The following is a 72,089-nucleotide window of genomic DNA, read 5'->3' on the forward strand; positions in this document are numbered from 1 at the left end:
CCTCTTGAGGATATTATCAAACTGGACTCACCCAGCACACGATTCATTGCAATAACAATACTAGCACCTCTAGACATGGATCACCACTACCCAAAATATCTGGATTCTTGGATTGCGAAAAATCCGCACCATTTGATAAATCAAAGAAGTGCATAATCAATATCGTATGCTCAATGTTATGTCAACAATGATTAAGAAATAACAATCACCGAGACCTCGTCTTTCAGTAAATAGCAAGAAAGACTTATCTCAACTGTTAGATCCTTCAATGCTATACCACACCAGTGTCGTTTATTTCCAAAGGTAAGGAAACATGCGTACTGACACTGCAACCTTTCACGATAGGTAGCCAAAGCCTATCTAGGTTGTGAAATTCTATTTCTCTTCTACAAAGGACCGACTGCGTCTGAACGTCGTTCACGACCAGTCTACTATGTTGAAGAATTAGACTTGTTTGCTTCTTATACATTTAAATGTTTAAGAAACATCTTATAAATGCATAAGCAAACACCAATGCGATAAAATTACTTCTTCTCGCCTTGGGTTAAAAGTGAATTGTAGAGTTTATTGTATACAAGCAATTCTATCCGTGCAACATGCTCGAAATATGCTTTTCAGTATACCAATCCCAACATATTCCTCCGACAGAAGAAATACATTCTTGATCTTCTAGCAGAAACTGGGCTATTGGAGTGTAAACCTTCAGATGTTCCTATGATGGTGAACCACGGACTACAGTTCGAGGAAAACGCTAAGCTGGCTGACCGAGGGGAATATCAGCGTCTTGTTGGTAAACTGATCTACCTTGCACACACAAGACCTGATATTGCATATGCAGGTGGGGTTATAAGCCAGTTTATGCACCGACTTCAAGAAAATCATATGGATGTTGCGCTTAAGATAGTTCGCTACCAGTAAGGAACGACAGGCCATGGAGTGTTGCTAAGGAAAAGTGATGATCTGGGAATAAATGGATACACTGATCCAGACTGGGCTAGTAATCCTATAGATCGAAAGTCCACTAGAGGCTATTTCACCTTTGTAGGGGGTAACTTGATCACTTGGAAGAGCAAGAAGCAAAAGGTAGTATCCTTGTCAAGTGCAGAAGCTAGTTTAGAGGAATCAAGAGTGGATTGACAGAGATATTGTGGTTACGTCGACTGTTCACAGAGATAGGATTCCCACCTACTCAGAAGAGTCAGTTGTTCTGTGACAACAAAGCGGCCATTAGCATCTCGGAAAATCCAGTCCAGCATGACAGAACTAAACATGTGGAAGTGGATCGCCATTTCATCAAGGAGAAGATTGAAAGTGGCATCATAGAGCTGCCATTCGTCCGATCAGATGGACGACATACTTACAAAGGCTGTAAATCCAAAGGTGTTCAAAGAAGTCTTGAGCAAGTTGAGTATCAGAGATGTCGTTGCTCCACTTGAGGGGGGGTGTCAAACATACCATAAACAGAAGTTACCAAATGGACAAGAGAAAATTCAGGAAAAATATATGTAATTGATATGTAATTATAATGTCTAAGAATAGGTGATTCACTGCCTAAATTACATTGTACAAAGCCCTATATTAAGAGGGAGGAATGACAGAAATAATAGATCAGTGAGCAATATTATCTCATTACTATCGTTTTCAATACTATGTGTTTCATCTGTGTTTGCATAAACTTATCTATTAAACTTGTATCCTGTCGCGCTTTATTCAACGCAAAATTATATCCGCAAGTTTAGACCGCTAAGATAGTTATGGGCAAGTAAGAGTAACGTATCCATATGGACTATGTAAAGATCTAATTGCCAAAAACCAATCTCAATTACTATTTAAGCAATCATTAAAGGTTTGGTTTATATTTACACTACCAAACTCAACATTAGACAGAGATTAATTAACAGACTAAAAATCACTTGCAGAGAAGATAGAGTTCTATGGTCTGATAACAATGAATATATATCAATCGACCGATGTAATTTACTACCTCCGTCCCATAATAAGTGTCCATTTTTACCATTTTAGTCCGTCCCACAATAAGAGTCCACTTTCACTTTTAATATAAATGGTAAGTAGATTTCACATTCCACTAACTCATTCCACACACATTTTATTATAAAAGTAATATATAAAGTGGGACCCCTTACTCCACTAACTTTTTCAATCCACTTTCCTTTACATTTCTTAAAATTCGTGCCGAGTCAAATGTGGACTCTTAATGTGGGACGGAGGTAGTATATGTCTTCACGTGTCTCAAGAGTTATTAAGCGAATCACTATTGTAGGTTGTGTCTCCTCTTTGATGGTGTTGGGTTTGCAAAATTGTATCCTGAGATTAAATATGTAGTGTGTTTGGTTCATGATATTAAATACCACAACTCAATCCTAGATGGATAATCATGACATAATTAGTCATAGCTAACCTCCTATAACTAAAATAATCTTACAACCTAATCTTATATTATACCTTGATACTATTTTATCTAGGAAGCCCAGCACCACGTTTAAGTACACAATTCGTGGATTACACACTAATCACCAAAGTCAGTGATTAACATCTAAATCCTGATAGTTTGTAGGATTCAATTCTTCACACAAAACCTCAAATTTCTCAATTATTATCAATCACGGTGTTGATTCTTCGCAATTCACCCAATTAAATCTATCTCACGAATCTTATAAGAATGCAATAATTCATATGGTCAATCAAATAGCTGTGAAAGCACAAGAAGAACCAAAACAACATCAAGATCTAGGCATAAAATCACAAATTGAATAATACAAAAATCATTGTATCTTCTCTGTACGTAGAAATGTATATTGGGATTAGTTCGTGTTTATTATGATAAACAAGCTGTTCAATAACGAAAACATAAAGGAAGTCTAAACAAGATACTTCCAAATATATGGAATTTGGAGCAGTAATCGCCATTTTCAGTTTTGGAATAAATTCAAGCTTCCTTCCTCGTTCTTCTTCTCCAAAATTGATTCAAACTCTAAGAATGGGGTGGTATACACAATCGAAATTGAAATTCTATGCAACCGAATTGAAATGACTCAATTCCAAATTCTTTTTTTGGTAAAATGAAGTAGTATTTGATATTATTTGAATTTGAGAAAGATTATGCACACATAATACTCACTGAATACACACTGCGCGGAACACACACACAATACACATTACACGCACTACACCACACACAATTAACACACTACATGCGCAAATGTATGTATATATATGTGTATTGTAACGAATTGAATCGGAGATGTGTTTGATTGAGAACGATGACAAAGTGTATGGAAAAATTCTCGAAGCTTGTATTCAAAACTTGGAAGATTTTTCAGATTGAATTTTGGGAAAGAACGCTCAAAACTCAAGTTTCCCTCTCATTCCCTTTTAAACTTGCGCCTAACAACATTTTAACTAACTCAACAAATCCTATGGCTAGGATTAAAAGATCTAAAAGTCGCACATCCGACGGCTCCTGAGACTCCTCAGCGATGGAGCTCGTTTCATGGTTTCAACCTGCATCAGTGATTGCAGCTAAGCAATTACCATCCACAAATCTCCACCTTCATTGCTTAGGTGAATCATCCGACTGTTGCTGCTCACACAAACCCACCAACCTCAAACAAAGTTCAAACTTTTCCTTAGGCAACGGCTTGGTTAACATGTCTGCCGGATTCACTACTGTATCCACTTTGAACAGCCTTACCTTCCCATTCTCTACTTCCTCTCTTACAAAATGTAGCCGCACATCGATGTGCTTGCTACGTTCATGGAAGACCTGGTGCTTAGCCAGACTTAGTGCACCATTATTATCACATCCTATGGAAACAACCTGTTGCTGCACTCCAAAGTCATTTGCTATTCCCCTTAGCCAAGAGCTCTCTTTAACTGCTGATGTCAATGATATATACTCAGTCTCAGTGGTAGAAAGAGCCACAACGTTTTGCAAACCTGACTTCCAGCTAACCGCCGCCCCATACATAGTGAAGATATATCCAGATTGGGACTTTCTGGTATCTATACTACCAGCAAAGTCACTGTCACAATATCCAATCAGAGCATCCTCCATCCCATAATCATTGCTCTTGAATAAAATTCCCATGTTTCCAGCTCCCCTTAGGTACCTGAGAATCCATTTTAGTGCTTGCAAATGCTCTCTACCATGATTACTCATATATCTGCTGGTACAACTAATTGCTTGTGCCACATCCGGCCTAGTTCCAATCATGGCATACATCACACTCCCAACCACACTTGCATAAGGGATGTCTTGCATCTCAAGCCTTTCTTCATCAGACTTAGGTGATTGCTCAACAGTCAACCTGAAATGTTGTGCTATAGGTGTTGCTGTCACTTTAGAGTTATCCATTCTGAATCTTTTTAATACCCTTGATATATAATCACTTTGATTCAGCCATATTTCCTTCCTTCCCCTATTCCTGACAATATTCATGCCCAAGATCCTTCTTGCTCCACCCAAATCCTTCATGTCAAAAGCCAAACTCAGATCATGCTTGACCTTCTCCACCTCAGTTCTTGATGCACCTGCTACAAGCATGTCATCAACGTATAAGAGCAAGTAAGCCACAGCAATTCCACCTTTCTTCTTGATGTAAACACACTCATCATAACTTGATCTTTCAAAACCATTACTTAGCACAAAATCATCAAATTTTTTGTGCCATTGCCTACTGGCCTGTTTAAGGCCATAAAGGCTCTTCTTCAGTAGACACACTTTACTTTCCATCCCATGCTTGACAAAGCCCTCTGGCTGGCACATATAAATCGTCTCCTCCAAATCCCCATGAAGAAATGTTGTTTTTACATCCAATTGCTCCAATTCCCAGTTAAGCTTTGCCACTACATCAAGTAGGATCCTAATTGAAGTGTGTTTTACCACAGGTGAGAACACCTCGTTGTAGTCAATCCCTTGCTCTTGAGTAAAACCTCGAGCCACTAACCTGGCCTTGAATCTGATATTTTCATTGTTCGCAGACTCAATCTTCTTCTTGAACAACCATTTACAAGTGATTAATTTTCTACCCTCCACCTTGTCCACCAAGACCCAGGTTCCATTCTTCATTAGAGAATCAATCTCATCAATCATTGTTCTTAACCACTGATCTCTATCTTTACAGTTCATTGCTTCCTTGTATGAGCCTGGTTCAGAGAACTCTACCTCTTCAGCCACACATAAGGCAAAGTATAGCATATCAAAATCAGCATATATGGGTGGAGGCCTCACATTCCTTCTTCTAGCTCTGTCTCTAGCTAGCTGATATCCATCCAACTCTGGCTAAATTTCACCTCCCTCAGATTCTTCAACATCTTCTTGCTGATCCGTGCTTTTATCATTAGTATCCACATCTTCCTCCACCTCAATCTGGATATCAGGTTGAGGCTTCTGCACAATCTCTTCCTTGTGCTTGAATGGCATTTCAGCTTCTACAAAAGTCACATCTCTACTTATCAAAACCTTGTGATTACCCGGCTCTATACACCAGAGCCTATAACCCTTTACCCCAGCCTCATATCCCAGCATGATGCACCTTAAAGCCCTTGCATCTAGCTTTGATTGCTTCAAGTATGCAAATGCCTTGCAACCGAATGTCTTGAGGTGAGAGTAATCTCCATAGCTTCCATACCATCTCAGATCTGGTGTATCTCCATTAATGGCTGAAGAGGGGCACTTATTGATTAATTTCACTGCAGTGGCCACAGCCTCTGCCCAAAACTTCTTCTCCAATCCAGAAGACAGCAACATGCATCTAACTCTCTCCATAATCGTTCTATTTGCCCTCTCTGCCACACCATTCTGTTGTGGATTCAATGGAACAGTACGATGCCTCCTTATACCTTTAGATTTACAGAACTCCCCGAACTCCCTCGACACAAATTCTAAACCATTGTCAGTCCTAAGGCATTTCACCACACACCCCTTTTCTTTTTCAACAGCAACACACCACTCTTTGAATTTTGAAAGAGCCTCAAATTTTTCTTTAAGAATATACACCCAAAATTTCTTAGAATAGTCATCAACTACTGTCATATAATACTTCCCTCCACCTATAGACAACACAGGGGAAGGCCCCCACAGATCACTATGAACATAATCTAGTGGAAGCTTGGATGTGTGTTTACCTTTCTGATATGGTAATTTCTTGGCTTTTCCCATAAGGCATTCCTCACAATGCCCATCAGGCTTTTCATCAATACTTGATATCACTTCCCTCTGTATCAGTTCCTTGATGCTGCCCATGGCTGGGTGCCCCAATCTTTTATGCCAAGCATCATAAGTTTCTGTTCTGACAGCATTAACTTGATCGCTCACAACAATTGCTGATCCACAAAGATAATAGAGGCTGCCGTTCCTTCTTCCCTTCATCACTACAATCCCTTTTCTTCTCACCTCCATAACTCCATCTGATAAATGAAATGAGCACCCTTTTCTCTCCAACATTCCCAGAGAGATCAGGTTTCTTTTCACCTCTGGTATGTATCTTACCTCACTTAAAATGGCAGATGAATTATCATCAAGTCTAAAACGAATCTTACCAACCCCTTCAATAGTGCAGACTTGATTATTCCCCAGGACTACAGAACCATGCGCCTCTGAAATCTCCTCAAATAATTCAAGAGTTGGACACATGTGCAGGCTACATCCCGAGTCTAGAATCCATGGCTCTCCACATCCTTTTTCCATAACATTCAAGGCATATGGAACCTCCATCTCCTGCACACAATCAGAGCTCGATTTGGAGGAGCCAATTTCTTGCGCTTGCTTCCTCTTCCATGCGAAGCAATCTTTCTTTAGATGGCCCGGCTTCTTGCACCAGTGGCAAGAACGCGTTTCCCTTTCCCTCTGATCAACGACATTGGTTCTGGAGCCATCCCTCTCCTTCTTGAATGGCTTCTTGCCCTTGAATTTCTTTACATTAAGACTCTCTGGGGCCGGCTCACTTCCCTTCTCTCCATATCGCTGGATTTCTTTAGATCTGATCGCCGATTGAACCTGCACCAAAGACACAGTCCCGTCTCTTCCAAACAATATGGCATCTCTCATCTGGTCATAGGACTTAGGCAAAGCATTCAACAGGAGTATAGCTTTATCTTCTTCTCCGAGCTTCACATCGATATTTTCAAGATCGTCAATGGCTTTGTTGAAGTTCTCCAACTGCTCCAAGATGTCTCTCTCTTCTGTGAATCGATACGAGTAGAGTCTTTGTTTCATGAAAAGCCGATTCGCCAACGATTTCGTCATGTACAGCTCTTCACACTTCGCGAGAATTCCGATTGCCGTGGTTTCTTTAGCCACCTCACGCAACACCTTGTCGCCCAAGCTCAAGACCACCACGCTATGCGCTTTTGCGAGTACTTCCGCCCGCTTAATCTTGGCCTTTTCATCGAGCACCGCATCTGGATCATCTTTGTTCAGCGCGTCCGCCAAACCCTGCTGTATCAGCAACGCTCGAATCTTCATTCTCCAAAGACCGAAATCGTTCTTCCCCGTGAACTTCTCCGCTTCAAACCTTGAAGCCATTGAAATCGATCCAGAGCTTCAAAACAGATATCAAGCAACAACAGCACCTCCGCCGTTCCCACAGACGGCGCCACTTGTAACGAATTGAATCGGAGATGTGTTTGATTGAGAACGATGACAAAGTGTATGGAAAAATTCTCGAAGCTTGTATTCAAAACTTGGAAGATTTTTCAGATTGAATTTTGGGAAAGAACACTCAAAACTCAAGTTTCCCTCTCATCCCCTTTTAAACTTGCGCCTAACAACATTTTAACTAACTCAACAAATCCTACGGCTAGGATTAAAAGATCTAAAAGTCGCACATCCGACGGCTCCTGAGACTCCTCAGCGATGGAGCTCGTTTCATGGTTTCAACCTGCATCAGTGATTGCAGCTAAGCAATTACCATCCACATGTATGTGAGCAATGTACATATTTTTGTGTCATTGTTCATTGTGTGCAATGGAACCCACGAAGCAAGTGGACCTCATACTTAACTAATTCAACTATATAAAAATAGGAATCACATTCCACTAGTCTTTTCATCAATTTTCTTTATAAGGTCGAGCAATTTCTTAAAATTCGTGTCAAATCAAAAGATGACCTTTAATCAAGAATAGAGGGAGTAATTAAATAGTACTATCACGTTATTTGTTGAACCAAATAATATCATTCGAAGTCTTTCCTATCCTACGTAAACATGCCCACCGGTTCCGGTTCCGAACCGGAACCGTGGACTTTTTCCCGAACCGAAACCGTCGGAATTCGGGTTGCGGTCCGGTTCCGGTTCAAGATATTTCAAACCGGAACCGTGACCGAACCGGCGGTTCCGGACGGTTCGGAACCGGCGGTTAACCGGCCGAACCGCCGGTTCGGGCGCTAATTTCGAGGCATTTTGATGGGGGAACCGGCGGCAGCTTTTCAGCTGAAAAACTGGCCGGTTCCAGCGGTTAACCGGTCGTTAACCGGCGGTTAACCGTGAAAACCGGCGGTTAACCGCCGGTTCAGGGCTTCCGGATGCGGTGCGAGAAACGAGGCGACATGACGCAGCTTTTGCAGACGGTTTCGTTGACTGAACCGGCGGTTCCGGCCCGGGAACCGGCGGTTTTGGCCGGAAAACCGGCGGTTCCGGCGGTTTTGGCCGGAAAACCGGCGGTTCCGGCGGTTTTCCGCCAAAAACCGCCGGTTTTTGCGAAAATTGAATTTTTTTTTTTTTCAAATTTCAAATTCGAAATTCTTCCATTTTCCCCCCATTTTTATCTATAAATACCCCCCTCTATCCTCATTTACATTCACCCCACTCTTGTGTTAATAAGAGTTTCTCTCTTCAATCTCCCAATTCTCTCTCTTTGTCTCCAATTTCTCATTTGTGCTATTGTGCTTCCATTTAATTACGCAAGTGCTACTCTTATTACGCATTGTTATACACTTATACTTGTTCCCGTAGTTCTATCTATAAGTTGTCTTCCTTTCTCAATTGCTAAAACAAAAAAATATTATTCCATATTTCTACATTTCTACTTCTACATAGTAATATGTCTTCATCCCGAGAAGGTCGTGTTGATAAGGGAAAGGGAAAGGCCAAGAGGCCATCTCGGAGATCCGTTATTGATGAAATTTCTCAAATGAACATGGATGAGTGGCAGGTTAATATTTATTATCTACTAATTTAATTAATTTTGAATTACATTACATTATTGTTCATAATTTTATTTTGTATTTACAATACAAATATTATTTTGTAGGCTCGAGAAGAGCAAGATGTGGCACATGCTATTGCTCTCTCTCGCTCTCAATACCAAGGCGATGCTTATGTTGGTACCGGTAGTGGTGCTCCCGGTCGCGGTGCCTATTCCCAACAAAGTCCAACCCCTGTGAATGTTGATGAAGACGATGATGATGATGACGACGACGAGGAGGGGGAGGAGGTAGAAGAGGTTCAAGAAATGCCACCCCCACCACCACCAAGGAGTCGGCGTGGTCGTGGACAACCTCGTCCTCCTCAACCTCCTAGACCAGCTGACAGGTCTTTAACCTCCAACATCATGGTGAAACACTTCAAGAAGGTACAAGATAGTAACGATCCTAACACTTATAATGTGTATTGCAACTATTGCGAAAACGTATACACATTCCGAAGGGGTGGAGGATACGGTACATGTACCCGTCACATGGAGAAAGCGCATCCGGTCGAGTTTGGTATCGCTCCAACCCAAACTCAACTCAACTTTCAACATGGAGTCGGGACCGGTAGTGGGACGGGTTCATCCCAAACATCAGGTACGTGTAGCAATACTCTTTTGAAATATGATCACAAAAATGCTCTTAATGTGATGTCTAGATTTGCCGTTACGAAACATCTTCCATTCAATGCTTTTGATAACGATGCTTTTGAGTCGAGTATGCGGCAAGTTTATAATGCCGCTGCAAAAAAATTGAGTCGAACTTCAATGACTCGGGCCGTTGTTCGACAATGCATGGAAAAGAAGGCGCAATTAGGTACGTTTATTATTAACTTAGGGCATAAAGTTTCTATTTGTTCTGATGTGTGGACTGATTGTTTTTGTAAAAATTCGTATATGGGCATCACTGTGCATTTCGTTGATCACAGTTGGACTTTAAACAAACGTTTGATTGCATTTCGGGAATTTCCCGCACCACACACTGCACAAGCAATTGCTCAATTGATCATTCAAGTTTTGAATGAATTTCAATTGATCAATAAAATTTTTTCTATTGGTTTTGACAATGCTAGCGCTAACACTGCTAGCATAGATGAACTAATCAGTGCATGTTCTCCTGTTAATGATGGTAAATATTTTCATGTGCGATGTATTGCCCATATTTTGAATTTGTGTGTTCAAGATGCGATCGATTTGTGGCAAAAGTATGTTGATCCTATTAGAACTGCTGTGAAGTTGATTCATAACAAAGCTCCTATTGGTAGAGCTTGGAAGAGATATTGTCATGGTAAGCAATGCAGGTACACCAACTTTCGTTTGGATGTTTCAACTCGTTGGAACTCGACATATGATATGTTGGAGTCGACTTTGAACCACATTGAGTATTTATGTGATTTTTTTAGAAGTTGTCCTCATGTTCCTTCTGATTTGATTTTGATACCCGCTTGTTGGGACCACAGCATGGATTTATTTCGATTATTCCGCGCTTTAAAAAATGCCACTGTTGAGTTATCCGGAGTTTATTATCCTACTTCTGTGCGCGTTTTGGAGCATTGCATGTATGTGGCAATTGGTTTTAAAACTTGTGTGAAAAATACTCAATTCATTGAGTTGAAGGCTATTTTGTTTTACATGGTTGAAAAATGGTTAAAATATTTTTCACGTATTCCAAATGTGTTTTTGATTGCAAAATGCTTGGATCCAAAGTGGAAGTTGCATGGTGTTTATAAAATTTTAGACATGTACTATGGTTGTTTGCACGCTTTGGATTTTTCTCAACTCCGCGAAATGGGCTTGACAAGAGGAGAATGCTTCGAACTAAGTATTCCGGATGTTGATGAAATCAAACTAAGGTTAGATAGTGCACTTCGTTCTCTCTACGCGGAATATGAAATGCGGTATAACACCGCTCACCAGGTACGTGCTCCTCCTAGTCCGTCTACATTTGATTTTGGTGGAGGGGATTTTACCAATATCATGATTGATCCCGACGTAGTATCACAATTGCAAGATCTATACGGTACTACAACCAATAGGACTAGAGCGACTAGTGAATTAGATATATATTTGGAATCGCGCTCTATTTTTCAAGATGCAGGTCCTCCTACTCAACAAATTGACGTCCTTAATTGGTGGGGAACACATGACAAAGAGTTTCTGATACTTTCCATCATGGCTAAGGAGATATTCGCCGTTCCCGCTTCCACCGTCGCCGTTGAACAAGCTTTTAGTGTCGGCGGTTGTGTCCTAGACGACAGAAGGAGCAATCTCTCCGCCAAGAACATGGAAGCCACTATGTTACTTGACGATTGGGCAAAGGCGGACATGAGAGCACAAGAGCCGGATTTCGACTTCCGTGTAGAGAGTGATGGTGAAGAATTTTCTTCCGATGGCGATGACGAGGTCAGAAGCGAGAGCACTCAACATTAGCAATGAGTCGACGGGGGGTGGTGAACGGAGAGCACAGCCGACCAAAAAGGTAAGCAAGGTAAGAGAACTACGTGGGCTTTGATTCCTCAATAAAATTGTGGATACGTAGGCACCTCAACTTAAATTTGAAAAGTTTAACTTCGAAAGTTTAAGTTGAGCTCAAGCCCTTTTCAATTTTTTTTTTCCCCCCAATTTCATTTTTTTTATTTGTAATTGTAATGTATCATTAAAATATATTCCCCATTTGATATGTATCTTATTGGTGAAAAAGTGGATATCTTTGGGGCAAATGGTACTGGAACACAAATTTATATATGATCTTGAAGTATCATCCAGATTCCATATATAAATTTGTGTTCCAGTACCATCTGCCTCAAAGATACCCACTTTTTCACTAATAAGATATTTATCAAATGGGGAATATATTTTAATGATCTTCAAGTACAATTTACCTTAGGATCAACCATTTTTTCTTGCAAAATGTTGCCCATTTTCTAAGCAAACACGTATCAGCACGTCATATACACATTGCTGCATTTCTAATAGGGGCAATTTGATCTTCCAAAGCAATCAATGTGCTAGAGATGCATTGATTGCTTTGGAAGATCAAATTGCCCCTATTAGAAATGCAGCAATGTGTATATGGCGTGCTGATATGTGTTTGCTTAGAAAATGGGCAACATTTTGCAAGAAAAAATGGTTGATCCTAAGGTAAGAGAACTACGTGGGCTTTGATTCCTCAATAAAATTGTGGATACGCAGGCAACTCAACTTAAATTTGAAAAGTTTAACTTTGAAAGTTTAAGTTGATCCCAAGCCCTTTTCAATTTTTCCTTTTCCCCCCCATTTCATGATTTTTTTATTTACCTTCCGAGTCCCACGAGGCGACGACACTTGTAAATTATATTATATTGTTGTATGTTGTTGTATTGTATACTTATGTATTGTAAATTGTAATGTATCGTTGTCCGTTACAACTCAAAATCAATAAAATTTATTTCATTTTCTCCTTATTCGTCTTATCTGTGCTTGAATTATGCATTGTCTTGTTCCGATTTATTGTATAAAGCCAAATTTCAAATTTTAAAAAAAAAAAAAAAAAAATTGAACCGGCGGTTCCGCCGGTTCGAAAACCGGAACCGCCAAAACCGCCGGAAAACCGGCGGTTCCGAACCGGAACCGGAACCGTGAAATAGCCTCACGGTTCGGTTCCGGTTCCGAAGACGACCGAACCGGAACCGGCGGTTCCGAACCGGAACCGCCGGTTCGTGAACCGTGGGCATGTTTAATCCTACGTTCATTATTCCGTTCGTATCGACGTTCCGGTTCGGAACCGTGGGCATGTTTAATCCTACGTTCATTATTCCGTTCGTATCGACTAGCACTTTCATTAATCTCAAGTGTTTCGTCAACTATGAGCTCATTGGCACGGGCGGACCTACACAGGGCCATGGGGTACCATGGAACCCCCAACTATTTCAGATGAGTATATATCATCCATGTTATACGGCCAAGTAATTCAGTAGCTGTGATGGTGAGAGTTCGAGTCCAAAAAGTTATAACTTCCATAGTTAATCTTTTGATTAAGAGTTCATTACTCTATTTTTACTGATTCATTTTATAACTATATTTTCCCTTATTTTTTTTATTTTACTGTTGACTTGAGTTTGATTCTTACAAATTATATTTTTTATTATATACGTTCGAGAGTTCCATTCTCTCGCAATTATTAAAAAAAATTCTTACATTTTACAATGATTTTCCTATTTTATACTTTATGCTTTCTTATTTATATCATTATTTTGTTCTACATTTTACATTGCCATGATTTAGAATTTAATTTAGTCTTTCTTTTCTTTAATAATTTTATTTTTTATTTTTTTAAAACTCTTTCGACAAAGTTGTTTTTTTGGTTGGCGTTGCATCTATTAACATTGACCTTACACATATCTCTAACTTTTATAGTAATTGATTTTCTAATTTGTCGGCACTAAAAATACAATAGTAGTAAGAACACTGATTTGGACTCCCACCATTAAAATCATGCGTCCGTCACTGTTCATTGGCATCCACAGATGCTAGCCTCACGCTTGAGCATTCCATGGTCCAACTGCAACAACTTCAAAGGCTCAATGGTCCAAATGTAACAAAGGCTTGAACCACACTTTTTGCAATCGGTCACAACATAAATATTTCTAACATTAGATACATTAATTAAAAAATTACCCATATATTCCATATTTTGGAAATTTTATGATATTTTTATTTTTCTTTCAAAATTCGGATTTTTGGATCTAGTCGGGTTAGACTCCAAATCAGCAGAAGCAACAATAAATATGTAGCAATAAAGGTTTATAAAACAACCTAAAAGCGAAAAAACCTCACTATGTCCAACTTCTCCAGCATTTTTATTTCGATTTCGATTCCGATTCCGATTCCGATTCCAATTCCAACAGCTTCTCGTCTCTCCAGGGATTCCTCTGCATCCCCAGTCAATAATATGCTTAACAAATAATTATGGATATTGAACTTATAATGTTCAATATATTTATCGGTTCTTTAAAAATAGACTAGTTTTTTATAGTACTATTTTAAAATTATATCTATTCTAAATAAATAAACTTTTTTGTCTTGAGGTGAATTCCCTTATCCACTAATAATACTCTAATCACTTTATCTTTTTATTACTCCCTCCGTCCATGAAATATTGTCCAAGTTTGACTTGGCACGAATTTTAAAAAATGTAAAGAAAAGTGAGGTGAAAATGTTAGTGGAATAAGGGTCCCACATTTATATTTGTCCACTTTGTTTTTTTCTATTTTTTTTTGTAAATAGTCCCCACTTTCCACTAACTCTTTCCAAATGTAAGTGTAAAGAGTTAGTGGAAAGTGGAGACCATTTACCAAAAATAGAAAAAAGCAAAGTGGACAACATTTCACGGACGGACCAAAATGAAAAAATTGGACAACATTTCATGGACGGAGGGAGTATTACTAATTACACATTAAAATTCATGTCATTATATGCGCACTATTCATTTGATAGAGTAGTCCTTTATGTATATATAAAATATTCATTGTATGTACATATAATTAGGGCTGTCAATTTTTGACACGACACGATAACACGACACGAACCGGCACGAAAATAATGGGTTTGGGTCAGAGCTTATTGGGTTCGTGTCCTTATCGGGTCGACCCGTTAAGGACACGAAAATTTCGTGTCGTGTTCGTGTCGTGTTCGTGTCGGGTTCGTGTTATCCGTTAACAATACGTGTTCGTGTCGTGTTCGTGTCGTGTTCGTGTTATCCGTTAACAAATAATATTTTAATATTATTAATTCTTATTATTTTCATTTTTAATAGGTTTAACCGTTATCAGGTCGTGTTGTTATCGAGTCGTTATCGTGTCATCTCGTGTACGTGTTGTTATCGTGTCGTGTTGACCCGAATTGGTTCGTGTCGTTAATGGGTTCGTGTCGTGTTCGTGTCTGAGGGTTTCGTGTCGTGTTCGTGTTCGTGTTTGAGGTTTTCTTAACGGGTCGTGTTCGTGTTTGTTGTTATCGTGTTCGTGTCGTTATCGTGTCGACACGATAACGACCCGACACGCACGATTTGCCACCCCTACATATAATCATCTACTCATTTCATCCACAAAAAATAGTCTCATTTCTAAAATAGAAAATTTATTTCTTATACTTACATATTTTTTCTCCTCCCTCATGCTTCATACTCTGTCCACTTTTTCACTCCCTTTCTTTTACTTGACCTACCTTTTTTTTCCTCTCTTTTACTTATCAATTTCTCATTAAAATTCAGGTTGTCCATAAATAAAACTATTTTTATGGAGAAGAAGTTTAATTTTATGTTATGACAAAAAATTGATTTATTTTTTAACCCACCCATCTTCGTAATCTATATATCAAACAGCCAACACAAATACAACGAATATCTTCAACTCATCCGAAATACAATAAGTCTATATATATTAGAGAGCCTTCTCCTCTATATATATTTAAATGCTTATTAAACCCCATAATTCTTTCGGTTTCTGGTCGGACAACACATTACTATTCACATTGTTTTTATCTGAATAATATTGATCCAATAAACTAATACAACTATCTATTACGTAGCCAATAAATTTAGGTTTGCTGTCATTTGTATACTGAGACAATTTTCGGTAAGGTGAAACATAATTTGAATTAAAATAACCATGTAGCATTATGATAGAAATTATTGAATTCCACCTAAAATCAATTAGTGAGAAAATGAATTTCAGTTCTCTTATTACTTTGACGTAGAATAACACTATAATTATTTATAGAGCAAATTGTTTGTATAGTCATAAACTTTTAAAATAGTTTGAGTTTTGCTGTAAACTTTAAATATTGCATGGAAAGTCATGAACGTTATCAAACTGTGTACATTTCTCATTCGACCCGACCCGATAGATTTCCGACACAAACTTATCCTACGTGGGACGCCGGAGGCGTGACTTGGCAAATGACAAATTTAGGGTTCAATTCAAATTGGGGAATTAATGCTACTTTTATGCTGAATTCGATTTGTATGTTTATGCGATTTGTATGCTGAATTCGATTTGTATGTTTTCATTTATGCTACTTATATGTTTGTGATAAGTCTGGGTTCATTGCAAAGATAGAAGAGAAACAATCAGAACTAGTGGAGTTGCCCAGTCACGCCTCCGACGCGCCTTGTGGGACAAGTTTGTGTTGGAAATCTATCTGGTCGGATCGGAAGTAAAATTTACACAGTCCGATAAAATTCATGACTTTTCACACAACATTTAAAGTTCACGAATAAACTAAACTATTTTGAAAGTTCATGACATTACCAACATTTTTTTCTTATTTATATCATAATGCTACATGGTAAAGAGAAACATAAATGACAAATAAAAATAACCATATGACAATATGATAGAAATCATAAAATATAAACTTAAAACCAGTCGGTGATAAAAGGAATGACCATATACTATAGTGGTTTCAGTTCTTTCCTTACATTTTTTAGTTTAACTAGTGTGGGGCAAAAAAATATTAGTGCTTCATATATAAAGAAAATAAAGGAACCGATATACAAAATTCACAACTAATAATGAGGTCACGATGTCGATTTGGATATATTCGAATTCATTCCAAGAGCCATTGACATCTACAGATCTCATTTCCTTTTGTCGGCCTTCTGCATCGCCCGCCATATATTGATGTTATCATATTGCATGATGTCATGAGGTGAACTGGACATTTTGACCAAATTGTTAATGGCTTGATCACGTAGTGGGCAATATGGCTCGCTCTGAAACAAAACTACTCGATGTTGACTCATCATATATCATATGAACTAGACTACATCTAAATATAGTTACTAGATCGGGTTAGGTTGCTAACAGCTAACTATGTCAACAGCTTATATTATAGACGTCAACACGAAGGCATTTGCATGTCAACTAAATTTTATTTACTTACAAAATTTAGTTAACATAGAAATGTCTTCGTGTTAGCATCTACAATATAATCTGTTGACATAATTATTAATTAGCAATTATAATAGCAAATAATTAGCAATTAATCACATCTCTATAGATATTTATACCCAAATCGTAATTTTAAATCTTGTTCGAGAGAGTTTATCTGAAGCAAAGAAACCCCGGGCATATGGAAAAACGAAAGCAAAGAAACCTGACACTTTCATGATAGCTTTTGATTTTACCAGAGAGATTATACCCAAAGTAACTAGAAAAGCACAATAAAAGATATTCCTCTCGATAGCCATAGGTGTTTTTGAGAGAATATGATGATTCAGAATGACTGGGTTCGTTTGATAAGAAAGGTGAGATAAAGATATGTGAATTAAGTTAAGTAATGCGGGCTTTATGTCAATATATGCGCAGATAAAAATTTTAAATGGTTGTTTGGTAGGCGAGAAATTATCTAAATTTGTATAGTAGATATCACACAAAATGACACAATTGCCCATCTTTAAAAATGAGTAGTTCTAAGTAATTAGCTCTTTCAAGTTTCAAACGAGAGAAATTGACTAAAGAAACAACCCCAACCTGAGAATCTAGAATCATTTGAAGAGCAATTTTTTTGGAATCAAATATGCTTAGATCACGAACCATCATTGCCTTAGAGAATCAAAGAAAAAATTCATTTGAACCATTTGAATGAAAAAAAAAATCAAAGAGAAAAATTGGTAAACAATAGAAACACCTCTGCTGTAGAAACCCAAGTCCAAGACAGGCCCTTGAGTTATATTGGGCTTTGAGTTAAGCATTTATATGTTATCTAACAAATAGAAAAGTCCATATATAAATCTATATCTTGGCATTTCAGCCTTATCAAACACAGACCTAAATTTATAGGCATATTAAAGTCATAAATAATATTAAACAGGTTAGGTAAATGACGTCACAAAACTTATGATATATGTGATCATTTCCATTTATTAATTGAGTAATCTAACTACCTCGAGAATGTGACATCACGTAAATTTTACTCGCTAAATGCAATTAATTAATTGTTGACTTCTAGAAAATTATGGACTGCTAATATACATGTGATCATTTCCATTTATTAATTATAATCTAATTACTGAATTATGTCTTGTACGTGTAGGATATTAGAATAACGTCAACTAATGTGAATTGAGAAAGCGATAAAGAGATTAATGTTTGTGTGAAATCTTATATTCAACTGGCATAGTCTTCAAATATAAATTTATTTATTCATTAAAAAAAAGGAACAACATCAATCAACTTATACATCTGGTGACAAAAAGTAATGGATAATTTATTTTCTTAATTGAAAAATGGGAAAAAAAAACTAGTAATTTATTTTCAGAATCTTTATTCACTTATTACGTCCAAACCTCTCAAGAAAATGGCACTTTAATCAAGGAAATCCTTTTACTTTAATTGAATTGAGATATTTACATATTCAAATAAATAAATAAAAATTGTATGAAGTATGGCGTGCGTCACTAGAAGCGGCACGTGACACCATGCAATCTCAATGCGCACCTCCCTTCCAACGAGAAGTGTTGCTATGTACTCTGTCGTTGATGCTCTAAAGTCATGTTTGGTATGATGTAATAGAATGGTGGAATGGAATGTGATTCCAACTTCCATTCAATACATTTGCCTGGTGTGAAGTAATGAATCACAGAATGGATGAAAATACAAGGGAAATTCAAAGAAATTGACATTTCATTATGTAAGATTGAAACAATGATCAAAGATGCGAAAACTAAAATTGATGTTCACTAAATCAAACTCGAGCTGAATACAAGATTTTGGAGGTCGGGAGAAAAAGAGAAAACACTGAACTCAAAAAAAAAACTATTCAAACTCATCTTGAGCCAACGACTATTTCTGATCTAACGGCCCAGATTAAAAGGTTCAAAACTAATCCTACCTTGCCGAACCAGCTCGCAATCCAACTGAGTTATCATTCCACAAATCCCCACCTTGATCACTCAGCTATTGAACAAGTTTACAAGCTTCATGCACAACTCAACCATGCATTTCTCTATTTCTTCCCAAATGAAATGAAAACGCACATCAATGTGCTTTCTTCTCTCGTGGTATACTTGGTGCTTAGCCAAACAAAGGGCACTATTGTTATCGTAGCCATTAGCAACAACCTCTTGTTTTATACCAACTTTCCCAACACACCCTTTAGCCAGAAACTTTCCTTAATCACAGCAGTCAAGGACATGAACTTGGCTTGACAGTTGTTGACAGTGCAACCACTCCTTCACGATCATCACCACTATTATCTTATATTATATTTAAATTAAATATCATCTCAATTTTATAATAAAACTAAAATTTTTGAATTTGTAATATTCGAAACACACGCCTCATATGCCCCACACACGCCTCATATGCCCCGCACACACCACCACCGCCACACGTAGTAGCGATGTTAACAGACATGAACAAAAGCATCGAACTTGTATCTACTTTCTCCGTCCCATAGAAATAAGCCATATTTCATTTTTCATCTGTCCCAAAGAAATACTCCATCTGTCCCCAAAGAGTTTGAACTTTGGGTTCGTCACTGGTTTAATGCATTATTGGTAAAGTAAGAGAAAGATAGATAGAGAAAGTTTTTTAAGTATTGTTAGTGGAGAATGAGTCCCACCTCATTAAAGAGAAGAGATTTCCAAAATTGGAATGTTCATACTCTTTGAGGACGGACGAAAAAGGAAATAGTGCATACTCTTCAGGGGCGGAGGGAGTAGTCCATATCCATTTATGCAAACCTTTTCTCCTTCTTTTTCATTTATTATATATGGGGCCCACTATCCACTACCCAATTTTAACTATTTTCTTCTCTTTTTCTCTTATTTTACCAATTATTATACTCGCTCCGTCCATGAAAAATAGGAGATATATTGTGAATGACACGAGTTTTAATATGAAATTGGTAAAGTAAGAGAGAAAGGGGAAAAGTAAGAGAGAAGTAGTGTTAGTGGAATGTGAGGTTCATATTATTAGTAAGAGAGAAGGGAAAAAAGTAAGAGAGAAGTTGTTGAAAACTTTCCATTTTTAAATGTGCTCTATTTTTCATTGACGGAGGGAGTATATTAAAATCCGTGCCGACCCCAAATGGCCTATTTGTATGATACGGAAGGAGTACAATAATAATATCAAATAAAGGGAATAATATCAAATAAAGGGAAGACAGTTCTCTGCTTCGATATTCATAATATATTTTTTAATGTGGAGGCAAAAATCAAGGTTTCTATTTACATAATGTGATCGGAAAAATCAAGGTTTCTATTTACTCCATCCGTCCCCATTAAATAACACCGATTGACTTAGCATGAGTTTTAAAAAATGTAGTGAAAAGTAGGTGGAAAAAATTTGTGAAATGTGAGTCCTACTTTTATACTGTATATTAATTTTATAATAAAATATGAGTAAAATAAGTTAGTGAATATGTAGTCCATTACCAAAAGTTGTATAAATGAAGGATGTCAATTAATGTGGTAGATGAATGATATTGGATCCAATAAACTAATACAGATATCAATTACATGGCCAATAAATTAGGTTTGGTGTTTTGGGTAAGGAGAAACATAATTGAAAATCAAAATAAGCATGTGACATTCGTGTATATATTCGAAGTTGCCTCATTTTATTTTACGGACATTCTCCATCGCCTGCCATATACTGATGTTATCATATTCCATACGCATATCATCATCATACATGTCTTCATCTTCTTCTCTAGACCACTTCTTCTTCATCATCTTCTTCTTCTTCTTCCTCCACTCAGATTTATTATTATTAGGCTTGTCTTCATCTTCTTTTTCAGTCATCATCTCCTTCGTCTTCTTCAGCAACCCTATATCTTCCTCTTCATCTTCACGCAACAAAGGACGAGAGCAAGTCTGACGCTGAAACAAAACTACTCAAAGTTGACTCATCAGTAATCTTATGGATCTACATGTAAAGACAGATACATACTTATATGGAAATCTTAAATTTAATTCATGTGAATGAATAGAGAGAGATTACCTGAAGCAAAGAAACCCATGACAGTGCTAAAAAGGAGACCAAACAAGCCCCAGATTTTCATGAAAGCTTTGGATTTGATCATAATACCCAAAGCAACTGCAAAAACTAGAAAAGCAAGCCACGAGATATTCATCTCGACAGACATAGATGTTTGTGCAAGAATATGATTATTCAGAATGACCAAATTTATAGGTATACTGGAATATTATACAAAAAATTAAACCAGTTTATTTAATTAAATGATGTCACGTAACTTGTAGTCGGTAAACCAAACTTGATTAGTTTTACTTTTATCTTGTTGGCTTCTATAAAAATATGTGCTGCCACATTTGATCGTTTCCATTTAATAATTACTACTCCCTCGATCCCAAGTTACGAGTCGTATTCCATTTTAGATAGTCTCAAGTTACTTGAGTCATTTCTTTATTAAATCTCACCTATTTTATTCATTATTTACTTTACTGTATCTTCTTTCTTTTACTTTATTCTCTCATCTACTTTATTTAATTCACTAAATACAACTTTCTTAAATCTCGTGCCGAAAAGAAACGCCTCAAATAATATGAGACGGGGGGAGGGAGTATATTGTTAGAGACCAAATGCACCGGATATTAGGACCAAGTCAGCCAACTTATTGCTAGAGACCAAATGCACAGGATAATAGAACCAAGTCAACCAACTTATTGTTAGAGACCAAATGCACCGGAAGTAGTGGATATTTTTTTAACAACCTGAGTTTTCGTGCACATGTTTTGGAGCAAAAAATAAAAAATAAAAAAATATTTGGATAGAGAGACGATTGGATTTATTTTGTTTAATAAAGTTGGATTTAATATTAAGTGAGAGACTTAAGTTATGTTGGTTTCTACACCTTATGAAATTAAAGTGCAAAAGATTATGAAATTGTGAGCTACAACTGTCGGAAAGTAGAAAGCCAAGTAGTGAAATAGAGTGCTACACATGTACTACACGCCTAGCCTATTCACATACTTATAGACTTCCAACATCTTTTCACACAAACAATAGTTACACCCAATCCTCTATAAAATACAAGGAATTAGACTTGACATTTAGCTATACTTTGGGAGGTGGATATAGATATGAAAGATGACTTGAGCATAGAGTCTATTCTTCTTCTGCTCCCTTTTCTCGATTTGAACACCCACAAAGCTCCAAGGAGGGCAAGAGTGATTAATCACAAAAATGAGATGAGAACAAAGTCCAATGAAGAAGTAAGATGATGACTGGATCGGATATATTCAAATCTTCCAAATGAAGAAGATTGACAAATAGATTGAAGAATGCGAGCTCATTTAGGAACCCATAAGAGGGAAATGGCAGTAGACAAGATCAAATAAAAAGTGGACTTCCAAGGTTTTCACAAATAAGGCATGGGAAGCCTCCTTGTCAAGCTCAAAAGTGAGGAAACCATTTAGCCCAAAATAGGAACCACAGTATATAAACAACCACAACCCGTCCTTCTTCGACACCCAATATTCACACAACATAAGGATTCGTAATCGTAGCAAAGAGTGGAGAGGGGAGCAAGGAAAGGCAGGGGGCAGGACATCAGTCCAGTATTATAATAATAATAATAATAATAATAATAATAATAATAATAATAATAATAATAATAATAATAATAATAATAATAATAATAATAATAATAATAATAATAATAATAATAATAATAATAATAATAATAATAATAATAATAAAACTGGAAATTTTTGTCAGTCGAATTTGCAATTATTCACAAAAGTTGGGATTTTTTTTTCATGGTCACAATCTTTTTTCATTTATAAAGCAATTAACTTTAAAAAAAAAAAAAACAAAACACAACAAATTTGACCATTTATTCAATTCCCAAAAGAAGAATTAGGTAACAAACATGCCCTAAATGGATGTAGATAGCCCCTATTGTAATACCAAAAAAATAGGATTAGGCAAAAGATAAGTAAGATAAATGCTCAAAAGATAAACAAGGGACAAAGCAAATCAAATCTCAAAAAAATTCTTACTAAAATTTGTTGTAGTTAGCACACGCAATTCTTTCTCTCGATTTCCTTCTCCCTCTTCCTAATTTGCGTCGCCAACAGTCTTCACCACTGCCGACCTTCCAACAATGCTACTGGTAATACAAGGTGAAGGTGTTTCTAGTCATTTAAATGACAATTATCACTTGATGTTATTAATGCCATTGATATTATTGTTGTTATATACTTCCTCCGTCCCTCAAGAATATGCACTCTTTCCTTTTTAGTCCGTCCCACAAGAATATGTACTTTCTAATTTTAGAAAGTTTTTTTCTCTCTAATGAGGTGGGACTCATTCTCCACTAACAATACTTATTTACCTTTTCTCTCTACCTCTCTTTTCGTTTACCAATTTTACATTAAAACTCGTGCCGACCATAAAGTGCATATTCTTTAGGGACGGAGGGAGTATATGCGACAATGGCGAATCCAGGAAGTAAAAATCGTGGGGTCGGACTGACAATTAAAATATAATGCAGAGTACTCCCTTCGTCCGCAAGTAGGAGTCTCACTTCACTTTTCCTATAAATGGTAATAGGATCTCACATTCCATTAACTTATTCTACTAATATTTCATTTAAAATTAATATCTATACAAGTGAGACTCATATTTCACTAACTTTTTTTCCACTTACTTTTCTTAACATTTCTTAAAACCGTGCCACCAAGGAATGGGACTCCTAAGGGAGTGATATTTAAATATATTTCTAATAAAAAATATATTACAATTTAAATACCTCTGTCATATGCTAAGCTAGCACTCTAGTATCGACATCAATTTCATTTTCATCAATTTCAATTTGGAATTGTTAGTATCCATTCCACGATTTTCCAATTGTTTTGGTTCTTGGTCAACATTACCACTATAAGAACTAAGGTCTTCTGAAAAATTATTTTTCAATTGATTTAAAAAAGATAACTATTATAGTATCTATTAAAATTAGGGCAAAAACTTAGGAGTGTTAGCTACTGCAAAATACAAGTCAAAAAAGAAAATGATAAAACATAATTAAATGATGATCTATGATTATACCAAATTTTTGTGCAAAGCCTCTGCCTTCTGCGCCTCCAAATAGTACTTAAGTTTAGTCTCTAGCTATACAATTATGTTTAAGCAAAAGGTAGATTTGAAACTCCAATTTATAAAGAAACTAGTATTAACACCCAAGCTATGCACGGGACATAAGAGTTTCAAATAATGAATATAAAATATAATAAATATATAGAAAATAAGAATTGAAAGAAATATGGAGATTTAAAAAAACAGAAATGTACTTATCTTGTCTCACTCAAAATGAAGAATTTACTACTCCCCAGTGAATGAAACATTTATGCAATTTTAATTTATAATCTAAGTGAAGTAAAAACAATAAAATTAATGACAAAAATAAGATGTGTGACTAATGATCAAAGAGTATGAATTAATTAGAATAAGATATACAAATAAAAAAAATATGTGTGAGTAAAGATGTTTATTGAAAGTGCTATGCAAGTCATTAATCCAAATAAAAGGTAAATTAATATATAAATTTAATAGCTTAATTTATAAAAAATTAATTTGAAAAAAATATATGGAATATTAAACATATCCACATTAAATATATGAATAATTTAAATCATATAAATTTAAAACTTCTTTGAGAAATCAAGTTAGAAAATTTGTATTATCCAATAATCACATTTTAGTTGACTGTTTATTTCTTTCTTTTAATTTCAGACCATAGCATAACTTGATATACATTTACAAAGACTAAATGAATTTTTTATATTGGAAATAATAAATTTTTTACTTCCCGCCACATATACGTATAAAAAGTAAATTACTACTATCACTTAAAATAACGATAATATTTTATGCATCTTGTTTGTTTTGAATAATGTGAGAATTTACACTACTCTTTATATTAAAAAGTATTGCAATAAATGATTAAATCTCAATTTTAACCTAAATAAATGGAAGGCAAACTAAACTCTCTAGCATAATTCCAATTTAACTCAAATATAAGGCTAATTAATATATAAATTTAATAACTTAATTATAAAAAATTTTAATGGTAGTGCACTATTTAAATGTGTTTTAACACTTCTTCAAAAAGTTAGCATTTTATTGGGCTATTATTTGTCCAATTGTTTTTGCCTTAAAAAATTATTTTTGAATAGAAGACACCTCATCTTTCCATTTTCCCTCCAAAAAGGGTATTAAGGACTTTTCATCAAACTTGCACTTTAGATTAGTATAGATTATTAGTTGTCATTTAAATACTCTAAAGGCCCAATCCAACTAGATATCAATGGAGTCGTCGCCTTGTGGGGAAAAGCTGCGCTGCTTTGAGAAATCTTGGGGCAGACGTCTGGACGCAGTGGGGTCGGGAGGCTATTGGGGACGTTTTTAGGCGGTTCTCCGAGGACGACGGTGGGGTCGGCCGACCCCACGCGACCCCAGCCGCTGATATGCGATGAATTGTGAATACTTATGTGAATGTTTTATGGTATGCGTATGCCTATGCTTGATGTGAAATGATGTGTAGTCGAGTCAATTGATGTGAATCTGATACGAGACATTAATGCCATATCTTCCATATCTTTTATTTAGTTATCTTTTGATTCATAGTATCTTATCATATATTGTTTTCTTGTTCCATAAGCTAGTATTCTAGTATTATAAATAGGGATATGTTGTTATCATTTTATTCATTCAACCAATTAATGAAATAAATATTTTTCCCAACTTGGCTTGAATCACAAACTCTAATTCTCTATCGCTGCCGACGAGAACCTCTCTCGCGCCCAGCACTCCCTCTGTCGGACATCTTCGCCGACCAAACCTCTTGAGCGCTCGACGACCACGGCTTCAGTTTCTTGATTGTATGGAATTCAAACGTTAAGGAAGGCTACCCTTAACAACTGGTGCTTTCATTGAGAGCTCACCCTCCACAACACCGATCGAACCATAGCTACGTCGCGGCCCGGCGGGAATCCACCCGCGCACAGCGACTAGCCACAGCGCTGCCCGACGGAATCATTCCGCACACCCTCCGCAGCACCACCATCACCACCGCATCTCACCCTCCATATTCTATCAATAATAAAAAAAAAAGATACCTTCTTCACTAAAAATAAAGTACCACCGATCACTACCGTGCTTCACTGCCACCATTCAACGTCATCATGTCACGCAATTACACCAGAGTTGGACGGAGGGTTCAAATCAGCAATCTGCCATGCAACTTTCCGGGGACGAGCGAGATTTCTTCCACCGGACTGGAGAAGATCATGGCCCGATTTGACAAATTGGAGTTCAGGCTGGAATCACGATGTGAAGAAATCGATCATCGTGTGACAAAATTGCAGGCGTCAAAAGCAGCGCTATGCGGACATCGATTCCAGACTGCCAAAGCGTCGCCCGACTTGCTGGGATCCACCCTCCCGAACTTCCGGTCGCCATGTTGGAGAGATGCGCGCTCATCCGCTGCCGGAACCACTGCCACAGTCGGTTCTAGACCTGTTGTACGGTCCTTATGGGGACACCCTCGTGTCAAAACACAGGACCCGTTCCTCTTTCGGGCCCCGCAGCGTTCTGCATGCTGATTTAGCCTCGCCGCCACGATTCTCACCCGGTGGGTATACTGGCCAGCAGCGAGACTGCCAGCACTTTGTCCTTCGAGAGGAACAACAACCTCACACTCGGCGGAACCCACCACATGCTCGACAGCCCTATTGTTGGGAAACGTACACTCCACCACCGATGCGATCAGATCGTCCGCCAAAGCAGCCAAGTGCAGCATTACCCAAAGAGCTGTCGCCATCCGCCACACCGGGAGCTTACCGGCCCTTACAACCACCGCCAGTGACAGCTCCAATATTGGCCGCTAATCCACATCCACAAGCTGGTGTCCGAAGCTCAATGATAAAGGAGAGGGATTTGTTAGATGATGTGCCGTCTCCACCAGCTATGTTATCTTCGTCGTACAACCCCAATATTAGTGGAAAGGAAGAGTCTTTGTTAGAAGTTGGTGTTGCGAGAAAGAGGAAAACTATAAAAGAAGAGAAGTCGACTGCGATCACAAAGGAAACAAATCTACTCAATGGTGATGAGAATGGTTTGACGGATGAAGTTGTGAATTGCCTTCACGAAGTATCGTATCCGTCAGTCATGGTCTGTGCACTTACAGGTGCGAGATCAGCTATTACTAGGGAGGTGGAAGACAGAGAGAAAGATGTTGTGTGGTATGAGAGTATTGTTAAAGTCGGATGGAAAGAAAATGCCAAAGGACCGAAAGCATTAGTTGTGGGTAAAGGTGGTGCAGATAGTGATATATTTAAGATGATCACATTGATCCCTTTGTGTGCATTCAATCCTGGTATATGTGTCAGTTTTAGCAAACGAAATTGTGAATTTCTTGCTACGCAATTGGCAGAAAAGGATCTATGTGATGAGAATGAGAAACTGCACATTAACAATGTTTTCGGGAATGCTATGAATATGCTGTCAGATAATGATAACGAGCTGCCACATGAAGGATTTATCAAGTCCTTGTTTGCCACAGAGACCTGTAGCCTCGGGCTAAACATGCCAGCAAAACCGGTTGTCTTCACTAATGATCAGAAATTGGACGGAGATGATGGGAGACGTTCGCCTAATTGGTTTGCGTTTGATCCAGGAGGAGAAGCCTCGCAAAAGTTATTGCTTTCAACTGTCATCGTTGCTTCGTGGTTCCCACCTTGAGGACAAGGTGGATTTTAACCGAGGGGGAGTTGATACGAGACATTAATGTCATATCTTCCATATCTTTTATTTAGTTATCTTTTGATTCATAGTATCTTTTCATTTATTGTTTTCTCGTTCCATAAGCTAGTTTCTAGTATTATAAATAGGGATAGGTTGTTATCATTTTATTCATTCAACCAATTAATGAAATCAGTATTTCACCCAACTTGGCTTGAATCACAAAACTCTAATTCTCTATCGCTGCCGACGAGAACCTCTCTCGCGCCCAGCACCCCCTTTGTCGGACGTCTTCTCCGACCCAAACTCTAATTCTTGATTGTGTGGAATTCAAACGTTAAGGAAGGCTACCCTTAACAGAACCCCTCAACTATATAGTAGTATTACATCTACATCTTGTTATTCTATCAATAAATGCATGAAAACCTCACTATGATGTCTTAGAGTGGATTCTATTGAGCATATTGTAAAGCAAACATAACTAAAAAATTATTGTAGTTATATACTCTCTCCGTCCACAAAAAAATAGGACACATTGTAAATGGCACGGGTTTTAATGTGAAATTGGTAAAGGAAGATAGAAGGGAAAAAAAGTAATAGTTTAGTGGAATGTGGAGTCCATATTATTAGTAAAAGAGAAGGGAAAAAAAGTAAGAGATAAGAGAAAAAAGTAAGAGAGAAGTAGTGTTGGTGGAATGTGGGGTCCATATTATTTGTAAAAGATAAGGGAAAAAGTATGAGAGAAGTTGTTGAAAACTTTCCTTTTTTAAATGTGCTCTATTTTTCGTGGACAACCAAAAATGGCAAATGTGCTCTATTTTTCGTGGATGGGGGAGTATTGTATTCTAATTAAAAATCATCCCGAGTTTATAAACCAATTCACTTTAAGAAAATACAGCTAATTTTTCCTTTTGTTTATTTCCTTAACAACAGAATTAGCTAACATGCATGCCCATGCATAATACACAATTTTGTAATTGTCACATGTAGAGATAGAGATGCCCAAGGTTTTTGGTTCCGGCGGTTAACCGCGGAACCGTAACCGCCGGTTCCGGTTCCGAACGGAAACCGTGACTTTTTTTCTTAAACCGAAACCGCCATATTTTGATCTGCGGGCTGGTTCCGGTTCTAAATTTTACGAACCGAAACCGTGCCGGAACAGCCGGTTCTGGACGGTTCCAAACCGTGAAATCTAGCCGGAACTGTGAAAAACCGCCGGAAACCGGCGGTTCAGAACCGTGAAAAACCGTAAAAAATTGGAAACGGAACCGTGAAATAGCCTTAAGGTTCGATTCCTGTTCCACATTTCTCGAAACCGGAACCGCCGGTTTACGAACCGTGTTTACGAACCGTGGACATGTCTACGTAGAGAGATATATATAAATTGTTTAGTGACAAATTCTGGGAACGGTCCAAGATCTAGTAGTGGAATTCCTATTTGAAGGTGGCAAATCCATATACCTTTTCCAATCATGGATGATCATGGTAAGATCATGCATCTTGTTTTGAATGCTTATGCAGCAATTGGCATGCATGGTGATCACCTCATCCAGATCCCTGCTAGGCTCATAGAATCCCCCGAAGTGTGCCATGTCCAAGAACCAGAACTCTAGCCCGATTCTGTGGATAAACGGTTTGTCCTTTATCATGTTCAGCACGTCCTGGTCGTGTTTTTCCGAGAAATACTCCCGGCAATTGTACCAAAATTTGTAGAACTCGATGGTCCAATTGTTTGATTTCACGTAGTTGAACCCTCCGTTTGGGGAGTTGCTCACGTCATTGTAGTTGGCCCAATAGTGGTTGCACACGATCTGGAAATCCCCGTCTTTGTAGAATTTTTTGAATGGATTATGTTGAATATTTGGGCTGTGGACTTTATTTGGGCTGTGTTTTATGATATATATATATATATATATATATATATATATATATATATATATATATATATATATAGATATATATCATGTCTTCTCCTTTGCCATTCACATTCATTCAAAATTGTTGTCTCTCTACTCTCTTGGCTCAGAAATTCCTCTCTTCTCCGATTAGTCTCCGACTGTTTCTCTGTGATCTTTCATGGTTCATTGAGTGATTGATCTTGTGTGAGTGTTGGAGAAAGCAACTGCTTCAGTTGTTGTGGTATTGGTGAGAACTAGGGTTTTGTGTATGAGGTTCTGTGTGAGTTTGTGTTCGGAGGTTCCAGATCTGGTATGGTGGAGTCGGTTGGTGTTGGTATATGCGGTGTGAGGTGGGTCACTGGTGGATTCAACGTTGCTCCCTTGGATCTGGTTTCTGGATAATAGATTTGTGCTATAGGCGGGTGGCTGAGCCATTACCAAGATCTATTCTGTTTCTTGAGTTTCCTGTTTACTTGTGTGCATTACTCTTTAGATCCGAGAAGATCCTGTGTTATTTTGCTAACAAGTTCACTTAGTGTACAGGTTCTCCTTGGTGATCCATTAGCATTCGGTCAAGGAGTGCTAGGATTACTTTCGACGAAGGATTGTAATAGCTAGATATTGTAATCTTGTATCCTAGCTAGTTTCTTTGTAAAGTCAGCCGTGTGGTTGAGAGTTTGGCTGAGCTCTCTTGTACAAGAACAAAGACGTCTCGGTAATTAGTGAATCCAGACTGGTCTGATCCCTACAATGGTATCAGAGCCACAGGGGGACTAGTCCGGCACGCCGAGTCGCATTAAGGAGGTGGGCAAGTGGAATCCTCCTTCGAGTGGGGGTTCGCTCTGGTAAATTGGCTGAATCTCATGTTTTCTTTTTCTGTTTTAGTGCCAACTATAGGCTTAGGATATTGTTTGCTGGTAGACAGTCTCTGGCAAAGACTTAGGCCGTTTCTTGCTTTCTCTGTGTGTTCTGCTTCTATTGTTTCTTGGTGCTCTGTGACCTCTCATTACTTGACCACCAAGCATTGGTACTGCCTAAGTGACCCCCTGCGCCCTCCAGAAGTGAGTGATTGCGAACTGGGATAGCCTTAGCAAGTGTTGCTCGTGACAGTCAAGGATTTGAGGTCTGATTTGGTGTGAAAGTGTGCTTTGTCCTGTGGTGTATGTCTCTGTGCTTTAAAGTTTGCAAGGTTCTGTGTTTCTGTCTTGCTTTTTGTGTTCTTGCAAAAGTGATTTTTAAAATGACTCAGCCTTTTGGTTTGGTTCCTTTTAATGGCAAAAATGATTTTGTTATTTGGAAACAGAAATTGAAATGCATTCTTATTCAGCAAAAAGTATTTAAGGTTGTTGATGGTTCTTTGCCTGATGACACTCCTCAAGAAAAACTGGATGACATGAATGAGTTGGCTAGAGCTACTATTGTACTCAATCTGTCTGATTCTGTGATTAGGAAAATTGATCATACTGAGTCTGCTTCTGAAATGTGGAAACACCTTGATACTTTGTTTACTGAAACTTCTATGTCTTCAAGGATGTACTTGCTTGAAAAATTGTTCGAATTTAAGCTTGACTTGTCCAATGATATTGATGATAATGTGGATAGATTTCAGAAGCTTGTGCAGGCTATTAAAAGATCTGGTGATAAAACTATTGATGAATACACTAGTATTGCTCTAATGAATGTATGTGAAAGCTACCATTAAGTATGGCAGAGACTCTGCCCCTCTGGACTTGATTATTAGCTCCCTAAAATCTAAAGAACTTGAATGAAGGGAAATAACTGCTGATAAAAATGCTTTTAATAAGGCTCTGAATGTGAGGGGAAGATCTAAGACAAGAGGGGAGAATGAATCAAATGGTGGATCTGGTACCAACTCTAATTCTAAGAAAAAGAACAAATCTAGGTCCAATAGCAAGGACCTAAAATCTTTCAGGAAGTGTTTTAATTGTGGAGAAGTTGGGCACTACAGAAAAGAGTATACAAAGCCTAAAAAGAATAAATCTCCCAATAATAACTCTCAGCTTGAAAATCTTGTGAATGTGGCCAAATATGATGCTGATAATGAATCTGTGTATATGGTGCATGATTTGATGTATATAAATGCTTCTCCTATGTGCCCTTTTACTTCAAATGATTGGTTATGTGATTCTGGATGTATTTATCATGTCACTCCCTTCAAGGAAGTGTTCACTGATATTAAGCTTGTAACTAATACTTATGTGTCAATGGCTGATAACAAGAAATGTGAAATTCTTGGAATTGGCACGGTGTGTTTAAAGATTGATAATGGCTATGTGTTGAACCTGAAGGATGTAACATATATTCCTGATCTATGCTATAATTTGATGTCTTGTACTGTCCTTGAGAACTCTGGCATTGGGGGTAAATGGGGGGAAGGTTGCACGAAAATCTACAAAGGTTCTATGTGTCTGTTTAAGGCCAAAAGAAAATGTGGTTTGTATGTCTGTACTGTTGTGCCTCTTACATGTGAAAAAGCATGTGCCGATGTTAAAACTGATAAAACTATGTTGTGGCATAATAGGCTTGGTCACATGAGTGAAAAAGGCCTGAATATTTTGAAAAAGCATGTTGTCTTATCTGAAGTTGATATTCATGGTAACTTGCCTTTCTGTGACACTTGTGTGCTGGGTAAACAACATAGGGTTACCTTTCCTACTCTTGTACCTGCAAATATCAGTAGAAATGTTCTTGAATACTTGCATATGGATGTGTGGGGCCCTGCTTCTGTGTCTTCTCATTCTGGTTCTGTGTATTTTCTTTCAATTATTGATGATTTTTCAAGAAAAGTTTGGTGCTTCCTCATGAGACATAAGTGTGAAGTGTTTGCAAAACTTATTGCTTGGAAAACTTTGATTGAAACTCAGACTGGAAAGAAAATTAAGGCTATAAGAACAGATAATGGCTTGGAGTTTTTAATAAACAGATGGATGATAGGTGTGTTGGTTTTGGAATTAGAAGACATAAAACTGTTCCTTATACCCCACAGCAAAATGGGGTTGCTGAAAGAATGAATATGACCTTACTTGATAAAGTGAGATGCATGCTAGCAAAATATGGTTTATCTAAAGATTTTTGGGGTGAAGTTTTGTTGACTGCTACTTACTTGGTTAATAGATCTCCCTCTGTGCCTTTGTTAGGGTAGTGCCCTGAACATGTTTTTACTAGAAAAACTTTGAATCTTTCTCATCTAAGGGTGTTTGGTTGTTCTGCTTTTGTGCATACCAAAACTGATAAACTTGAGCCTAGATCTAGAAAGGGTGTTTTTCTGTGATATTCTGAGGGTGTCAAAGGATATAGGGCCTGGTTGAGAGATGAGCCTGGGTTTAAGGTCATTATTAGCAGGGATATGGTTTTTAATGAAGATGAATTCTCTTGCTTAAAGGTGACAAACAACCCTGCTTCTGATACTGTGGACAATGATCCTCTTATTGAGGTGGAGTCCACAGAACAACCCACTGGTGTGGAGCATTCAGTGGATGCTCCAAGTGAGGTGTAACAGCCTTTTTGGAACTCTCATCCAGTCTATACTCATGATGAGATACCCAATGAGGGAAATCTACAAGCTAATGATGTCAACAATGTGCCTCTACCTGATAATATTGATAATGCTTGTGATATGCATGCTAGTCCTGTGAGAACTAATCCTCATGTTCCTGCCCAGAATGTGTTAAATAGCCCCACTGGTATTCAAAATGCTATTGATGCTCCCAACTTGAATGACTATGTGTTATCTAGGGATAGACCTAGAAGGCTTAATGTTCAGAAACCTTCTAGATATGATGGTTATGTGGGGTTGGTTGCCCTGATTAACTTGGCTTTCAATGTATATGAATCTGATGGGGATGAACCTCAGTCTTATAAACAGGCTGTCAAGTCTAAATTCTGGAGTCAGTGGCATAAGCTATGTTGGAGGAGATGCATTCTCTGAAAATTAATCTTACCCGGATTCTTGTACATTTGCCTCCTGGTGCATCTGTGGTTGATTGCATGTGGCTTTATAAGTTGAAAAATGAGGTGGAGTGCCTTAGGTACAAGGCCAGACTTGTGGCAAAAGGTTTTACTCAACAACAGGGGGTAGATTATACTGAAATGTTTGCTCCTATTGTTAAATTCACTACTATGCGGTTAATGCTTGCTTTATGTGCTCATTTTGACTGGGAGTTGAAACAAATGGATGTTAAAACTACTTTCTTGCATGGTGACTTGGATAAATCAATTTACATGAAACAACCTGAAGGTTTTGTTGATCCTAAGTTTCCCAATCATGTGTGTTTGTTGAAAAAGGCCTTGTATGGTATAACACAGTCTCCTAGACAGTGGAATATCAAGTTTAATAATTGTATGCATAAGTTGGGCTTTGTGAGAAGTACTTTTGATGCATGCTTATATGTGAAAAATCTTGATTCTGTTCATGTCTTCTTACTGTTGTATGTTGATGACATGCTTATTATGGGTCCCTGTTTGAAAACTATAAAGGCTGTGCAAACTGCTTTAAGTGAGAATTTTGATATGAAGGACCTTGGTGATGCTCAGAAAATATTGGGAATAAATATTTTCAGGAACAACAAGGAATGTATGCTTGTGTTGCATCAGGAACCTTATGTGTATAAAATTCTGAAAAAATTTAACATGTTTGATGCTAAACCTGCCTCTGTGCCTTTAGCTGCTCATTTTATGTTGAGTAAAGATCTGTGCCCTAAAACTAAATTTGATATTGATGTCATGATGAAAATTCCCTATGCAAATGCAATTGGATCAGTAATGTATCTGATGGTAAGTACCAGGCTTGATATTGCCTATGCAGTGTCCTGCCTGAGTAGATACATGGCAAATCTCGGTCTTGTTTATTGGGAAGCTTTGAAGTGGCTCCTGAGATATCTGAAACATACTGCTAAGTATGAGTTGGCTATTCTAAATGTGATGATGGTGTGTCACTAACTGGTTTTGTTGATTCTAATTATGCTAATGATAGGGATAAGAGGAAGTCCACCACTTCCTATGTGTTTACAGTTTGCAGGTCCTGTATTAGCTGGAAGTCTCAGCTGCAGCACATAGTGGCCATGTCCACTACTGAGTCAGAATATATTGTCATTACAGAGGCAATGAAAGAAGCTGTGTGGTTAAAGTGAGTGCTATCTGAACTAAAATTTGTGAAGTCTCCTCCTACTGTGTTTTCTGATTCTCATTCTGTTATTCAGTTGTGTAAAAACTCTGTATTTCATGATAGAACAAAGCATATTGATGTAAGGTTTCATTATATTATAGATATTGTAGAAAAAGGTGAAGTTTTTCTTCAAAAAATGCATACTGATAGAAATCTTGCTGACATGGGAACTAAGAGCTTACCACTTGAAAAACTTCTTGCATAAAATACTTGCATTTTGACCTAGGATAGGTTGCATGTCCCGGGGGAAAGACCTCAGTCACCTTATAGTCACCTTATCAGATGTGGTAAGGGTATTAGGTGACTAGAGGCATGAAGTCCTTTAGACTAATGGGTGTCAGCCCTCTGGTATCTAAAGGTAACCTGGCGGCTTCCCTAAATGCTAGTGAACTTATGTTCTTTGGAGCTGAGGGGGCGGCCTTGTAGGCTGTGATGATTTTAAACCTTAGCTGATAGTGCAGATTGGTTTTCCAGAATAATGTCCAAGGTGGAGTATGTTGAATATTTGGGCTGTGTTTTATGATGGCCCAGATAAAATGTGGGCGGGTGGCTGCCCTAGCCCAATACTCAGTTGATATATATATCCTGCCTTCTCCTTTGTCGATTCACATTCATTCGAAATTGCTCTATCTCTCTCTACTCTCTTGACTCAGAAATTCCTCTCTTCTCTCTCTTCTTCTCTGATTAGTCTCCGGCTGTTTCTCTGTGATCTTTCACGGTTCTTCGAGTTATTGATCTTGTGTGAGTGTTGGAGAAGGCAACTGCTTCGGTAGTTGTGGTGTTGGTGAGAACTAGGGTTTTGTGTGTGAGGTTCTGTGTGAGTTTGTGTTCGGAGGTTCCAGATCTGGTATGGTGGAGTCGGTTGGTGTTGGTATCTGCGGTGTGAGGTGAATCACTGGTAGATTCAACGTTGCTCCCTTGGATCTGGTTTCTGGATAATAGATTTGTGCTATAGGCGGGTGGCTGAGCCATTACCAAGATCTATTCTGTTTCTTGAGTTTCCTGTTTACTTTTTTTTTTAAGGAGGATCAACGATGGTTCCCCATCTACCCCCCGAAGTGACTCGGACCCCCGGCCTAACGGTCGGAGGTGAAGCGTCTTACCACCGAGCTACGCTTCGTTGTCGGGTTGGGAAGGAACGAGTCTGTATAACCAACCTCCCCCAAGCACGGGTCCAGACGACGCCATGAACGGGCTACCTCCTCCCGGCGCCTGGGTCCAGGCGAGTGACTCAAGAACCCCCCCAGGGGAAATTAATCCCCAAGATGCGCCATAAGGGGTCGAACACGTGACCTCCAGGATGGCGTGGTATCCTTACCCCTCAACCACTTGAGCTAAGGGGCTTGTGTGTATTACTCTTTAGATCCGAGAGGATCTTGTGCTGTTTTGCTAACAAGTTCACTTAGTGTGCAGGTTCTCCTTGGTAATCCATTAGCATTCGGTCAAGGAGTGCTAGGATTACTTCGACGAAGGATTGTAATAGCTAGATATTGTAATCTTGTATCCTAACTTCGACGAAGGATTGTAATAGCTAGATATTGTAATCTTGTATCCTAGCTAGTTTCTTTGTAAAGTCGGCCGCGTGGTTGAGAGTTTGACTGAGCTCTCTTGTACAAGAACAAAGATGTCCTGGTAATTAGTGAATCTGGATTGGTCTGAGCCGCATTACTTCTGCATCCTGATTAATTTTTTCATTTCAAATCATTATCAAATTCTGCTTACGTGTTATTTGAATATTCACACTTAATTTGGCCCTGAACTTTGACATGATAGTTTATTTTGTTTGATTGTTGATTATGAGCCAAAGCCAAGATAGTTCAAAATTAGCTTCATTAATTAATTAATATATATTTATTTGATCTTATTGTTCAAGTATTCGGTAATTTATATTTTATTCAATATATTATTAAAGAGAAATTTTAGGTACCGAATTGTTAAGCATAAGGTAGAAATGGGCTTTTAAGGTGAGAGTGAGCCTAATGGACCGTGCTGAAATTCTACTTTAATTTCAATCGATATTTTCGGCATATCAAGTGAATAAATTTAAGTACTATAATAGTACTCCCTCCGTCCCTTAAAATTTGGCACCATTTAACCCGGTACACGTTTTAAGAAATGTAATAGAAAGTGAGTTGAAAAAATTAGTGGCATGTGAGTCCTACTTTTATACACTAGTTTTAAAATAAAATGTGAGTGATAATGAGTTAGTGGAATGTGGGGTCCACTATCAAAAATGGTAAAAGTGAAAGGTTATTAAACTAAGGACCAAAAGTTGGTTCGACTTACGTTCTGGGAAAGAACCAATAAAGAAAACCCGCAACGGAGCTTATAGATATGCTCGACCCAATAAGAAAAATCATAATTGTTTCTAAGCAAAATAAAACAAAAAGTAAATTAATTAAAATAAACAACTTCAATAAGAAACGTAGTAGCCATATTTATCCCGACGCACAAAAAAAGAAATAAGTGACAAATTTTCAGGGACGGAGGGAGTAATATTTATACTTAAAAGTCTCCATTTTCCATTTTCCATTTTATGAAATCCGCGGCGTCACGGCGTAGCAGTGGAGTCCCGTGATCCAACACGTGCGCCGTTCCGATTCCGATTCTGAAGCTCTCCAAAATAGATTGAACAGAGAATTAGGCTCCGTCCACGCCGCGTTCAGAGTCGTGATTATCACCGTCTTGTTGTCCTTCATCGCCGCACTTCTCAGCGTCTTCTCCAATTCGATATTCTCATCTTTAGCCTATTTTCAATTTTGTAACCAAAAATTGCTCAAAAATCAAAATGTTGTTCTGCATTTGTTTTTAGGTGATAGCAAAATTCGATTTTCTTCGCTGGTGTAAAAAATCCTACTATTTCAATTAAAAATTGAGAAAAGTAGTTATTAATAATTACTAGTATATTATTTTTGAAATAATTAAAAAATTCTAATTTAAATGCTTAATTCGGTCAAAATCAGCTAAACAAATTGTGGCTTGTTTAGCCCGTCCAAAATGGATTGATATAAGTTTGTTACTACAATGGTTGATATAAGTTTGTTACTACAATGGATTGATAAACAAATTGTGGCCGTCCAAAATGGATTGATATAAGTTTGTTACTACATACAATATTTATTAAATATTGACGAAGACTAGTAAGGTTGATCTGAAACACATTATGGACATCAAGTAAGTATGAATTACGACACATTGTTTAATAGGCAACACAAAAATGTTCAAAATGCTTCCACTTTAACTACCGCTGAGAGATCCTTTACACATGGATGCCGAAAAGGGCAGAGATATAATTAAGATTAACAAAGTTAAAAATTTCTAATCAACCATTTAAATAATTATTTTTGTAACAACCAGGACAAGGAGGCAACCTAGTGGTATTTTATTATTTGTATCCTATAGTTGTACACATTTAGCGAAAAAAAATATTTATCTCCCAGTTGACATCATAAGATAACTAGCATAGCATGTCAATTCGTCCAATTCACCTCAATTACACTATAATCCACCCTAGCATAGTGTTATGTTGCCTAACATTTTGTTGTCAAATTATGTCAAGCATGACATGTCGAATTTTTAGCTAAGTAGTGTTGGAATCTTAACCGATTAAATGTAGTTTGACCAGGTTTTGCAAGTGATGTAAAAATTTTAGCTAAGCAGTGTTGGAATCATAACCAATTAAATGTAGTTTGACCAGATTTTGCAAGTAATGTAATGTTTTAATTTTATGAATTCAAATGGTATAGAATCAATCTACATTATGAGATGATAGTGGTATATTTGTTTTCCCTAAATCGATTCTCAACGAGTGAGAAATGGTGAATCTGAGTTTGTAACTTTATGAACCTAGCTTAGACATGCACGATTGTTTTACACTTAAGATGATATATAAGATAAAGTGTAGACTGGACCAAGTAGACCCCCTACGCTGGTCGAGGGTTCGCCTCCTATGGTGTCGTTGGACGTGCAATCTAAGGGTTATCAATACCTTAACCCACAACACTATTAATTAGTAAAGGGACGTAAGGATCGAATCCCACAAGAATTGGGGGGCTATTCGTGTATTATTTGTGTGGACAGGACGTTCTGAATAAAGAGGGTTGGTTGCTCCCACGCTTTCACTATGCTTTTGTTTGATTTAATTGTTTTAAACATTGAATTGGCTATGAATATGAGGAGCTAAACCTCCATTGTAGGATTCTTGGTGAAAATACATTAATTTCATAGTTTTTATCCAATTGATTTCGTATTTACCTTGCTATTGTGATAGTTCGATTATTCTTGAGCTTTGTTCATTCAATTGAGTATCTAACTATTGAATGTGTCAGGGTTAATTAGACTAATCGGGAGATAAAATAGTTAATCTTGATATAAGAATAATTCTCACCTTAATTCAACAGAACTCGGGAGAGTTGAGATTTTGTGTGAGATCTTTGATTGATTTAGTTATTTTGGGAGGTAGGAGTTAGGGTTAGAAGGGGACTTCAATCTTAACGCCTAATCTACGGATTTTTCAGCTCGGGATGGGGTTTAATCTAGTATTGTGATCGACTTAACAACCTTAAAGACACTAAAAGGTGATACATATTGATTGGGTAAGAGTTTGGAATTGTGCATCATATCATCGAGTTCTACAATTCACCGCATTATCTTTTCTCATCTTATTTATTTGTTCTTGTTTATTTATTTAATTTTTCATTATTGTTTTAGTAGTTGAATTAGAATAAAAATCCTTTTTGATTGTCTAGATAGTAGTCAAAGTTGGTTTGTGGTAATTAAGTTGACAGAATTAGTCTATGTGGGATACGAAACTCTTACTTTTTATTTGCTACATTAACCCCGTACACTAGGTATTACTTGTGTTAAAATAAGTTTGAGTACCTCTCTCCTTTTGTGTTAAAAGGTATAATTTTTATTTTATTAGTCATTCTCTCTAACTTCTATGTTACTTAATTTAAAATATTATGTTAATTAATTTATTTATATTAATTTTATGCTGTAGGATAGTAAAATGGATAAGTTATTTTTGGATCTAATGACTAATTAATAGAAGTTTGAGTACCTCTCTCTTTTTGTGTTAAAAGGTATAATTTTTATTTTATTAGTTATTCTCTCTAACTTCTATGTTACATAATTTAAAATATTATATTAATTAATTTATTTATATTAATTTTATGTTGTAGGATAGTAAAATGGATAAGTTATTTTTGGATCTAATGACTAATTAATAGATTTAGCCATGAAAATGTTAGATTAGCTAACTATCGTAAATTGCCCATGAAGCCCAGCAAATTGTAGATGCATTTCCAATATATATGTTGCCGAAATAAAATATAAGGTGAACTATATATAGAGAGCTCTTTCAATATTTTGTTTGGGGGGTTCTCATTGTACTAGCTATAATACTTCTCAAATTTAAATGTTTTAATACAGAAATGCTGCAACATATGTCCTGCAGAGTGTACAAAATGATTTGACTGTTGTCTTGCTGAGCATTTTCGAACTTTATATTACTTATAGCATCTCCAGTTGTTCTGGACATGCAATAGCCCTCCCATAGCCTTGCTACTGCCACATCATCAGCACTAAAATCCTCCTGTCACATCATCTGGAAATGCAACTGGACAAGCAACTGGACATGCAATAGCTCAGCCACATCACTCAATTATGAAAAACAAACAATTAACAATCACACAAAAAACGGAATTAAATATACGACACATATACGCGAAAATATACTATTTTCATTTAAATTAAAAAGTACATTTAAAAAAATTACATAATTTTAAATAATCTGTGAACAGGCGCTGATGTGCAGCTACATGATCACGATCAACCACTTCTCGACGGTGGACAACTGGTCGTGGGCGAGGTACCGCCGGCTGCATATAACTCTGCAGCCATCGATCAACCTCACGGCTCGTATAGGTATCTAGCTCTTCGTTCATCATACGCTCGTACTCATCAGCATCCCCACCACGGCCACCACCACTACCACCGGCATTACTCATTTCTCGTTGTTGATCTTGTACAGAAATTAAGATAGAGAGAGTACTCGTTAAAACAAGTGGTGCGAATGAAAATGACGTCCAAAGCGCGTATGTATAGTGTTTCGAAAAATTAAAAATCTGACGCCGGTATGACGCCGATCCGGGGCCTACAATGGCGCCGTGCGGATCGGCGTCAGCCCAAGAATCGGCGTGGGCACGCCGATTTTGACGCCGATTTCGCCGACGCCGGCTGCAATGGTTAGGTGTCAGCACCGGCGTCCGCGAAAAATCGGCGTGCCGGTGCCGACGCCGCCATTGGAGATGCTCTTATGATTATACATGAAATTTGATTTATTTTCTCTTAATGATGAAGCATAATCCAATTAGTTAGTCCACCATCTATACACAACCGAATTCTCCGTTGCCTGTTGTTCCATCAACATGATAACATGCTGCATTGCATTATTGAAGAGAGAGTTGTGAAACTGTTTGTTTGTTCACGTGCTTATGGTAGTATCTAATTTGTGTTTGCTTGTTGGAAGGATGATATTATGAGAAGGGTTGAAGAATTAAGAGCCGAAGGGATAGACAATCCGGATTTAGATGCCATCTTTTTGGAGCTTCATGGGAAGGTGAAGAAGATAAAGCAGATTCCTGGTGCAGGAAGTGCAACAAAAATATACTTCCCATCAGTTACTTCAGCATATGCATCTGTACGCTCGACCGGCAGCGACCCTCACAAGATGGACGAGCTCTACGAGCAACGACTTCAAGAAGAGCGTGAGCGATTAGAAAGCCCAAATGGAAGCCCGGATGGAAGAGAAAGTTAGAAAGATAGAAGAAGCGTCGGATAAGAAAATGGAATTGATGAAGGAACGGATGCAAGAACACATTCAGCTCCTATTTAATGAAAAATTTGGTTGAACTATAGATATAGATATAGACTTGACCATTTTGTGAAACAATTTAACTCATGACTTTGTGTAACAATTTAATTCTGGTAATCCATTCGGTATTTTAATTTGTTTATTTTATTCCTATTTTTAGTTTAATGCATTTTAATTTCATTGAATTAACAATTTAAAATGAAGCTGAAATAATAATAAAAAAATAATGAAAAATATGAAAAAAATCATAGAACTCTGAGCAGTTATGTGCTCGGAATATTACATGGCCGAAATGTCCCTTCCTAGCACAACCAAAGTGAGCTAGGATTCTCGAATCGCATTATTCCAAGCACATGCAGGTGCTAGGAAGAGAAAAGGCAGGTATCGTGCTTGGATATTCTCATAAAGGAGTTGACCATGTTTCCGAGCACGTTTCGGGTGCTCGGAAAAACTAGAGTGTTGCTCGGATAGGTGCTCGAGAATAATTCCGAGGAAGCATATGGCTAGCACCAATCATGCTCGGAAACCTCTATTTTTCCTAGCACTTTCGGGGTTTTCCTAGCATTTCGGTGCTAGGCAAAGGCGCCTTTTTTGTAGTGAAGCAACCTTCCATGTAAGCCTTCTCTCGTGCTCCCTACGGATTACAACTGACTCATCACAATTGTAAAAAAATAATTATGTAAAGTTGTTAATATCATTGGTGATATAACAAAAGTGCTATGAAGAAACCTCGGTGGCTAGCAACTCGGACGATTGCCTAGCCGAGATGATGCTTCGCGACGCTTCCTTGATGATAATTTACATGGAGATCTCTACATTGGAGCAGTTAGATGACTTGATGTTGGACAAGCTTTGGGCGATGAGGGACGAGCTTGGCATGTTGATCACACTCGCGATTTTGTCTCGTCACTTACTTTTGCTTCACAATCAAATCCCTCTGTTTGTCATGGAGCTTTTGATGGATTTGAGATATGGGGCTGGAAAATTCGATTCCTTGCTCAACAGGTATGTATCTGTTTTGTAATTTCATATCGATATAGATATGTTTGACCTCTGTGTTTGATTATTTAGTTGTGCATTAGAATTTAGTTATTTCTTGATCACAACTCTCAGCATTATATACACATGTGTGATTCTAGCTAAATTTCATTGCTAGAATTTGGTGATATCACTCAAATTGTACGTCATCTATTTCACTATAAGCGACTTGTAATCTTTTTTGGGACGTCCCGCCTAAAGTTAGTCATTTTTTTAGCAAAATATAATACAATTACTCTCTCCTAATTTACTATCTCTATTTAACTCTCTAAACATCATTTTCTTAAATTGCATGCACGAAAGAATGTCTCACTTATATAGGACAGAAGGAGTATCACTATTAGATAATTTTGTTGTAGTGTCAGCCTCTTATTTTCTTTGAAAAATGACAGATACTTGTGTATGGCGATCTACGGAGAGTATCGCGAGAAAATAATATGTTCGAAGCCTGTGCACCTCGTCGAAGCCATCCATACGCTGCTTGTCTCTGAGCCCGAGAAGACCAGCCACAGATGCTGCAAATGCAAATGCACATTGCTTTGCTGCTTCAAGGTTACACAAGAATGCTACTCAAGCAAATTGCTCTGCTGCCCAAGAGTTAAGAAAGATCTAGAAACTGGTGCTCCTCAAGAAACGAATCCTGGTTTAATCCATCAGCTTCTAAACTTTTGCACTTGCAAGAACAACACAAGTGCAAAGAAAGAACATCAAGAAATTCGTCCATTCGTTTCGTTCAGTGACCGAACTCAAGGCGAAGGGCATCCACTTCAAACCAAATTCAACCCAATCTCTGATGGATGTCAGCTTCGAATCCGGCTTCTTCTATGGCAGCCTTCAACTCCCACAGTGGGGCGTTTCCAAGAAAACAAGGGTCACCTTTATGAACTTGATTGCCTACGAATTCAGCCCTAAGAGCCCGGCAAGTGGCCAGGTGGCAGCGTACATCAGTTTTATGAAGTCTCTCATCGAGAGGCCTGAAGGCGTGAAGGAACTGCGAGAGAAGAAAATCTTCTACAACATGCTTGGAAGAGACGAAGAGGTTTTCAACATCTACGACGATATCAACACCTATGGGGCAGAAAATCCAATGCAATTCAGCAAAGTGCGGGACAAGATCCAAGAACATTATAATAGCCGTGCAAAGACATGGCTGGCTGAGATCTTGCACACTAATTTTCGATCTCCCTGGACAACTACAGAGTTTCTTGCTGCCCTTTCTGTGTTAGGAATATCTGCCGGTCAGCTCTACTTCTCCGTTCCTAATAACTCGAGATTGAAGATTGATTGGCAAATAAGAGTATCATATCCATGGGGACTATGTGAAGACCAAAGTATGGTGTAACAATCTCAATCATTGTTTAAGACCATCTATACATTCATCTTCTATAGAGCTCTGTGTGGGTATCTCGCACCTAAATCGGAGTGTGGTAGAGAAATTTATGGTCGTTTTATGAAAACTGTGCGCAGCAACTTAAAACCACCGAGTTGTTGAGTTTGCAATCTGTGAACCTAGCGACCCGCTGGCTCGGATCAGCATTTCCAAATTGCACCCATTGGCCACTGACGCGATTTTTATCCTTATCTAAACCCAATCTCATCCCCACTTCAGATATACTTCACATAATTCAAACTCTATCAAATCTGTGACCGATGATGTTTGAGACTAAGTGTGAGGGAGAGAGGAGTCCTAGAAGTTGTTAGGAGTTAAAATATTCATGATTCGTAATAGGGTCAAGCTTATAATAAACGATTTTAACGGAAGTGTAGTGATAATCAGGATCGTCCTAGTATGACCTGAGTCATAATTGGATGTATGATTCATAATTGAGTTACTATTAGAGTCAATGAAATCACAATCCTGGAAATATCTTATTTTCCTAATTAAACCTTGTTGTTTATTTATTGACTTTATTTTATTTCGTTTGTTTATAACTATAAAACCAATCCAAAATCTGTGTTCTAGATAGTGTTTGAAGTTTGCATTGCAGTACTGCTCAGAGTCGAACTAATAGTCTATGTCGATACAACACCCATACGAACCATTTATATTGGAATAGCACTGTTCACTTACAGATTATTTTAGTGCTATTAAAAAGTGCATCAACCACTTAGATGGATCAAGGAGTGGCAACGACCCGCTCGGGTGGAACCCTCTGATTGGCAAAAGGATTTACCCAGACAGGTGAGGTGCTCCGGGAGTCGGACATTCTCAAAATTCAACTCTAGGCGCAAATCAATCAAAAATCATGAATAGGGTATATCAATATTATTACCAAAATGCTCAGTCATTGATCAGTGGAGCTGGCAATTTCGTGACTGATAAACATCACGTTATCACAACCAACACCTTCAAGATCGACAAGCATTTGATCTATTAGCACAACATGAAGCTTTTAGATTACTCGCGCCATTAAATTTACTAAATAAAGCAATTACAAAGCAGACTATTGAGATTGTAGCAGCATTCCCATATCATAAACAGCCAAGGATAATCGCACAAACTATACTTCGTTTATATATATTTTCCTATATAAATCCCAGCCACATCAAAAGCTATATCCTGAGGGACTCAGCCAAAAGGAGCTGTGCCGTATCTTTGCAACTATCTCACCATTTCAGAGAGCCAAGCAGCATTATGCTTCCTGTTCAACCCCATAAATAACGGTGTGGGTGTATAGATATGATATGATTTGTGCTAAATGGAGGTGTAGTTTTTCTAAATATATAAAACGTGCACGGTTCATATCTTTAGCTCAGTATCGTCTTTTTCCATATACGATTGGAGATAAAATAAATGTAACTTAAGAGGGCTTACTTTTATATTATTTCGGGGGAGGGGGTGGTTTGGACTTTGGAGAAAGGAAACTTACTTAATATTCGATATGGGAGTTTGAGTAGCCAAAGCCTTGAGAAAAGGAGTCTTGATGAGTAAACTGTCATAGTCATCCATGGGTCAAAAGTTGAGGGAAAAGCACATTTTTTTGTGAAATAGTAATCCATAACTGTACGAGATAAAGAATGGCAGTGTCAGATGAAATTTAAAAGTTACCTGTGCATCGGAACCTAGCTGAGTTCCGATTGTATCTCTCTTAGGAGCTCCATCTGCACCCCTAGCAGATCCTTTGGTGTCACCCTACCCATAGGTCACAACTTAGAATGATATCGTGAAATAATTAGTAAATTGAAAGAAATGGAAAATCATTGTTTTGTACCTCTAACTGTGACATTAAGGTTGTTCCATATCATCAACCATGGCAGAGAACAAAGAACAAAAGGTAAAATGGTTAGTTAGGACTCGTGCTTCATTTCTCTAGCTTCTTGTTTCTCACCAAATTATAGGGGCAGATAAGCAAAATAGTAAAATTCAAAAGGATTCAAGGAGAAAGGGAGCAGCCGAGTAATATAAAATAAGGGATAAAAAACAAGAGAGCTTCAGATACCTCTCTGTACCTAGCCAAATAGACCTTCAGTGGAGTAATATAATCCTCAAAACCTAAGGTCGCCATAGCCCACAACAAATCATCCCCGTTTACTGTCTTTCTTTTCTCTTTCTGGCATTTGTCGCTCGCTCTATAAGAAGCAGAAAAGAAGTTGACATGTCATTCAAATAAGTGAGTGTTTCATTCGAAAATAGATGCTTGAGCTACATATCACTTGCAAGTCACAACCAAATATGAGACACTCATATAAATCCAATTATGAGCTACTCATATCTCATCATACATATATATAAATATTTCCCAAAGTGCTGCACCATTTATAGATAATAATAGTAATACCATCACAATTCCCATACCTCATGGTAATCTAAGTAAATTTTCAAGCAACGTATAAGCAACAAGACTATTAAAACTTCAAATCATTTGTGACAAACTATTTCAGTGCAGTAGAGAGATTTCTCAATCAAAAACACGAATAATGAGGATCGAAAAAAAAGATCAAAAAATCACATTTCACGACCTAAGGCCAAGTTCAACTGGATTGGAAGGCAATGTTAGAAAGGAAACTAAATCAAACTAACACATCATGGTTAAAGGATGGACAACATTAGCATGAAAGGGAAAAGGTGGTGACTTGGAACAGATGGTGGCTGCCTGACCACTAAGACCAGAAGGAAGCAGACAGAAGTACCAAAATATAACATAAGCGCCAGAAAGATAGTCAATGGCCATTTTGCTTACGATCGAGAATAGTAAAGCAGTTTGAAATGTTTCCTAGAAAATATGAAACGTAGGACAAACTTTGTTAATGTGCAACCAGAAAGAAACAAATTTTATGCTGCCACGTGTAATAAACTTAGTGACAGCGTAAAATGTTGGAGAAGGTGGGGGTTCACTGAAAACGGTTTCAAATTTTTTTTATTTTTACATCATCATATAATTGAATCACTCATATTTACATTATGCTGTGTTGTAAACACGAGAATCTCCCAGGAGTCAAAATTCTAAAGGTCTTCGCACATATAATGGATGTATATTGACACTTGCTAATATATCGAAGAATATGACACTGGATATTTTATCGGGAAGCAGTCCTGAATAGTTGTTAAAAGCTCAAATTTTACCATATAAGTCCTTAGAGGAGATTTGAAGTTTATGGAACAAATAGATCCATGAAGAATTATAACTTACACAACCAAAAAGATCTGACTGGATATCACAAGTAATTACTCATTCAATTATGCATGCAATCCACTGCATTTTACACTCGTTTTTGTCAATAATTTCATGGAAAAATATTATTTTGGCAAAGATCCATACAGAAAAAGAAAGGTAAATATCCAATCACAGAACAAATAAGAGAGATACATATGACATAAACTCACATAATGATGCATTCATAATCAATCTAATACAACAACTTATTATGAACAACACCAACACTATCACAAGTATCAGCTTATAAATTCGAAAACTGGTGTTCAATAACGATTTCATCTGACATGTCACATGACCTGATCAAAACTTATTGGAGACAAAGTATTCCAATCCAAGTTTAATGGGCAATTTATTCCTGATTTCACATTTGCGAGGCAAACTCATAGCATCGAATGAATAAAATAAATACGGTAAAGGACACGAATGTTGACATTAACACCAAATCAAACACAGGATCAGTACTAGTCAAACGAAACAGCAATCCACCCACTCATATATGCTTATACAATAAGTAGTCGGTTTGCATATTATACAGCACAATTTACTCATAGACTGGATCGAAAAACCTAAGAACCATTACTATTTAACAAGGAAAGCTTTAACATTCAACACCAGCTTGAAATGGACCACGAATCAAATCCAAAGGCAAAAACACACTTACAGCAGAAAATTCAGCACAGACCACGAAAACATCAATCAGAAAATTGAATCAAAACTTAATAGAAAAGGAATGAGCTCATACTCGCTGGTAACAAAGCTAATGAACTCGGAAACACATTCCTGGACGGTATCCTTAGCATCCTTCGCAATTTTCCCATTCGGCGGCAGACCTTTCTTCATTATGCGGCCGATGTTGGCAATCGGAAGAAAACGGTCCTGCTCCCGCACGCTAGACTTGGGGCTGAGGTCGCCGTTGTCGTGGCTGCCATCCGACATTTTTCCTCAAAAAAAACCCTAGAAGCATAGCGAAAGATGCAAAAGTTCAACCGATAAATAAATCCTCGAATTAGGAAACACGCAGAAGAAATCGATTAAATAAACTGGAATCACCATGTGAAAACGTTGATACATGATCAGTAAAATATGCAGATATTTTTTGTGTTGATAATTCAGCATTTAAGTAATAATCAACGCATAGATGTATATATATATATAGGCAGGAAGAGAAGAAGAGTGAGTGTGAGTACCTGGAGGATTTGTATTTGGCGCGCTTGGAAATGGGAAAAGTGTGATTGGGCGAAGAGGGCGAAATCTGAGAGGGAGAGAGATGGATCGGACGACGTAGAGATGAGGAAGGAGCTTATTTATTACGGCTGCGCTATTTTCTCATCTTAGTAAAAAATATTGACTGTATTTATACTCCCTATTCATGACTTACTGCGCTATTATGTTGAGAATATTGACTTACTGTTGCTTTTACTGAGGTAAGTTTTGGGAAAGTATTTGTTTCGAATATTCGATGTAGATTTATTGTTTTTTTTCAAACAAAAATTTATGAATAAAAGATACACTGGAAAAATGTGTGGGCTTAATGATAAATGGATTCTGTCGCGTTTTAAAAAATTATTAGTAAATTAGTATTAAAATTGTATGTGTCTTAATTTTATACTAATGTATAACTTTATATACATAGGTTTGTGTTAAAATGACAACACCATTTAATATGTCACTTTAAGAGTGGTGTCACCCTAACGCATCCCTATATACATAACTTATTAATTAGATGTGATTTACGCAAGTTTTTATTGTTGGAAAGTGTTGTGGGTCTTGATTGTATTATTCATTATATTTATTTAACTTTTCGGGTAGTAGTTATGTAAAAATCTACGCTAATTTTGTATTCGGCATTTTCGCACAAAATAAGTTTGAACAATATGCACCGGTTTAACGGGATGTAATTAGAATATACTTTTTTGAATTTGACTCAATCTTGACATGTGTATGATCCTGGTTGTATAGTTACAGTTACAAATTTATTTTAAGTTTAATTACTCCCTCCGTCCCGCACTACTCGCACTTATTTCCTTTTTGGGCGTCCCAAGTTACTTGCACTCTTTCCATTTTTAGTAAAAAATTTCACCTACAGCCGTCATTTTTGACTTTCCTATACACTCATTCCTTAATCTCCGAGCCGAAAAGGAAATGAGCGAATAGCCCGGGACGGAGGGAGTATTATTTAGTAATATAAAAATCATATTTTAAAAAATGACTAATGCATAAAATGTGGGGGGAGAGGGTATTACCTTGATCCAATGATCCACGGTCTTGCCTAAGAAAAATAATAGACTTTATGAAGTAAAATTACAGTGAACATACAATAGGACTATAACTTACTCACCCGTCCCACAATAATTGTCACTCTTATTGTGGGCACGGGTTTTAAGAAAATGTAAAGAAAAGTTGGTTGGAAAAATTGGTGGAATGAGTGACCCATTTTTTATATTGGTTTTATAATAAAATGTGAAAAAAGTGAGTTAGTGGAATGTGGGACCGACTTACCATTTATAGTAAAAAAATGAAGTGTAACAATTATTGTGGAATAAATCGAAATGGAAAAGAGTGACGATTAAAAAATTTCCAAAACTCTGTTATCAGAAGCTTGCTAAATGTGTTTGTACTATCATACCTACTTTAGATGGGACTGTATCTCATCACCTAAATTGTCAACTCAATAAACAAGAGTTTGGTTTGTGAACAGAAAATTGAATTGAATTCGGTTGGTTTTTGGGTAGTCCAAATTGGAGTTTGGTTTTAATTGCATCGATCAAACACAATGTATATAATTTCTCCACCGACCAACATAATAGCACACATTTTGTGATTTCGTTGTCTCGCACACTTATATTTGGCATTTTAGAACTATTTTTCTATATTTATCCACACATGGTCCATCATTTCCAATTTTCCATCTTACTAGAATTCTCTACTCTATTCCTTTACTTTACTGAACAATATCTGTATATAGATAATTCAATACATTACAAAGTATCTAGATATCTACCTATAGAGATAGTAACATCTAGATTTAGATAAAATAAAGATATTTCTACTATAAAAAAAGGAAAATTGATCCATGAACTTTGCACAAATTCTGATTTTCCCATGAACTTTCAAATTAGTACCATAAATCATGAATTTTCAGATTAGTTTGGTATTTCCCACGGTGGGTCAAGGTAAAATTCAATTAGCTTAGAGCATCAGTAGTGACGCGGAGCTCCCGGCGGAATTCCCCACGGAATTCTCAAAAACACCTCATGCCACGTCATACGGACTTCCCACTGCACTGCCACGTCATACGGACTTCCCACTGCACAGTGGCGGAATTCCCCGCGGAATTCCCGACGGACTTCCCACAATAATGCAATAAACGGGAATTCCGTGGGAATCAACGCAATGGCGGACGTCCACACGGAATTCCCCTCGGAATTCCGCAGAACGCCGCGGAACTGCGAATTCCTCGACGGAATTCCGTATCCGTGCATGCCACGCACAATGGCGGACGTCTGCCACAAAATTCAAACGCCGGTGGGAATTCCGCGATGACGTCTGCCACTGCTGATGCTCTTATATGGCATTTTGAATCCTATTTGGCATAATTCTTATGGCATGTCATGTTGGCATATCTATTTGAAATATTAAACACAATACTAATTTTATTTAACAAAATAGAACTCTAAAAACAAATAAAACAAAACAAATTTAATAAAAACACAAAGAATTCAATTAGAAACACACCCCTGTTACGCTCCGCTACAAAAATTAAAACACAAAACCTTGTTTTTCTCTTTCCCAAATCCTAGAAATGCATTTTAGGGAATTTCTTAAAAAATTCTTGGATTATCGGGAAAATACCAAATCAATCTAAAAGTTCATGATTTATGGTACTAATTTGAAAGTTCATGGGAAAAATCAGAATTTGTGCAAAGTTCATGATATTAGGGACCAATTTTCCAAAAAAAATTATACTTTTATTCAAACAATTTATACTAGTATTGAAAAAATGATTCCAAGTTTTAAAAAGCTTTACTTATTTATTTTTCAGGAGGATCGTGCATCTAATTGTATCTCTAGTGTATCGAACAACATATTTATTCATTTCTGGACAGAGTTATCTATGTGATGATGACGACGAGGATGATAATAATAGTACAGTATAAAAAAGAAAAAGAGAGAGCAAAGAATAAGAGCATCCACAGGCCATAGCGGAGAGCACAATGCTGTCCATCCGTCCGTGCCAGCGGCACGGCACCGCTGTCCGTCGCTGCGCTCATGCCGCTGGCGCGGCGCTACTCGATGCATCGAGCACGTCCGTGCCAGCAAGCAGCCGACGTGGTGCGTTCTGATTGGCCAACGGCATTTCCGTTGGAAATTCAATTTTTTTAAAAAAATCAAAAATAATACCAAAAAATAAAAAAAATATTTTCACAATCCCAAAAAATGGTCGTTTTTTTTTACCGTTTTTGTGTATTTTTTTATTTTTTTATCCCCAAAATCATTTATAAATACGCACATTCATCATCCATTTTTCACATCAAATCATCTCTCATTCATATTTTTTCATACCACTTATCTACACCTTCATCTCTCACTCAAACCCTCAAATGGATTTCACCCATCTCATTGCGGAAGCGGAGCGCGAAGAACAAGAATACTATGAACAACATCATGCCGCCTATGAAGCCTATGTCGGAGCGAATACCCCCGCCCCTCCTCCTCAACCAACTAGATCAACTCGCCGCTACATCCATCGTGACCGGGAGGGAGCCAACGAAAGGCTCGTTACTAACTATTTTTCGGACCAGCCGCGGTTTCCGGAAGATTACTTTCGGCGTCGTTTTCGCTTGTCAAAACGCTTGTTTATGCGTATTGTCAACACATTGTTCGCCCGTGTTGAATACTTTTAAACAAGTACAGACGCAGCCGGTCGCCAAAGTCTCTCGGCATTGCAGAAGTGTACGTGTGCCATCCGACAACTTGCTACTGGGCAAACGGCTGACCTCTTCGACGAGTATTTGCATGTCGGTGAGTCCACTGGAATCCTTTGCCTTAAAAAGTTTTGCGAGGGCGTTCGTTCAGCTTTCGGAGATGAATTCCTTCGGGCACCCACCACCGATGATTGCCAACGGTTGCTTCGTCTTCACGAAACAGTCCATGGTTTTCCCGGTATGCTTGGCAGCATTGACTGCATGCATTAGAGGTGAAAGAATTGCCCGACTGCTTGGAGGGGGCAACACTTAAGCAACCACAAAGGTGGCGGCCCAACACTTATCCTTGAAGTGGTCGCCGACTACCGCCTATGGATTTGGCATGCATATTTCGGTGTTGCCGGATCCAACAACGACTTGAACGTGCTCTATTCTTCACCACTCTTCAATGATGTGTTGAATGGTGTAGCATCGGCGGTCGACTTCACCGTCAACGGAAATGCATACCACATGGGTTACTATCTCACCGATGGTATTTACCCAAGGTGGTCGACTTTCGTGAAGACGCTCAGCAACCCGCAAGACCCGAGACAGGTTCTTTTTGCGCAGCGGTCAAGAGTCCGCTCGGAAATACGTCGAAAGAGTTTTTGGGGTCCTTCAAGCCCGATTCAACATTGTGAATGTCTCGTCTCGGCTGTGGTACGTGAAAAATATCGTCGACATCATGTACACGTATATTATCTTGCACAACATGATTATAGCCGACGAAGGACCGAGGGCGGCTAGCTTTTACGACGAGGATGAAGCCGCAAGCTCAACCGCGAGGTCTCCCCCACGCCAAGGTGTGCATACGACGGTGGGTGAGATGATCGAAACAAGGCACACAATGCGCGATACCCGAACCCACGTTGAACTACAAGAAGACCTAATCAAACACATTTGGGTGAAATTCGGCCACGAGTAGTGATTTTTTTAATTTTATGAATTTAATTATGTAATTTTTAATTTTTAGGATTTTAATTATGTACTTTTTAAATTTTATAATTTTAATTATGCAATTTTTATTTTTTAGGATTCTAATTATGTAATTTTTAATTTTTTTTTTAATTTGTAATATTATTTCAGTTATTTTTAATGAGTTTTAATATTGTGAAAATGCTTTTATTTAAATTGAATAATAGAATGGTGGGACCCTTGAGCTTGTCCTTGCGGAAGAGCAGGGATGTGAGAGTTGTGCTCTTATCTAAGAGCATGGAGTAAAAGTAGGTCCGGGCCCACATCCGTGCTCGTTGGCAAAAGCACGGATGTGGATGCTCTAAGTAGTAGTCTCATATAGTAATTCACATCATTCAAACAGATGCGACTTATCCAACCCTCTGCTTTCCAAGCACAGATCCTCAATCTTGGCATTATTGAAAAAATGAGTAAGGAATACCAACAAGATGAACCACCTGGTACTTGCATTGTTTATATCTTTCAAATCCAAAACAAATATGAGAATATAGCAATGAAATCGAGTTTAACACAATGACAGAAAAGATATCCCTGAGTATGGCATTCCTGGCATAGGGAAGAGTTTTCTAACACCATACAGAGGAAAAAAAGATCGATCTTACGTACATTTGACAGAAAAATCCGCAGGGCAATTTTATTATTACAAACTCACAAGATGTAGATTGTTTTTGCTAGTTATCAGAAGGGGCATGCTTTCTCGAATGACTGCTGCTCCTTGCGACAAAGCTCAAATTCATTTGTGTGGTAATACATGCATCCTGCATAAGCGTCCATTTCTTTATTGCAGTTATGGTGGAGATCTTTCAGCCTACAAACACATATTACAGTTAGCTTTTCTGTTGATTAGCACATGATTAAGTGCCTTAGACATGGTAAAAATCAAATATATGAGCTTTAAATTTAGATGGAAAATGGCAATTATGGTTTCACAACAAATTAATTAGCTATGCTTCTCCAATTATATTCTTAACACTTTATATACTAGTACTGAGATTTTCCAGCAGTTCTATCCAGCCTGTACAGGTTCCCTTTCTTATTTGTTCATGGCAGTTTCCTAATAGTAGAAATCGTACAAAATAATAGTGACAATGACGACAATGATGATGGAAACAAAGAAGAAGTTAAAGCTGGGAGGATACGACAATGTGATACAGTTAAGGAGTGGAAGATTTACAAGAGGGGAGAGAGAGGAGTGATCTGGCCGAGTAAGTAGCAACCGCAGTAGAGGAGAATTCGAATTAGTTTGTTAGCAACAATTTCTCTGGTTGTTTAGGTTGTTAGGTTGTTAGTCAATTTCCTAATTTCATGTAATTTGAATTTCAAGCAGCTGATATAGCAGTCTATAAATAGAGAGAACAGAAGGAGAGAAATCATCTCTGAACGTGATCACATTTGGACGACTTCTGTCGTAGGGCCTCCTTGTGAGGATTGTTTTTCCTTCCGTATTTCCAGCAATAAAATTCCCCGTTCCTTTCTCTATTATTCACTGTTATTCAGCACAAATCGTACTAACTCTGTGTGGGTAGCCTTTACTCCTATCAATTGGTGCGGTTAACGATGGTCAACTCTAGGGGAGATTCACACCTAGACGGTTTGGAGAAGGCTACTGAAGAACTCAACGCCCAGTTCCAGCAGACGGACGAAAGGGTCTCGGCGTTGGAGTCGAAACTCGATGCTTGATAGTAGAAATGCGTGCGGGTTTCGCGGCCCTGAACAACAAGTACATAGCAACGCACGGTGTGTCCTCTGAAAATCGGGAATCGAATTCGGTGTCAGCTGGCAGCAAATCAACATCACCTATGCCGACTTTGATGGCACTGCCGCCCTCGCGTGGCTAGCAAGGGCGGAGCAATATTTTTTGATCTCGGACACTGAGCCAGAAAATCGGGTGGGCGTGGCCACGGTGGCCCTGGCAGGCGCAGCCCTTCCTTGGTACCAGCTGCTGCGGAAACGGGTTCCAGATCTCTCGTGGGCACGGTTCGCACAGGAGTTAGTGAAACGTTTCGGGGGTACCGCAGCTATCCTACCCTCCCTATCCACCGTGACAACACCATTGATGTCCTTTTCCTCTTCTCCACCTACAACTACTAAGCAGGAGAATACTCTACACGCCAGCCCACCCAACAGTGCCAAACAGAACTCTGCTGACCTACACACAGCAGCAAAGTCAGCGGTTGTTTCCAGCTCATTTCCCTTGGCAGCTATGGCGTCAACAAATCCACTTGATGAGTTGCCATTCGCCGCACTGCCGCCTGCACCACCACCACCACAACCTCATCTCTGTTGTTGAACCAACTTCTCTGCTGCATTCCAGCCCTCCACCACAGCCACAACCACAGTTTGCGACAACTCCTAAGTTGTTGTCCTCCCCTATGCTACTGCCCCTGCTGCAACAGAAATTATTTCTGGCACAATCGAGCATTGATATTCCACAGCCTCCCTTCTTCCCTTTGCGGCGACATACAGTTCCTGCGGCTGCTGCAGAGCAGTGCACACTCATGTATCTGTTTCTTCTTGTTTATGGGTACATTCCTTGGTTCAGCTTTGCACCTCCTGTCCAGCAGCATGAATGGGAGCCTCCACCGAACAAAGGAATTAGTTTCTATTTTGAGCTCAACCTTGAGGGCAAGGTTGTTTCGAGAGTGAGGCAGTTGATACAGTTAAGGAGTGGAATATTTACAAGAGGGGAGAAAGAGGAGTGATCTGGCCGAGTAAGTAGCAACAGCAGTAGAGGAGAATTCGAATTAGTTTGTTAGCAACAATTTCTCTGGTTGTTAGGTTGTTAGGTTGTTAGTCAATTTCCTAATTTCATGTAATTTGAATTTCAAGCAGCTGATATAGGAGTCTATAAATAGAGAGAACAGAAGGAGAGAAATCATCTCTGAACGTGATCACATTTGGACGACTTCTGTCGTAGGGCCTCCTTGTGAGGATTGTTTTTCCTTCCGTATTTCCAGCAATAAAATTCCCCGTTCCTTTCTCTATAATTCACTGTTATTCAGCACATCTCGTGCTAACTCTGTGTGGGTAGCCTTTACTCCTATCACAATGGCTGTCAAGACAGGCTACACATGAGAACCTTCTTTTAAGATCAAGTGTTTATTAATTCCATATTATGATAGCTTGTTGTAGATTAACTTTTAAGTTCCTGGTTAATACTCGAGTCAACAAAATGTTAGACCTTGCAGATGTAAAATTCAGGTAAAAAAACAAATCAAGGATCAACAATGGAGATTGAGAAGCACACATTTCCTCTAATAGTCCTACAACAACATTCAAAAACTCAATGTTTGCTCATATCTTGTATCTTTAATGTCAATTCTGATTCGTCATTAATGGTCATGGGCTTCGTATTGCATTTCTACTATATCTGTCTTTTGAGGGAAATGATCATGCACGGGCCACAAAAAGTGCCGGAATACCTACTTAGAGAATCTCTACTAAGAAGAAAGAAGATAGAGGGAAAGGCAGAGGAGGAATGAACATGAGAGGATTAGTTTTTTGTGGAAGTGTTTATACATAGAAGGCTTATAATACATCAGCAGAGTAACCGATCAACCCGAGAAGTTATCATTGTTAAGCAGCAGCTGAGCTTTCCCATACCTACCCTATCACAATGCAGCCCATCGCGAAAGCATATCCATCGAGATTTATACTGTCCATCTTAAATAAACAGGTTGCACAAGAACCAAGAACCAACATAAGCACGCTAAAGTCAGTGAAACCAGCAGTCACCATAAGTTTTATAGCATTATATCTCCAGATAAGATAAGATAAGATAGGACAAGGCACACACTTTCCGTAGCCAGAACACTTGAACAACTCTAGATCCTAATTAGAAAGCCAACAAAATCACACAGTTAAAAACAACACAGAAAGTGGCTTTATTGCATCCATTCCACAAGTTTAACTTACAGGTGAAGAACGCATTCAGTTACTTGACGGCCTTTATCAAGGCATTTCTCGGGGTTGGGATCATCCTTCTTGCACTTCAAAAATGCCATGTTCTCTCCTCGGCACCTAGTCCCTACATGCTTCGCAGCTGCCATCAGCACCGATGATGTTGGGATTGGTTCTCCTGACGCATCCATGGTGCTATCCATCCTGGACCAACAATTACAAAACTATCAGTAGTCGATGACGATGTGCCCAACTTTTCACGACTCACCGTCCAAGTGTGGGGCCAAACAAAGAACTTAACTTCAAAATAAAGGGAACAGTTTTATGAATTTCCACATCTCATACTTATCAGCAATTAGTAAACAAGATGGTCATTTCTAGTGATCCAACATTTTACTATTCCCCTAATCTTCAGAAATGAAATTGATTATCGTACAAACCACATACCAATAAACTGCTCTTCATTTGCAAGACAAATATAAATCTCATACTGCATAACCTAAAATCCCAATTTTTCAATCAATCCAAATGAATCAAAAGGCTACATTTCATATATTCTTGGAAACTCATTCGATCTTCTTAAAAATAAAACGAGATCAGAATATTTGAACACATCAATCCGAATCAGTAAACAAAATGCAACCCTAGCTAGCTGCAAATACTGCAAAAATCAACAGAAACTCTTCGATAGCTTCCATATTACTTCAATTGAAATGGAATAAAGATTTGTTCAGATAAATGGAGAGAATGCTCACCTTGACTTCGCGTATCTTTTTGAATTATCAGCAACTCAGTCGGAGCTTCAAATCCGAGTTTAGACATTAGAGACGAAATGAATATGGTCTGAAAATAGCTTTCTAGAGTATGGGCCTTTGAAATAAGCTTGCCATAATCAAATTGCACTATCGAGGCCCAATAAACCAGGAGATAATACTAATCCTAGCATAATAAAAAAAGAAAAAAAAAAAGAACACTCCCTCTGTCCATGTTACTTGAGGCGTTTCTTTTCGGCACGGAATTTTAAAAAAATTGTGTTTAGTGAGTTAAATAAAGTAGAGAAGAGAATAAACTAAGAGAAAGATTCACTACTCATACACCAAGTAATTCACAAGTACCATTTGAGTGCATCTTATATTGCCTAAATACATTTTTCGAGATACATATACTACATATCATGGTGTTGTTCGGTTGGCATGACTAATTATCACATGATAATTCAATAAGGATCATGTTGTGAGATTATTTTAGTTAGAGTGAGTTACTTTAACTAATTATCACATAATTTTTCATCTACAATTAAATTGTGAGATTTAATCTCATGAACCAAACATAATATATTTATATAATGCGATATAATCTTGCAAATCGAAGGACCGTGTATTCTTTTTTGCGACATGCATCATATGTTCAGATAAAAGAATTAAGGAAATGTACAAACTTTTTTTTGCGACATGCATCATATGTTCAGATAAAAGAAATATACAAACTCAAGTTTGAAGTAACATGGCAGAAAAAGATATTGGGCGACGAATGGTGTGCGGAAATTTAGTTTACATGAAAATTTAATGGATATGGAATAGTCATTCCTATGACTGATTTTATAGGTATTGAGAGAATACGTCATAATTATTGTTATCACAGACACATACTATTGCTACTATTGTTAATATATACGCCAAAAATTAAAATAATTAAAATTCAACTTTAATTAATAGACGATAGAATGTAAGAGAAGGGAATGGCTAATTGCATGTTCAAGGAAATGGGCATTTCATTTGCGCATGATGAGGATTGCTACTGCAAACATCATACCAACCATAATACTGAAAATGTATGCAGAAATAGCGACTCACTTAGTCCTTCGTAACAGCATGCTAATCGAGATCATGTATACTACTACCTCCGTCTCTTAAAAATAAAAACTATTTTCATTTTGGGTCGTCCCTTATAAAAACATTCTAAACTTTCAATTTTATGAAGTGGACCCCACAATCAATTGATTCTATTTCCACTCTTTTTTCTCTTCTTCTTTCTTACTTTGCTCATTTTTCTCTCATTTCTCTTACTTTACCAATTCTTACCTCTTATTTTACCAATTGTACATTAAAACTCGTGTTGTTTTAAAAGTTTCTATTCTTCAAAGACAGAGGTAAATCTTTACAACTCATACTGAACAAGTCCTATAAAATTAATAAGGTGTCTATGACAACGTACTTTAAATCGCTCCTTTTATTCAATGTTAATGGATTCCATAATTTTTTTACCACATTCTTTACCTAAATCAACATTTATAACTGTAACACCCGTACCTTAAGTTTGAAATTTACTTTTATGTAACGGAATAATTGATAAAATTATTTCGAAAACGCTATGCTTCTCGATAGATGTGTTTTGGGAAAAATTATGGTTTATGGGTTTGATGGAAAAAAAGGAATGTGTTTTCTTTTTAAAAATGAACGTTGGGAGACACGTTTAAGGTCTCGTTAAAAGGTCGATGATGAAATTGCTATTCTTTAGCAAGACGAATGAATTAAGCGGAAAGAAATATATGTTTTATGGATAACGACGCGCGTAAAGCAAGGAACGGTTGAATGAATATTACATTTGGAACAACACCAAATATAATTTATGTACGATTTCTCGTACTTTAAATTTTTCGTTATGAAGAACGAGATAACAAAATTTAATAAAGGACCGTGAATTTTAATTGATGAAGGAAAATACGAAAAAAATATATATAAATGTATGAATTTATTTTGGACTTTCCAAAATAAATTTGAAGTCCAATTAAATATAAAATAACTTGAATTTTAATAACTCTTGGGCTTGTAATTTAATTGTTGATTTTAGCCCAATAGAAATTTAATCATGGAAGCCCAAGTATGAATTTAAATTAACTAAGCCCAAGCTAATTTTTTTCCTTCCTCCTTCTTTCCCCCACGTCGACGGTTCTCCTCTCCCCCCCTCCCCCATGATGACCGATCGGTTATCTCCACCCCTCCACTTCCCTCCTCAATACCTACACCCTCCTCTAACCCACTCATCACTTTCATTTGGAAAAAAAAAAAGAAGAGAGAAGAGAGAAGAAGGAGAAGCGGCGAGAGAAGTCGACGGGAAGAAGATGGGAGAAGGAGTTGGTTCCATTTCTTTTTGTTTGAACCACATCAAGTTTAAGCTCTTGAGGTATACCATTCCTTCCATCCTCAAAGCATGAGTTTAATATAGTCTTGCATGATGCATATAGCCTTGATCTTCTTCCGTAACCAAACTAAATAGAAACCAACTTAGAATCTTCCAAACGATCGCCGCGCGTAACCGAAACTTAGAAAGAACTTAGCTTTATGTTAATATCACGTGTTGCGAGCCTTTGCGGAGTGTTTCCGGGCGGGTTCGGAATGGTTTCGGTGGAGGAAAAACCGCCGCCGGCGACGGGCAGCGGCGGACAGCCGTGCTCGACGATCCGGGGCGGGCGACGGCTTCCGACGACAGGAGATTTCCCCCGCGGCAACAGCGTCGTGCGACCCTTCCCGTGGCAGCAGCTCCCCGGCGAGACAGCAGCGGCTCCTCCCCTGCAGTGTGCGACGGCGACGACCAAATGGCAGCGACGACAGCAGCGCCCTCGGCAACGGCAGCAGCTCCCGGCGGCAGCAGTGTCTTCCGACGGGCAGCAGCTCTCCCGACGATGTGCGGCGGCGGCCCTGCGGTGAGTGCAGCCGGCCGAGAGAGAGGAGACGGAGAGAGAGATGTTAGAGAGGGAGATAAGTGGTTTGGGCCATGTGTTTTTATTTGGGCCTTGGAATAGTTTAATTGTTGTTGGGCTTTAAAAAAATGGAAGTCTAATTAAATTGATGGACTTCCTAATTAATTCTTGGAGGATTAAAATGGCAAAGGAATTAATTCGCTTGGGCCGATAATTAAAATTTTAATCGGGGGAAATTATTTAATTAATTCCCGGGAGTTTTGTTTTTTTTAAGGAACGAATAATTTACCTAAGTATGAATTAATACTTTTTCAACGGTAAATAATTACGGAAATTTAAGTATGCGCGTAAATAATTTATAGAAATTATTTTCGACGTTATGGAAAATACGAGGAGCCAACGGAGGAAAGAACGAGCGTAAGCGGCCGACCGGCGTCGCACGCGACGCCTTGGGCGGCCGCCGAATAACCGAAAATGCGCGAAAATGGAGAAAGAGAATTAAAAGATTTTAATTAGAGTGCATGCATTCTAATTATCGTCGTTACAGAGGTTTGATATGAATTTTATGTGTTTTCCGAAAAGGTGGTTCGCACGCACGCTAAAAGTCGGAACGAGGAATTTTACGGAAATCCTAAGCTTTTGAGGTGGGCTTTATTCTTTAACGTTTATTTTGAATCAATATGCTTACGATGTTATAAGGATGTTTCTATAAGTATGTCATGCCGTGTTTATGTTTTGAAACTGCCTATCTGATTGTTTACTAGAATAAAACTCTACTAGACTTTGATGGTTAACGAATTCGGGTCTAACTAGGGTCTACGCCCTACTTAGACTAGTGCACTGATGGGGATCGTGAGCCGTCCCCTAGGTCGGCCGGTCCAGTGATCGAGATTGTGGCCACAGTCTCGTTTCACATGATGGTTCAGATATGGTATATGATGGAGGATGATGTTAGTCCGCGCGGACACTTTTTAAGGAAATGAACTTTAGTGTCTCTCGGCCTTTTTAAAGTAAAACCCGGGATTCACTCGACGATGGCTTGACATATCTTAACGGTGAATGTTTTTTGGGCATGAGTTCACTGGGTGCACTAAGTACTCAGCCCCTGCATATGTTTTCCCTATGTGCAGGTTGAGCGAGGTCGGGAGGCGGAGGATGTTGAGCGATGATCCAAGAACGTATCAAATCACTGTTCCGGTTACTATTATGTCTTCATACGTAGTAGTAGCTACACTCTCAAAATTTGCTTCCGCTACTCAATGTTTTCAGAATTTCTGTTATTTTCTTTGAACTGTTGAACTCTGTTACTTCCTTTATGGTCGCACTCTGTTATCTTTCATTATGAGACTTGGGTGTTTTGAAACGTTGAACGACTTAAATGGAATTCCCTCTTGAATTGTTAAGCTGTATTACCTGGAATTGATTATTCCCCTTTCTTCCCTGCTTCTTAGTTCCCCCACTAGTCACGATTTTCCCGTGCTTCCTATCCTTAGGAAGTTCGGTCGTGACAGAATGGTATCAGAGCCGTGTTTTTCCTTCCGCTCTGGACCGAGAGTCGTTTATTCAATCTAGTCTAGACTCGTTTCGCTAGACTAAAAGAGTATCTGTTTAAAGCTCAACACTCCGTCTCGCCGCGCTCAACATGAAATAAGGCAAAAGTTAAAACGAAGCATAATAGAAGTGATAGAATGAATGGAGCGCAGAAAGGTGCGAATTCCAAAGGACGATGAAATGACGAGACAAGGATAACCTTGTGAAGCGCGGTTTGCGTTAGATTGAAGGATAAACGAAGTTGCAAAGGTACCACGATTATAAAATACGAAACATCTATCCTTAGATGATAACTTAACAAGAAAAGAACTGTTATGACTTTTTCCTATGGAAATTGACAGGTATATGCACGGTAACACGTATGACGTTCTCTACGCGTTTTATCTTTTCTACCTCGCTTATTCTTTTTCTACGATTGGTTGCTAAGGGAACTTACTTTTATGTAGATGGCGATCACGATCCACGCACCGCTAAGGGGAAGGTACGTCAAGAATGGATTGCGGGCGGTGGAAATGTATCGCGAGTTCGAGAGGGACGCGAGGGCCCCTTTGATATCTTATGTCGCCGATTACTTGACCTTATGGCGGGATGCTCATGGCTGTGGAGTGAGGCACTATGAGGGAATCAAGAGATTGATTGATGGACTACCGGCACCTTGGAATAGGTGGGCCGACGAGGCTTCACGGTCATACATCTGGCTTAAGCTTCCCGACTACAGCATGCAGGGAGACATGCATGGTTTTGTGAAGGTTCTCTTGGAAGCACTGGTCGATGCTCGTGGTGGACCGCCACCCTATGCTCCTCCTAGGAAGGAGGCGTCCTCATCGAGCCGCAGTCCCTACAGCGGGGGTCGATACGAGAGTGAGACGCCGCAACCAAACTGCCCTAAGAGGAGAAGGCTTGGGATGCGCACCTCCGCACCTCCCGCGACGGAAGTTCTTGTAGTCGATGAGCATATCGACGACGCTACTGATGTGAGGGAGAGTGATGAGGAAGAGGAAGAAGATCCCCTTGAAGACGAGGAGGATCCCATGGAGGATGAGGAAGACCCCGAAGAAGAGCCCCTTGCGAGAGAGGTTGAAGTTAATAGCGAGGAAGGGGCGAATTATGAGAGAGCTCCTGAGGAGTAGTGTTATTTTACTGTTTTGTTAGTTTCGAATGTTTTGTTTTGACGAACTATGTAGTAGTTTCTTTTGACGTTTGTTTTTCCTTCCCCGTTTCAAAGACCTTGTGAAACACGTACTTGTTGGTTTTAAGATAATGAAGTTTCCCGTTGTTTTATCGTTGTGTTCATTTTACCATGTTGTGTATGGAAAGTTGTGTTATCGCTTTGGAAAGGTTGTGTGGAGTGGTGATGGTAAAGTTGGTTTTTATACTAATGCATGTGTTGAACAGAACGCCTCCCCGACGTGCCGCAGTTCACCACGAGAATGGGGCAAGCAACGAGACCCAAAGCAGTGTGGGTCCTGAAGAACAACCACCACCACCACCTCCACCACCGCCACCGCCGGAATGGAACATTGAGAAAGAGTTCCGAAAGGAACGTCCTCCCGTGTTCGATGGAATGGGAGATCCAACCAAGGCTGAGACCTGGATTCAGGCCATAGAACGCATCTTTAAGTTCTTGAGGTGCACTGACCAGGAGCGCCTATCGTGCGTGACTTATCAGCTCACCGGGTCCGCAGAATTCTGGTGGGAGACTAAGCAACGGACAATGACGCAGGAGCAGTTAGACACCCTGACGTGGGAAGACTTTAAGGAGGAACTGTATGACAAATACATTCCAAGGAGCTACCGTAAGGCAAAGGAGGCCGAGTTCTACAATTTAAAACAGGGGCGGATGACTGTGACAGAATATGACAGTGCCCTATGTGACATGTCTCGTTATGCACCCGAGCAAGTTAACACCGATGAGAAGATGGCGGAGAAGTTTTGTGCCGGTCTGAGGCACGAAATCAGGATGGCGTTGGCATGCCGTGGTAGACTCTCGTATGCCGAGTCATTATCTCGTGCGTTGGACGTGGAGGAAGTGATGCCACGGGAAAGGACGGTTATACCCACTACTCCAACACCGCCGACCTCACAGCAGAATTTCCGGGATAAGAGGAAATGGGATGGGAACCGCGCACCCTTCGACAACAAGAGGTTCCAGAGTACCCCAAACTCTTCCCAGGGAAAAGGAAAGCAAGCTGCTCCCTTCCAAAGTGGAGATTTCCGTCAGAGAGCACCTCCTTGTGCCAAATGTCAGAAGAACCACATGGGAGAATGCAGAGTTGGGACCAACGTGTGCTACAAGTGTGGTGGAGTCGGACACTTCGCCAAAGAGTGCCCGAGCAACAACAATACTGGAGGTGGGGGAATGCCGAACGGACCCCGAGGGAATCCTACACCACCTCCGCAGCAGCAGCAGCGTCGCCAACCATACCCGACTCAAGCTAGGGCCTATGCCTTGGGACGCAAGCAAGCGAAAGCCCCACAGGGAGAGCCGAAACAAGAAAATCTGGCAGGTATGGGAACATTACTTGACATGCTTGTTGCTGTTCTGTTTGATACGGGTGCGTCGCACTATTTTATATCGCACTCCTGCGTGAATGCTTTAAGACTGCCTGTTGATGAACTTGAACATGAGATGAATGTGAACTCACCGGTAGGAGGCCTTGTAGAAATTTCACAATCTTGCTCGAACATAGAACTCACGGTGGGAGAACTTAGATTAGTGGCGCACAACTTGAACGTTATGCCGATGGATAATGTGGACATTATTCTGGGGATGGACTGGCTAGCTGAAAACTATGCCACTATCCGATGCCAAGAGAGGCAAATCTCGTTACAAACCCCGGGGAAGGAGCCCTCTACCTTCCACGGAATTTCGATGAATCAACGAACTTGTGTGATATCAGCACTTCAAGCAACCACAATGATTAGAAAGGGGCGTCCGTCCTATCTCGTGTATCTACAAGGACATGACAAGAAAGAGAGGAAAGTTGAAGATGTGGCAGTGGTACGTGAGTTTCCCGACGTATTTCCCGATGCGTTGCCAGGCCCTCCTCCTGACCGACAGCTGGAGTTTACTATCGATCTGGAACCAGGAGCCGCACCTGTATCGAAAGCGCCATATAGGATGGCACCGAAGGAGTTGGAAGAACTCAAAATCCAGCTACAGGAACTACTGGACTTGGGTTTCATCCGACCGAGTGTGTCGCCGTGGGGAGCACCGGTGCTGTTTGTGAAGAAGAAAGACGGGACACTGAGAATGTGCATAGACTATCGGGAATTGAACAAGTTGACTCTCTAGAATAAGTATCCTCTACCGAGAATAGACGACCTGTTCGACCAACTCAGGGGAGCAGGAGTATTTTCGAAGATGGATTTAAGGTCGGGATATCATCAGTTGAGGGTACGAAGGGAGGACATACCCAAGACGGCTTTCCGAACGAGGTATGGGCATTACGAGTTTGTAGTAATGCCGTTTGGACTGACAAATGCACCGGCGGTATTTATGGACTTAATGAATCGAGTATTCCATCCATACTTGGACAAGTTCGTCCTGGTATTCATAGATGATGTGCTAGTTTACTCGAAGGATGAAAAGGAACATGAGGAGCATCTAAGGATCACACTGGAAACACTCCGAACAGAGAGGTTATAAGCCAAGTTCAGTAAGTGTGAATTCTGGCTAAAGGAAGTAAATTTTCTGGGGCATGTTGTGACAGCCGAAGGGATTCGAGTTGACCCCACAAAGGTGGAGGCCGTACAACAGTGGAAGGCGCCAAAGACCCCAAACGAGATTCGGAGTTTCCTTGGTCTGGCGGGATACTACCGAAGATTTATTGAAGGATTTTCTAAAATCGCAAGACCAATGACTCAACAATTGAAGAAGGGGACCAAGGTCAATTGGACACCAGAGTGTGAGGCTAGCTTCCAGTTGTTGAAAGAGAAATTGACCACCGCACCTGTTCTAGCCGTGCCGGAACTGGGAGTAGACTACGTGGTTTACACTGATGCATCGAAGATTGGACTGGGGTGTGTTCTGATGCAGAATGGTAAGGTGATTGCCTACGCTTCGCGGCAGTTGAGGCCACATGAGTTGAACTACCCTACTCATGACTTAGAACTAGCGGCTGTTGTGCACGCATTGAAGATTTGGAGGCATCACCTCTATGGAGTTCGGTGTGAGATTTTTACCGACCATAAGAGTCTGAAGTACTTCTTTGAGCAGAAAGATTTGAACATGAGGCAACGCAGATGGCTCGAGCTAGTCTAGGATTATGATTGTGGTATTAACTACCATCCGGGTAAAGCAAACGTGGTGGCGGATGCTTTGAGCCGGAAAGCTCAACCGCAGTTGGCTACTTTTCTCACTCAGGAAGCGGAGTTGATTCGCGAATTTAGCAAGATGCGATTGGAGGTGGTGAGAGCTCCGGAAACTGTGAAGGGAGCGATTGCCACCTTGGTAATTGCATCCGATCTACGAACGAGGATAATAGAAGGGCAACGCAATGATGGAAGTTTGGAGAAAATTCGACTGAAGGTGAGGAAGGGCGAACAAGAGAAGTTTCGAGAAGAGGCTGATAATGCTCTCACCTACGAGGGGAGGCTATGTGTGCCAGGCGACGAAGGACTTCGAAACGAAATTTTGACCGAAGCACACGAGACTCCATACACCGCCCATCCTGGAAGTACAAAAATGTACCAGGACTTGAAGGGATAATTTTGGTGGGATGGAATGAAGAGGGACATAGCTTCGTTTGTAGAGAGATGTTTGGCATGTCAACAAGTAAAAGCTTTACATCAACGACCCTATGGGAAGTTGCAACCGTTGGAGATTCCGGAGTGAAATGGGAACATATCACTATGGATTTTGTGACAGGCTTACCAAAGACCCGGCAAGGGAATACGGCCATTTGGGTAATCATAGACCGCCTCACCAAGAGTGCGCATTTTATACCTATCCCTATAACTCATGGATCCGACAAGCTAGCTCGGATTTACGTAAAAGAAATCATTCGGCTACATGGAGTACCAGTGACAATCACGTCAGACCGGGATACAAGGTTTACTTCAAGATTTTGGATAAGTCTGCAACGGGAGCTTGGTACACGACTGAATTTTAGTACTGCTTTCCATCCACAAACCGATGGACAGTCCGAGAGAACGATTCAAACTCTTGAGGACATGCTAAGAGCTGTGGTGCTCGACATAGGAGAAAATTGGGAAGTAGTACTACCTTTGATCGAGTTTGCCTACAACAATAGTTTCCAGGCGACAATAAATATGGCCCCATATGAAGCATTGTATGGGAGGAAGTGTAGATCACCACTCTACTGGGATGAGGTTGGTGAAAGAAGAATACTCGGGCCAGATTCGGTTGAGGAGATGATTGAGATTGTGCGACAAATTCGACAAAGGATAAAAGAAGCTCAAGCCCGACAGAAGTCATATGCTGATGTCCGGCGTACGGATTTACAGTTCAATATGGGAGATAAGGTGTTCTTGAAAGTGTCTCCGTCGAAGGGGATAACGAGGTTCGGTGTAAAGGGGAAGTTGAAGCCACGATACGTAGGGCCTTATGAAATCCTTGAGAAGGTGGGACCCGTAGCGTATAGGTTGGCACTACCACCAAGTTTTGGAACTGTGCACAATGTTTTCCATGTGTCACAGTTACGAAAGTACGTGTTCAATCCCAAACACGTGGTTCATCAAGAGGAAATGATTCTGAATCCTGACTTGAGATACGAGGAGAAGCCCGAAGCTATTCTGGACAGGAAAGTGCAAGAGTTGAAGAACAAATCGATCGCGTCCGTGAAAGTACTTTGGAAACACCATGTACATTAAAACTCGTGTTGTTTTAAAAGTTTCTATTCTTCAAAGACAGAGGTAAATCTTTACAACTCATACTGAACAAGTCCTATAAAATTAATAAGGTGTCTATGACAACGTACTTTAAATCGCTCCTTTTATTCAATGTTAATGGATTCCATAATTTTTTTACCACATTCTTTACCTAAATCAACATTTATAACTGTAACACCCGTACCTTAAGTTTGAAATTTACTTTTATGTAACGGAATAATTGATAAAATTATTTCGAAAACGCTATGCTTCTCGATAGATGTGTTTTGGGAAAAATTATGGTTTATGGGTTTGATGGAAAAAAAGGAATGTGTTTTCTTTTTAAAAATGAACGTTGGGAGACACGTTTAAGGTCTCGTTAAAAGGTCGATAATGAAATTGCTATTCTTTAGCAAGACGAATGAATTAAGCGGAAAGAAATATATGTTTTATGGATAACGACGCGCGTAAAGCAAGGAACGGTTGAATGAATATTATATTTGGAACAACACCAAATATAATTTATGTACGATTTCTCGTACTTTAAATTTTTGGTTATGAAGAACGAGATAACAAAATTTAATAAAGGACCGTGAATTTTAATTGATGAAGGAAAATACGAAAAAAAAATATATAAATGTATGAATTTATTTTGGACTTTCCAAAATAAATTTGAAGTCCAATTAAATATAAAATAACTTGAATTTTAATAACTCTTGGGCTTGTAATTTAATTGTTGATTTTAGCCCAATAGAAATTTAATCATGGAAGCCCAAGTATGAATTTAAATTAACTAAGCCCAAGCTAATTTTTTTCCTTCCTCCTTCTTTCCCCCACGTCGACGGTTCTCCTCTCCCCCCCATGATGACCGATCGGTTATCTCCACCCCTCCACTTCCCTCCTCAATACCTACACCCTCCTCTAACCCACTCATCACTTTCATTTGGAAAAAAAAAAAAGAAGAGAGAAGAGAGAAGAAGGAGAAGCGGTGAGAGAAGTCGACGGGAAGAAGAGGGGAGAAGGAGTTGGTTCCATTTCTTTTTGTTTCAACCACATCAAGTTTAAGCTCTTGAGGTATACCATTCCTTCCATCCTCAAAGCATGAGTTTAATATAGTCTTGCATGAAGCATATAGCCTTGATCTTCTTCCGTAACCAAACTAAATAGAAACCAACTTAGAATCTTCCAAACGATCGCCGCGCGTAACCGAAACTTAGAAAGAACTTAGCTTTATGTTAATATCACGTGTTGCGAGCCTTTGCGGAGTGTTTCCGGGCGGGTTCGGAATGGTTTCGGTGGAGGAAAAACCGCCGCCGGCGACGGGCAGCGGCGGACAGCCGTGCTCGACGATTCGGGGCGGGCGACGGCTTCCGACGACAGGAGATTTCCCCCGCGGCAACAGCGTCGTGCGACCCTTCCCGTGGCAGCAGCCCCCCGGCGAGACAGCAGCGGCTCCTCCCCTGCAGTCTGCGACGGCGACGACCAAATGGCAGCGACGACAGCAGCGCCCTCGGCAACGGCAGCAGCTCCCGGCGGCAGCAGTGTCTTCCGACGGGCAGCAGCTCTCCCGACGATGTGCGGCGGCGGCCCTGCGGTGAGTGCAGCCGGCCGAGAGGGAGGAGACGGAGAGAGAGAAAGAATGGAGGAGAGAGAGAGATGTTAGAGAGGGAGATAAGTGGTTTGTGCCATGTGTTTTTATTTGGGCCTTGGAATAGTTTAATTGTTGTTGGGCTTTAAAAAAAATGGAAGTCTAATTAAATTGATGGACTTCCTAATTAATTCTTGGAGGATTAAAATGGCTAAGGAATTAATTCACTTGGGCCGATAATTAAAATTTTAATCGGGGGAAATTATTTAATTAATTCCCGGGAGTTTTGTTTTTTTTAAGGAACGAATAATTTACCTAAGTATGAATTAATACTTTTTCAACGGTAAATAATTACGGAAATTTAAGTATGAATTAATACTCTCAAACCCCACAGGCTTTGCACATCCTGTAAGGTAACAGTCACTTCCCCAACTGGAAGGTGGAAACAGTGTGTCTCAGGCCTCCAGCGCTCGATCAAGGCAGTTATTAGCTCATTGTCCATCCTCATCGGTCTTCCACATTCAACCACGCCTCTGAACCCCCATACACCTAGCCAATACATCACATTTTCATGTATAGGCAATGCCCACACCTTACTCTCCGTCCTACGACTTCTCAACACATTTGTTGTGCCATTCGCCAACAACGAGCTTGAAATGTGTTCGCTCTGATGAAACAGTAGTGATGGATCCTCAGGTCCATAGCATAACTGTTGTTCGGAACTTGCAGATGCCATCTACTTCAAAACATTCACCCATGCTTCAAATTTTTTTCATAACAACTCAACAATCAACAAGCTAACTAAATTGCAACTTAGGGGCACAATATATGCATAAAATCGCCCACCAAAAGGGGCACAATTACAAAAACTTAATCAATTGCTACTACCCATTCAATTATATGCATATGAAATACCCAAATTACGGAAAATCGACCAACAAATCCAACAATTTCATCATAAACGCTAATTTTGCTAAATTAAATCCATATGAAATACACAAATTACGGAAAGTCGTCCAAAAATTCCATCAATTTCATCATAACCCATAATTTCATCATAATCGCTACTTATATGCAACAAAACAACACAAAAATACCAAAAATCCATCAATTTAATCAAAAACCCTACTTTTACTAAATAACGGAAAACCTGCCCAAATTAAACATTAAAGGATGTATTTAGCCAAATTGAAGAACAATTACCGGAAAATGGTTGCAAAATGGTGGTAATTCGCCGGATTTTGCTCGGATTCGTCGGAAATCGCCTGCCTCGCCTGCTTCGCCTCTTTCGTCGCGTTTCTGCCTGATTCTGCCTTCTGCCCGTTTTAAAACTCAACTAACGACGCATAAGTATTATGCGTCGCTAACTAAAGACGCATAAGAGTTATGCGTCGTTATTAAACGACGCATAAGTATTATGCGTCTCTAATAAACGACGCATAAGTGTTATGCGTCTCTAATAAACGACGCACAATGGTTATGCGTCATTAACTAACGACGCACAATGATTATGCGTCGTTTAATAGCGACGCATAAGGATTATGCGTCTTTTTGTTAGTGACGCATAAGAGTTATGCGTCACTCCCTGAAGCGGAATACGACTAATGCTCTTCATTAAAATGGAATTCCATTAAAATCCTTTACCAAAAAAAGAATTGATCCCCGAAAATGCGCGAAAATCGAGAAAGAGAATTAAAAGATTTTAATTAGAGTGCATGCATTCTAATTATCGTCGTTACAGAGGTTTGATATGAATTTTATGTGTTTTCCGAAAAGGTGGTTCGCACGCACGCTAAAAGTCGGAACGAGGAATTTTACGGAAATCCTAAGCTTTTGAGGTGAGCTTTATTCTTTAACGTTTATTTTGAATCAATATGCTTACGATATTATAAGGATGTTTCTATAAGTATGTCATGCCGTGTTTATGTTTTGAAACTGCCTATCTGATTGTCTACTAGAATAAAACTCTA

General features: G+C 38.9%; 4 protein-coding genes across 6 annotated transcripts; 1 reads left to right on the forward strand and 3 right to left on the reverse strand.

The window, feature by feature from the left end:
* Window positions 1-20,629: 20,629 nt before the first annotated feature.
* Window positions 20,630-21,335, reverse strand: LOC121782004. The gene is made up of 2 exons (XM_042179710.1): window positions 21,192-21,335; window positions 20,630-21,081 (listed from the first exon to the last, which is right to left on the reverse strand). The coding sequence occupies exons 1-2, from the start codon at window positions 21,322-21,324 to the stop codon at window positions 20,804-20,806; spliced, it is 411 nt and encodes a 136-aa protein (XP_042035644.1). The 5' UTR covers window positions 21,325-21,335; the 3' UTR covers window positions 20,630-20,803.
* A 21,380-nt stretch (window positions 21,336-42,715) lies between these two features.
* On the forward strand, window positions 42,716-44,293 carry LOC121781574. Its single transcript, XM_042179296.1, has 3 exons — window positions 42,716-42,918; window positions 43,344-43,594; window positions 43,689-44,293. The coding sequence occupies exons 1-3, from the start codon at window positions 42,716-42,718 to the stop codon at window positions 44,291-44,293; spliced, it is 1,059 nt and encodes a 352-aa protein (XP_042035230.1).
* Window positions 44,294-45,342: 1,049 nt separating this feature from the next.
* Window positions 45,343-48,946, reverse strand: LOC121780595 (nuclear transcription factor Y subunit B-1-like). Of its 2 annotated transcripts, none has more exons than XM_042178202.1 (7): window positions 48,797-48,946; window positions 48,352-48,563; window positions 46,392-46,521; window positions 46,164-46,169; window positions 46,001-46,084; window positions 45,822-45,884; window positions 45,343-45,593 (listed from the first exon to the last, which is right to left on the reverse strand). In XM_042178202.1, the coding sequence occupies exons 2-6, from the start codon at window positions 48,543-48,545 to the stop codon at window positions 45,822-45,824; spliced, it is 477 nt and encodes a 158-aa protein (XP_042034136.1). In that variant the 5' UTR covers window positions 48,546-48,563; window positions 48,797-48,946; the 3' UTR covers window positions 45,343-45,593. The 2 variants fall into 2 exon arrangements, with proteins under 2 accessions (XP_042034136.1, XP_042034137.1); XM_042178203.1 differs by lacking the exon at window positions 48,797-48,946 and adding an exon at window positions 48,660-48,787.
* A 5,028-nt stretch (window positions 48,947-53,974) lies between these two features.
* LOC121782033 (NADH dehydrogenase [ubiquinone] 1 alpha subcomplex subunit 8-B-like) lies at window positions 53,975-58,331 on the reverse strand. Of its 2 annotated transcripts, none has more exons than XM_042179735.1 (3): window positions 58,204-58,331; window positions 57,464-57,652; window positions 53,975-54,356 (listed from the first exon to the last, which is right to left on the reverse strand). In XM_042179735.1, the coding sequence occupies exons 2-3, from the start codon at window positions 57,649-57,651 to the stop codon at window positions 54,227-54,229; spliced, it is 318 nt and encodes a 105-aa protein (XP_042035669.1). In that variant the 5' UTR covers window position 57,652; window positions 58,204-58,331; the 3' UTR covers window positions 53,975-54,226. The 2 variants fall into 2 exon arrangements, with proteins under 2 accessions (XP_042035669.1, XP_042035668.1); XM_042179734.1 differs by having other exon boundaries at window positions 57,464-57,672; window positions 58,204-58,271.
* Between the last annotated feature and the right edge of the window lie 13,758 nt (window positions 58,332-72,089).

The sequence above is a fragment of the Salvia splendens genome, chromosome 20, assembly GCF_004379255.2.
Source record: "Salvia splendens isolate huo1 chromosome 20, SspV2, whole genome shotgun sequence".
Lineage (NCBI taxonomy): Eukaryota > Viridiplantae > Streptophyta > Magnoliopsida > Lamiales > Lamiaceae > Salvia > Salvia splendens.

Bases quoted from the DNA above. Each gene is read 5' to 3' on its own strand.
- LOC121782004 (XM_042179710.1), bottom strand. From the start codon at position 21,324: ATGAATATCTCGTGGCTTGCTTTTCTAGTTTTTGCAGTTGCTTTGGGT. The intron at 21,082-21,191 runs GTAATCTCTCTC...AACTTTGAGTAG, and splicing joins CATGGGTTTCTTTGCTTCAG to TTTTGTTTCAGCGTCAGACT.
- LOC121781574 (XM_042179296.1), top strand. From the start codon at position 42,716: ATGGAGATCTCTACATTGGAGCAGTTAGATGACTTGATGTTGGACAAG. The intron at 42,919-43,343 runs GTATGTATCTGT...GAAAAATGACAG, and splicing joins TTCGATTCCTTGCTCAACAG to ATACTTGTGTATGGCGATCT. The intron at 43,595-43,688 runs GTTTAATCCATC...CGTTTCGTTCAG, and splicing joins TCCTCAAGAAACGAATCCTG to TGACCGAACTCAAGGCGAAG.
- LOC121780595 (XM_042178202.1), bottom strand. From the start codon at position 48,545: ATGTCGGATGGCAGCCACGACAACGGCGACCTCAGCCCCAAGTCTAGC. The intron at 46,522-48,351 runs GTATGAGCTCAT...TGCTTCTTATAG, and splicing joins ATTAGCTTTGTTACCAGCGA to AGCGAGCGACAAATGCCAGA. The intron at 45,885-46,000 runs GTAACTTTTAAA...TGACTATGACAG, and splicing joins AGCTAGGTTCCGATGCACAG to TTTACTCATCAAGACTCCTT.
- LOC121782033 (XM_042179735.1), bottom strand. From the start codon at position 57,651: ATGGATAGCACCATGGATGCGTCAGGAGAACCAATCCCAACATCATCG. The intron at 54,357-57,463 runs GTAAGTTAAACT...ATGTGTTTGTAG, and splicing joins ACTGAATGCGTTCTTCACCT to GCTGAAAGATCTCCACCATA.